Below are 72,089 nucleotides of genomic sequence, written 5' to 3' on the forward strand. Positions count from 1 at the left end.
GGCCTTTCAACTTTTAAAGAGAGAGTTTGTTAGAGACCCATGTCTACAACGCCCTGACCCAGAGAAACTTCATTTTGGAGGTTGATGCTTCAGCCCTAGGAGTTGGGGTGCTTTTTTACAACCCTCTGAGTCAGGAAAATTAGGTACCTGTGCATATTTTTCCAGGAAATTCTCCTCTGTGGAAAAAAATTATACCATTGAGGAGCGGGAACTTTTGGCTATTAAAAGGGCACTCGAGGAATGGCGACACCTCTTGGAGGGGGCTAAATTTACCATTAACATCTATACGGATGATAAGAATCTGGCCTATTTGTCTCATGCTCAGTGCCTAAATCCATGTCAAGCTCGTTGGGCACTTTTTTTTAGCAGATTCAACTTTGTTATATTTTCGACCCTCTGAGAAGAATGTTCGTGCCGATGCATTATCATGAAGTTTTATTTCTGATGACATTCCTGAATCACCCCAACATATAATCGATCCGGCCCACATAACAGTGGCAGCAACCTTCACTGTTCCGGTGGGGAAAACAGTAGGGATGTGAATCGTTTTTTGACGATTTAAAATATCGTCCGATATATTTTAAATCGTCAAAAATCGTTAGGGCCACGATACAATACCAATTCCCCCGATTTATCGTCAAAAAATCGTAAATCGGGGGAAGGGGGAGGGCAGGAAAACCGGCACACTAAAACACCCTAAAACCCACCCCCGACCCTTTAAATTAAATCCCCCACCCCCAAATGCCTTAAATTACCTGGGGGTCCAGCGGCGGTCCGGAACGGCCTCCTGCAATTGAATCGTGTTGTCTTCAGCCGGCGCCATTCTGCGCCGCCATTTTGCAAAATGGCGGCGCAAAATGGCGGCGGCCATAGACCAACACGATTCGACTGCAGGAGGTCGTTCCGGACCCTCGCTGGACTTTCAGCAAGTCTTGTGGGGGTCAGGAGGCCCCCCCAAGCTGGCCAAAAGTCCCTGGGGGTCCAGCGGGGGTCCGGGAGCGATCTCCTGCCGCGAATCGTTTTCCGTACGGAAAATGGCGCCGGCAGGAGATCGACTGCAGGAGGTCGTTCAGCCGGGGTCCGGAACCCCCGCTGAATGACGACGATACGATTCCCTCCCCCTCCCAGCCGAAATCGATCGTTAAGACGATCGAGGACACAATTCACATCTCTAGAAAACAGTGGTTCCTAGAAGTTCCAGACAAAAAGTGTTACGCTGGGCCCATGATTCTTTATTTGCCAGACACCCCGGCAGACTCGGGTCTAAGAGTCTTATGTCCCGTCACTATTGGTGGCCACAGTGGGCGGCCGACATCAAGAAGTATGTGGACTCCTGCCCTACTTGTGCAGCTCAAAAGTCATCTAGACAATGACTGAGTGGACTTTTTTAACCTCTTCCGATTCCAGATCAGCCATGGAGTCACATCGCAACAGACTTTATTAAAGATCTCCCTCTCTCAGAGGGCAATTCCGTAATCTGGGTTGTCATTGATCGTTTTTCTCACATGGCACACTTTGTTCCTTTGCCAGGATTGCCCTCCGCGTTTGAATTGGGTCGATTATTTCTTCAGCACATCTTCCGAATCCATGGTCTAACTTCTAGTATTGTATCGGATAGAGGAGTCCAGTTTACGGCACGAGATTGGAGGGATCTTTGTAAAACGTTTGGAATAGACCTTAACTTTTCTTCCACTTATCATACCCAATCCAATGGACTAACCGAATGAACAAATCAAACACTCAAAACATTTTTACGTTGTTATGTAAATCATTGTCAGGATGACTGGGCATCTTTACTACCCTGGGCTGAGCTTTGTCACAATAATCACATTCACCAGGCTTCTAGCTCATCACCCTTCTTCTTGGTCTTTGGAAGACACCCTAGACTTTCACTTCCCATTCTGACCTCTTCTGCCTGTCCGGCAGTAGAACAAATTGTTTGTTCCATGACGACTTTATGGGACAAGACTCAAGTCTTATTACGACAAGCGGCCAGCAAAATGAAGAACCAAGCAGACAAGAGAAGAAGACCAGAACCCCCGTTAAAAGCTGGAGACCTAGTGTGGCTGAGCACACGGAATCTCAAATTCCGTACTCCGTCCCAAATATTTGCACCTCGATTTGTCGGACCCTTTCCTATCGACAGGCAAATTAGTAAGGTATCCTTTAAACTCCTTCTGCTTCCTACCTTACACATTCATGATGTGTTTCACATCTCTTTATTAAAACCTGCAATACTATCCTGGCCCACTAGAAAGTTTAAACAGACAAACCCAGCAGTCCTGCCTGATGGGTCTCAATATGAAGTCAAAGAGATCTTGGATGCCAAACGATCAAGGGGGACATTACAATATCTAATCTCTTGGAAAAATTATGGGCCAGAAGAGAATTCCTGGGAGCCAGTCCATAACATACAGGCTCCTCGTTTAATCCAGGAGTTTCATAAACGTTTTCCAGAAAAACTTCACCCGAGGAACAAGAGAGAGGGCCTTTGCGGGGGAGGTACTGTTACCTCGCGACGAGCTGGGGCAGCAAGGGCGCCAGGTTCCGGGACCTTGGATTGCCTCTGGACCTGTTTGACTTTGGATTGCCTCTGGACCTGTTTGCTTGCCGCCTGCCTTTGACCTCGGATTGCCTCTGGACCTACCTTGCCTGCCTCCTGCCTTGACTACAGATTGCCCCTGGACCTGCTCTGCCTGCCGCCTGCCTTGACTTCGGATTGTTTCTGGACTTACCTAGTTCACCGTGGCCTGAAGCACGGTGTGCCATCTCCACTGGCTGAGATCTTCCCTGGATCTACCATTCCGGAAGGTAAGATCTTTGACTACCTTGGATTCACATATTTAAATCATAACAGAAAGTTTTCAACTTAAATTAACACTAAACCCTAAAAAGACTGAAATAATTTGCCTAAGTAGACCTCGGCAACTTTCAAATTAATCCATCAAATCAAGTAAACTACAAAGATTGAAACCACTACTAACGGTTGTGGACTTTCGTACTGTGTTATAAACTCTAATATTCTCAAACCTAGACTACTGTAACTCCTTACTTCTAGGCCTCCCAGTACGCCACTTAAAACCACTCAACTATTTCAGAATGCCACAGCAAGACTATTAATAGGATCTAAGAAATGTAACCACATTACACCCTCCCTGATGGCACTGCACTGGCTACCAATACAATCCAGAATCTAATATAAAGTAATAATGATGGGAGGTCACGTGGTGCTCTGAAGGGAACAAGATGTGACCTCCCTTCTCGACTTTGCTCTAAGCTCAATCCACCACCATCCACGTACCATTTTTGCCATCAAAGCCTCCTGGAAAGTGGCTGAGGCCAATTTCTTTCGATCAGTCGCATAGCTGAAGGAATTATGACTAAGAGCTGCAAAAAAATGAAAAAGAAAAAGAGAGGCTAAAGGTGCCTGATGCCAATATGGCGGAAGAGGCCGCAGGTTCCGAGATGACGCTGGCTTCCACGGTCTCATCAATGACGATGATAGCGGAATTGAACCAGAACTGTGCAAGATACTTGATAAACTGGAATAAGTGTCGGTTACAATGACTGGATATGAACAGCACTTTGTGGAAGCTGAGCAACGTATATCTGACAATCAAGATGGCCTCCTCATGGCTCGTGCAGAAATTTCTACCTCGCAAGCAACTCTCAAAAAGCAGGCGGAGAAATTAGAGGATCTAGAAAACAGATCCCGGCCTGCCTGAAACATTGGTGGAATCAGAGCTGCAATAATTTTTGGAGACCTGGCTTCCTACTGAATTGAATCTATCAAAGCGGCATGGAAAATTGAGGCTAGTATGGGTCCATCATCTAGGTCCAAAGCGAGCAGTTTCCGACAAACCACGTGTGCCCATAAGAGTGAAATCCTGCAATCGCTATGTACAGGGAAACATATGATAACCAAAAGATTCTGGCCTTTCAAGATTTCTCAGCTAAACTTTCTGCCCAGCGTCTGGCATTTTGCCCGATCTGTTCACAATTACACAACTGGGGCCTCCGCATGTCTCTCCTTTATCCAGCGAGATTGAGGGTCAACATTGCATTTGGAGTGCGATGGTTTTTTTTTTTTCCTTTATTTATTAATTTATATAATTATTACAAGAATCCACTTGTACAAGAATATCCTACATACAGTTTATAGTAAATGTCTCACAAGATAATCATAAGAAAACTTAAATATTCTGTATCTGTAGGTTAATAAAAGTAAAGCGGGAGAGCTTAAACAAAGAGCGTTTTTAAACAGAAAACATAATTATACTAAGAAGGAGGTGTCGTGAGTGGTTTCTCCGCTATTACTCTACATACACTAAACAGCCTGTTTATATGGGTTTAGGGTGAGAATCAAGAAAAGTCCTCAAATGTGACGGATTTTGAAATACATATTGCTTTCCCTGGTATACCAAACAACATTTACATGGGAATTGGAGTTTAAAGGATATTCCTTTCTGCACAGCCTCTCCTCTCATCTCGAGAAAATTTTTCCTCCTCATTTGAGTTTGTTTTACAAGGTCTTGATAACACCAAACTTTTTGGCCAAAAAATAACGTCTGGCTATTTCTAAAGTAATTTTTAAAGACATTATTTTTGTCCATTAGGAAGGTAAACGTAACTAGTAGTGGTCTTCGACACGAAACAGTCATTTCTTGAGATGAATTCAAAAGATTTGACAATTCTGGTATATCTTGTTGTTCATTATCTTCTTTCTCATTTGAATAAAGATAGTATGCCTTAGATATCATAGGTTTCAATTCCTCCGGGATTTTCAATATTTGAGAGACATAGAGCTTCAAAAGTTCTATTGGAGAAATATTTTTTAGAACAGGAAAATTAAGAAATCTTAAGTTATGAGCTCTCAAAATGTTCTCAACTTTTTCTAATCTTTTATCAAATTCCATTTCCTTTTGAATTATCACTGAATTCACATGCTCCACCGACACAACTTTTTCTTCCAATTTTTCAATTTTATCTTTCTGTGTTTTTATTTCAATTGCATTGTCCTTAACTTGCTGTTTAGTTTCAATTACTTCTTTAGTAAGACCCAAAATTGCTTTTTCTAGGGATTGGAGGGCTTTCCAAATTATGTTTAATGATATCTCAGGTTCCGCTGTTGTATTTATCTGTAGTGAGATATCCTGAGTCCCAACTTCACCCCCACAGGCTGCTAGGCCAACGCCGTTACCAGGCACAACAGTTCTTAACCTATCTTCAAGACAAGGTCCCGTGCCTTCTTCCCCTCCTTTGGGTTTTACCTTGTCTCCGTTCTCCTGGATGTTAAAACCTTTTCCTTCTCCAGCCTGCCGAGGTGATGCAGCCTCTCCTCGGATTATCTCCGCCGGGCTTTTTTCACTCCGCTGGCTGTTTTCTTTCTCGTGGCCTGGGGACGTTGGTCTTTTCGGTGAGCCGGGGCTTAAAGATATTTCGGTCGGGGACGTTGGCTCACGCTCCTGAGCACTCTCCCCAGCGACCTTCTCACCCGGCGTTAACGGAGGTGCTGCGGCAAAGAAACTCCCGATTGTTGGCTGTGAAGACTCCAAAGGAGTAGAGGTAATTTCACCAGCCCTTACCCGGGCTTTGCGTTTAGTGTGCGGCATAGCTGCAATGTTGTCAGCAGTAATTTCTCAGGAGCTCCTACCGCTGCGACCCGCTCACGACGCCATCTTGGAGTGCGATGGTTTTTAAAAACTTCTGAAGTGCAAGCTTTCCTTTCGGCGCTCCCAAAAACGCTCTCAAATGAACGAGCAAAGGAAACTGCGGGGACTTGAGTCCGGAGTCAAAGAACTTATTGGGCTTTATTTGGTGAATCATAAGAGCATAAGAAATTGCCATACTGGGTCAGACCAAGGATCCATCAAGCCTAGCATCCGGTTTCCAACAGAGGCCAAACCAGGCCACAAGAAACTGGCAAGTACCCAAACACTAAGAAGATCCCATGACTTAGGGAATGGCAGAGGCCATTCCCTAAGTCAACTTGATTAACAGCAGATAATGGACTTCTCCTACAAGAACGTATGCAAACCTTTTTTAAATCCAGCTACACCAACTGCACTAACCACATCCTCTGGCAACAAATTCGAGAGCTTTATTGTACATGGAGTGAAAAAGAATTTTCTCCGATTAGTCTTGCTAACTTCATGGAGTGCCCCCTTCTATTATCCAAAAGTGTAAATAACCGATTCACATCTACTCATTCATGACCTGTCATGATTTTAAAGACCTCTATAATATCCCTCCTCAGCAGTCTCTTCTCCAAGCTGAACAGCCCTAACCTCTTTGGCCTTTCCTCATTGTTATGTTCATGGCTGCTCTTCGTCCTCGCTCCACCCTCTCTACCTCTGTGGCGACTCCCTCCGGGCATGATTGATGGCTTGCTGCCGCGGCATCTCCATGCCGCTTCTCTCCAGCGTACCCGGACTGGCTTGACGCTGCGGATCCGCCATGTTCCTGATGACGTAGGGTGCGTGCTCTGAAGTATGTACTAGCAAGGGCGCAAACCTCAGGGGGCGTCCCCCTGTATTGACGTCTTCCGCTTCCAACATAAAAGGTCTTCACTTTCGCTAACTAATCGAGTTAGCAAGGAGATAGTCTTCGCTTCAATGTGGGGATTCGTTCCAAGCTACTCGGCCTCCTCGGACTTACCAGAGTTACCCACTCCTCGGGGGCCTCGCTCTCTTTTCTTTATTTCAGATTGCAGATAGGAACTGGTACTCACTTCTCGAGGGCCATGTTCCTGAACACTCTGAAGATATTCTACTGCCTGGAAGCTATCGCAGATACAGACATTTGTGAGTTACCACTGCTCTCTCAGAGCTTTCCCTGGAACCAGGTACTCGCTCCTCGAGGGCCTAACTCTTTCCAGGTACTGAGCCTCTTTAAGAACCTATGTGAGATTGTCATCTATTACTGGCTATGTATACAGCATACCCTGTCTACTCACTAACTATAGTCTTTCTACAGCTCAGGAACCCTGGGATCGCAGTTCCAGTATCTGAGGGACTTCAGCCCTGCTGGGCATATCAGCTCATTACTGCCACCTCTGGTGGTTCTACTAACCTGTCTAATAAAAGAATTATCTGTGTCTGTCTCGATACCAAGCCTAGCCAGTGGTCCCTCTCAGGATATTCTCCTGGGGGTGCTGTCATCTGCCATTGGCCCATGGATTCACCTATTTATATTCCTTTCCAGCTGAGTACCCTCTATAGCACTCCGCTGGTACAGATTGCCAACTCCGCAGTCTACATCATAACAAGATTGCTAGTTCCGCCTACAGAGCATATCAGTTTGCTAAACTCTTCCTTCCACGGGAGCCAGTTCCTAACAGATTGTTACTTTGCACGCTGACTCATAATAGATTGCTAAACTCCTCCCTCTACAGGAGTATCCAGCAGCAGATTCTAACAGATTGCTAACTCCTCCCCCCTAGGGAGCTGAAACCTAACACTCATAGGGGAGCTGTTACATCCCCTTTATCATTTTTGTCGCCCTTCTCTGTACCTTCTCCATCACAACTATATCTTTTTTTGAGATGCAGCGATCAGAATTGTACACAGTATTCAAGGTGTGGTCTCACCATGAGTGATACAGAGGCATTATGACATTGTCCGTTTTGTTAACCATTCCCTTCCTAATAATTCCTAACATTCTATTTGCTTTTTTGACTGCTGCAGTACACTGAGCCGACGACTTCAAAGTATTATCCACTATGATGCCTAGATCTTTTTCCTGAGTGGTAGCTCCTAAGATGGAACCTAACATTGTGTAACTACAGCAAGAGTTATTTTTCCCTATATGCAACACCTTGCACTTGTCCACATTAAATTTCATCTGCCATTTGGATGCCCAGTCTTCCAGTCTTGCAAGGACCTCCTGCAATGAGTCACAATCCGCTTGTGATTTAACTACTCTGAATAATTTTGTATCATCTGCAAATTTGATAATCTTACTCATCATATTCCTTTCCAGATAATTTATAAATATATTGAAAAGCACCGGTCCAAGAACAGATCCCTGAGACACTCCATTGTTTACCCTTTTCCACTGAGAATTTCGACCATTTAATCCTACTCTCTGTTTCCTGTCTTTTAACCAGTTTGTAATCCACAAAAGGATATCACCTCATATCCCATTAATTTTCTTAGACACCTCTCATGAGGGACTTTGTCAAACGCCTTCTGAAAATTCAAATATACTACATCTACCAGTTCACCTTTATCCACATGTTTATTAACCCCTTCAAAAAAATGAAGCAGATTTGTGAGGCAAGACTTCCCTTGGGTAAATCCATGTTGACTGTGTTCCATTAAACCATGTCTTTCTATATGCTCTGTTATTTTGATCTTTAGAATAGTTTCCACTATTTTCCCGGCACTGATGTTACATTTCTGCTTGCAGGCCTAGCCACGAGCAGCCTTTGCCAGCCAGCTCCCCGATGCTGTCTGCCGTGCCTCTATGCGGCCCAGAGGCCGCTGACATTCTCCTCCCGCTGTCATGGCCTGGAATCACCGCTGAGCTCCGCGGCAGGCCCACCACCGTCTCTCTTCCATCCTGCGACCAGGAGGCCATAGACGCCATTCCCATGCGGCCCAGAGGCCGCCCTGAAGCCTGCGTCCCTTGCAACGTGGAGCTGTTCTTTCCGGGACCCTCCTGCGGCAGGGAGAGCCGCCTCCAGCATCCTCTTCTCGGCAGGAGCTGCCAAGGCCATTGTTGCTCCTTTTCCTGCAGCCGGGAGGCTGCCTGGAGCTCCTCTTCACTGCCTGGAGGCCGCCGCTGGTGCCTCATACAGCTAGAGCCGCCCTCGGTCCTCCTCCTGTGCGGCAGAAAGCCGCCTTTAAAGCTGGGCCTTGCTTTTCAGCCTAGTGCCATTTCAGATCCTTCCTCTGCAGCATGGCCGTTCTCCAGGGTCCTGCCTCTTACCTCCTTAGGCGCAAGGCCACGCCTTCTCTCTGGATTTAAAGGGCTAGTCCCTTGGCTCCTCCTAGTGATGTCATCCTGGGTGTTCCTCTTCAGCCCTACAAAAGGGCTCAGCCTTCATTAACTCTTTGCCTTCGCAAGGAGTCAGTCATGGAGTTGGACTGCTCCTGGATCCTCCATTCCAGCTCTTCGGTCCAGGAGTTCCTGATGTCCAGTTCCAATTCTTCAAGGCACTCTGTTCTTCGTGGAAATTCCTTTGTCTTTCTTTGTGGTTCATGATCCTTCATCTCATCTTCATTCCATGTTTGGTCTCTCTCCGGATCCTAAGTCCTTGTCTTCAGATGTCTTTGTCGTCCGACCTTCCTGATGTCTTCACCTTCAGATCTTCCTGAAGTCCTCATCTTCTGATGTCCTGTCCTTCCAGATGTCCGTCATCTTGTTGTTCTGCCTCTCAGAGCTTCCTCACTGCTCTTCATTGGGTGACCTGGGGGTCCAAAGTCCAGGTTCTTATGGCCTGGATTGGCCACTGTTGGAAACAGGATGCTGGGCTTGATGGACCCTTGGTCTGACCCAGTATGGCATTTTCTTATGTTCTTATGTTCATGTCTCATATGTCTTGTTCTCCAGTTCACTTGACATCTCCTCGATGCTCTTGACTGAGGGTCCTGGGGGTTGAAGTCCAGATGTCCTGACATGCCAGACTTCTTCGTGTCAAGTTGTCTTCTTCTTCAGAATCCTTTTGACGTCCTCGTCTTCAGTCCTTTTCACTGTCAAGCATTCGGAACCTTTGGGCTCCTTCAAGGAAGCCTTCTGACTCTTTGGCACCCTCGTCAGGGTAGCCTTTCTCTCAGATATCCTGGTTCCAGATTTTACCTCCTAGTCGGCCATCCTCAGCTCAACTTCGGATGACCTTCCAACTTCCAACCCGGCGTCTTCCACGCCGGGTTGGAAGTTTCATCTTCCTTCAATTGACCTGTCAGGTACGTTGATCACACCTGGTCCCGAAGCTCAATTCAGGATGGATGCAGCTATGAGTCATGGCTGGATACTTTCATACTGAGTTTTAACTCTTCTGTCGTCTTTCCACTCAGCAAGTGTCTTCATCAGTGTCCTTGATGTTCTTCTCTTCAGCCTTGCCTTATCCTTATTCAGTATCATCTGACCTTGTCTTCAAGTCCTCGTCTGATCCTCATCTTCAAGTATCATCTGATCATCTTCAGTCTTCAAGTCTCGTCCTGTCTTCAAGTCTTGTTCCAGTTCCATCGTCTGCCCTCAACCTCTGTTCGTCCTGGTGCATTTGCTGTTCCCGTACGGCAGGTCTCTACCGTTGTTGGGTCTCTACCGATGCGTCAGGTTCGGCGGAGGTCCGAATCCCTGGTCTTCTGCCTGTCCGCCTGTGCTGGGATATGTCTCACCTGCCTCGGCGCTTCCACGAAGCTCCTCTCTGTGGTCGTGTCGTGGTCCAAGAGCACACCACTCTCCCCGAAAGCGGGATCGCTCCCTAGTGCTCCTGCAACAACTGAAGTCAGGCTCACTAGTCTATAGTTTCCCGGATTGCCCCTGGAACCCTTTTTAAATATTAGGGTTGCATTGCCACCCTCTAGTCTTCAGGTACAATGGATATGGTAATGATAGGTTACAAATTTCATTTTTTAGTTCCTTCCTTGGATCCAGTCCAGGTGATTTGCTACTCTGTAGTTTGTCAATCTGGCCTACTACATCTTCCAGGTTCACAGTGATTTGGTTCAGTTCATCTGATTCATCACCCTTGAAATCTATCTCTGGAACTTGTATCTCCCCAACATCCTCATTAGTAAACACAGAGGCAAAGAATTCATTTAGTCTTTCTGCAATGGCCTTAGTGTTTCTGCAATGGCCTTTAGTCTTTCTGCAATGGCCTTATCTTCCCCTCGGTCATCTAATGGTCCAACCAACTCCCTCAATCAATCAGGGCTGCAAGCAGAGTTACAGGAAGGTTTTCCTAACAGCATTTTTTTTTTCTTTTTCTTCTTTTTTTTTTCCTTCTATTTCAATATATTGCTTCACTTTTCAGACTGGTGACTTTTTTTTTGTACCAGATGGTATATTCTTTAAGTAATCATGACAAGTTGGGTGGACGTGTGTGTGTGTGTGTGTGTGTAGGGGGGGGGGGGGGGGGGGGGTTGCGAAACTCTAGCACAGTTGTGATCTCGCTTGGGTTAGGGAGGGTGGCATGAGGTTCCAAGATGAACCTGGGAAAGGGAGGGGGAGGGTTTCACTCAGTTCAAGTAATAGTTGTTATCAAGTCAACCCTTTTATTTGTTTATAATGAGTACTTCAAGTTGCAACTAGGTTATGGTTGCCTGGTACGTAGGAGGGGACCTACACTGGGAGGGCCTCCTACCATCATGGTTGTTATATTTTCTGTACATTTAAACAGCCTCAGAAGGAAATTTGGATAAATGGGAAGTCGGTCTTTGAAACTTATTTTTTGGAATGTATGTGGGATAAATTCTGTAATTAAAAGGACCAAGATCCTTTTTCATTTGAAGAAATTATCTGCAGCATTTGTATTCTTGCAGGAAACTCACTTAACTGACTTAGAGCATGCCAAATTAAAACGTGATTGGTTGGATTCAGTACATTTCTCCTCTGCTACCACTAAGTCAGCAGGGGTTGCTATATTAATAAACAAGAAAATATTGCTTACAATTCAGAAAGAAAATAAAGATCCCAGTGGTAGATTTTTAATATTAGTGACCAGATTTGATAACAAGCTGCTAGTTCTGTGCAATCTGTATGCCCCCAACATATATGATCATTCATTTTTTACTAGGATTCATAATTATCTACTTCCATATGAGGATCAAGGATTGGTAGTGGGAGGAGATTTCAACATGATTAGAGACCCATGTTTAGACAAATCCCACCCAGTTCCCAAACCTGGCAGTACTCAGGGTAGAGTTATAGTCTTCTTAGAAGAAGCATTACACCTGTTAGATTCCTGGAGGGTACTCCATCCCTCTGAAAAAAAACTTTACATATCTGTCTAGGGCGCATTCCACATATTCTAGACTAGATTATGTGTTAGTAGGCCAAGATGTTTTCTCCAGGATTTCAGACTCTGGTAGAGGGGAAATAGTGATTTCAGACCATGTCCCGCCCAGGAGAACAACTCTAAAAGGGATGGCGTTTCCCTTATTATTTAGCCTCAGATCTTGCTTTTTGACAATTCTTGCAACAAAAGTGGAAAGAATTTGAATCACACAACTAGATGCATGCAGATGATCCTTTTTTATTTTGGTACACAGCGAAAGCTGTGTTAAGGGTCAAAATTGTATCTTATGTGGCGCATACGAGAGAGGGGCCATTAACAAGTAGGTGGAAAAGTTGGAAGTGGACTTACGGAAAGCAAAGCATTTATTAATTGCAGACAAATCCCCCAGGCATAAAGAAAATTATATGACTATACCAAAGATTTTGAACTCGCTCTTACACTAATGCACTTCTAAGAGTATGCTATACTATCAATTCAAGCTTTACCAATACAGTGATAAAGCGGGTAAACCTTTATCAAACTTGATAAAAATTAGTAGAGGCCCCAAACACATTCCAGTGTTAAAGAATGAAGGAGGCCATATTACTAACTGCTCTCAAGTGATTCTGCAGAATTTCAAAAATGTTTATGCCAACTTATACTCTTCGGATAGCTGGGACCTGGCTAAGTGCCATGCATTCTGTCAGAAAATAGGTATTCCAACTTTCATGGGGGGAACAAGTATCCTGGCTGAATAGGGCCATTACCCATCAGGAAATTATAGTAGACATTCACCAGGCCAGGTGTTTTAAAGCACCAGGGCCAGATGGGTACAGTTCAGAATTTTACAAGACCCTAAATCACCAACTTGCCTTGCTTCTGGCCAAGATCTTCAATGCGTTGGTGGAGTAGGGCCATTACCCAGTGCATACTAATCTAACACATATCACGGTCCTACCCAAACCTGGGAAGGATATATTTTGTCCCATCATCCTACAGGCCAATTTCGCTTTTAAATTTCGATCAGAAATTTTAGCTGATTGCTTAGCCCTGCTACTACCCAAAATTATTGGTTCCGGGCAAATTGGTTTTGTTTGCAGATGCTCTGCTTTGACTAATGTTTGCTCACTTTTAACTGCCATAGACCTTAGTCAACGTGCTGAGGAGCCTTTTCTGGTTATTGGTTTCGAAGCTGAAAAGGCTTTTGATAGGGTTGGAGTGCAGCTATTTATTTTTTATTTTAGAGCAAATGGGCTTGGGAGGTTCTTTTTAAAAGCGATTCACTTATTATACACTTAACCAGAAGCTGTGATTGTGGCTAATGGTATGCAGTTGGATGTCTTTGCTATTACTAGAGGTACTAGGCAGGGGTGTCCATTATCCCCATTATTATTTTTGTTGTCTCTGAAACCTCTATTGGCTTCTATTCAGGTCTCCAGAAGTATTCAAGGGAAAAGGTTGGGTACTCAGATGTTTAAATATGCCGCTTTTGCGGGCTATATATTGTTTTTCTCACTATTCCTGTTCAATCTCTACAAGCTTTACTAGCCGTTTTCGAAGATTTTGGAACCTTTTCTGGTTTCAAGTTAAAAATTGACAAATCGGAAGCAATGGCTTATCCTAAGGATCTGTCGAATTCATGGGGACTAGTTTCCCCCTGCGCTGGGCTGGTAATGCCTTTAGATATCTTGGGTTAGATTTATCTCTGGACCTAACTTCTATCTATGAACTGAACATCTCTAAATTAATAAAAGCCATAAGTGACAAGTTTCATACTTGGCACAATATACTTGTTATGGGAGCGCTGGGAAGCGGTCCCTATTCCGGAGAGGTAGTGTGCCCTTGGACCAAGGTGCGACTGCAGAGGGGCTCCTGGGAAGTGCCGAGGCAGGCGAGACATGTCCAAGCACGGGCGGACAGGCAGAAGATCAGGAACCCTGGCCTCTGCCGAACCTGAACGGATCAAACAGACCCAACAAAGCAATGTTGGTCTCTGGGGTAGCCCCCCGGCCACTCGATAGCCCTTTCGGACCTGCTGTATGGGAACGGAAGATGCAACAGGATACACAGAGGCTGAGGGCAGGAACAAGAAGACTCAGACGAAGACTCAGGATATTCAGAGGATTCAGGCAAGATTCAGGATTATGGAAAAGTACTGAGTGAGTGCTGCCACGCCGCATGCCCTACACAGCCACTCAAGGCAGGTCGTGGACCACGCTGAAGGCGAAGCAGACTCCGGCGCAGCAGTGGAACTTCGAATCAGAACATGACAAAGATTCAGGAGAGGCCTGCTCCGAGATGCCCCCTCCACAGCCAGTCAAGGCAAGGCACGGGCCACGCTGGAACGGAGCAGGTTCTGACAGAGTCTTACAATATAAAAATTGTATGATGATCATAAAAGACAGACAATACATTTTTATGTGAAATTTCAAAGGAGTTACACATGTAAATATAACATAGTATCACAGCAATTTTCAAAAGCCATTTACTTATGTTCTTAATGAGGGGGTAAAACCTATTGACAAGTCAATGGTATATATTATAGCAATTTCCAAAAGCTCACTTATGGGTAAAGTGCATTTACACATGTAAAACCCAGTATTAAGCATGTAAATACTTTTGAAAATCAGATCCAATGAGTGATAAAGCCCCTAGCATGCACACAGATTACAGAGCATAAAGTTAAATGAAAAAAAAAATACTTAAAAATGCTAAGAAATGCAGAACAGAAGTTGGTAAGTATGAACAAGTCAGAGCATGTGAAAGAAGTGCTTGCGAATATTTAGTTTAGAAAGTTATAAAGGAGATAAGTGAAGAACCTCTAAAAAAATAATCTATATTTTTAATGATATAATTAATTTTACATTTCTGAATATATTTTCTAAAAAGCTCACTTGGGGTTTGTGAACTGAAGTGTGTTAACAGTAAAACAAGCATTAATTAATACGCGTTAAAGGACTGAGTTATCTAACATGCACTGTTAATGCGCATTATCAGAGCTATTAAAGCATTTTATTTAATACTAAAACAAAATCTATGCCAATTAAGTAATGAGAAACAAATTCATGCAAAATAGCTTATTCCCTATTACTACATAGAAAAATAATGCATGTTAAAATGTACAAAAGTTAACACAGACCTGTTAAAGCAAAAAAGTTAATTTTATCTCGAGGAGATGTAGTTAAGGTTTTGCGATATTGTCCATGTAAGCATGCTAACTAACACATGTATTCTAATGCAAAACTCATTTGCATTTTATTAAAATGGGCCATTAATGCGAGCTAATAAATGCACCTTAACAGCTAATGTTAACGCACTTCAGTACATTAGCCCTTTGGACTTTAATTTTACACATATCTATACAGTCTATAAAGAAATAACAGAATCATATTTCCAAATCAGTTTTCATATGTACAAAAACATTAGTGCATTTCAAATATCCTTGAGTGGAATTACTGGAAAAATACAGAAAACATGGCTGGAATTCACATTGTTGTTAGCGACCTCTTCTGTTTTAAATTCAAGGTGGTCCATTGTGCAGCCATGGGAAAACATGCCTTGCTACTGCTGGAAGCATCCATTTTGTGCAATGGTATCAGCAGAAGTGATGTCTGCATGTCCTTTCCTTTATTTATTTATTTATTTGCTCTTATATACCATTTGTTTTCAAATCACATTGGTTTACAGTATAACAAGTGGAAACTGAAAGGAAATTACATCTGAACAGATATCTTAACAACAGAAAGAGGATAGGGGAAGGGTGGAGGTGGGGGGTCAGCAGAGAGCAGGAACAATGTAACAATTTTTACAGGTTTAGTGTAACAAGATAGGAACCTTAACAATAAGTCTAATAAGTGAGGTCTAGCATCAACGGAATAAGTGAAAGCAGTTCTGAAAGTTGTGTTAATAAATATGTTAAGGGAAGAGAGCACGTACTTTGTGCATGGGCTTAAGGAGGTATGAGGGGGTTTGTATGTGTGGCCGTAGGGTGTGTAGGGGTCATGTGAAGGCTTGTTTGAACAGCCAAGTTTTCAATTTCTTTTTGAAGTTTTGAGTGTTTGGTTCATGCCTTAGTTCTTGTGGCATGGTGTTCCATAAAGTGGGGCCGGCAAGAGATAGAGCTTGTTCTTGTGTTGTGGTGAAGTGAGTAAGTTTGGGTGTGGAGATAGGTAGAGTTCCGTTATGGGTTGATCTGGTGTTTCTAGGTGGGCTTTGGAAATGGAGGGTGGAGTTGAGCCATTGTATGTCTTTGTAAAGAAGAGTCTTGTGTATGAGGGTTAAGCTCTTGTAGCGTATTCTGAATTGGATCAGGAGCCAGTGGAAGTTTTTTAGAATGGGGGTAATATGCTCATTTTTACGGGTGTTTGTGAGGATTCTGGCTGTGGCATTTTGTAGCATTTGCAGGGGTTTTAGAGTGGCTGCAGGGAGTCCTAGTAGTATGGAGTTGTAGTAGTCTATTTTGGAGAAGATAAGGGCTTGGAGAACTGTTCTGAAGTCATTGTGGTGAAGGAGAGGTCTTAATTTTTTAAGAATGTATAATTTGTAATAGCAGTCTTTCATTGTTGTGTTTATGCATTTTTTGAGGCTAAGTTCACTATCTAGGATGACACCTAGGTTTCTAACAGATTGAGTGAAGGGGTGATAGCTTGATTGGAGGTTATGTCCGCTAGGATTTTGTCGCTTAGTTTGTGGCACTGTATTAGGAGCTTGGTTTTGGTAGTATTTAGGGCTAACTTCAGTTACGTGAGTAGTTGGTTGATTGTAGTTGTTATGCTCAGGCTTGTGGACCCTTGGCCGACGAGAGGATGGTATACCTTTCGGAGGGTCCGTAGGCTCTCTCGTCAGGTGGCGAGGCAGAACAGGAGGCAGGACCAGCTGACCCTTGGCACTGGAGACTGAGGCGAACACGGAGGCGATGAAGAGCCGAGATAAGGCGCTGTGTCTTCACCACTGGTGGTCTGTGGTCCCCCCGGGAGGAGCCCATAGGGACCCGACCGCTGGGACTTAGGTGGACCTAGGGAGGTCAGGGTAACGGTGCAAAGGCCAACTGGAGCTTCACCCTGGAAGCCTGCGGTCCCCCCAGGAGGAGCCCATAGAGACCCGGGCCGCTGGGACTTAGGTGGGCCCTTGGAGGTGGTGGTCTTGAAGGAGTCCTAGGTCAAGTGCCAGAGGGTCAACGCTCACCAGTCTGAAGCTGTGTACCAGAGAATCACCACTTGCCAATCTGGAGTCAGGAACCAGAGAATCACCGTAAGCCAATCCGAAGTCAGGAACGTCAAGACGGAACAGGAACGAGATCCAAAGCTTGAAGACTCACCGAAGCAAGCAGACTAGACAGCGCTAGGGGACATTGCCAAGTCGCTGGATGAGCAGAGGAAGCTGTCTTATATACTTTCTCTGCTCTGCCTGATGGAAGACAGGTGAAGCCATTTAAAGGGATTAGGTCCCTTTAAATCACTGGAGGGGGCGCGGCCTCGCGCCTAAGGATGGCAGCAGCCATCTTGAATCTCTCCCGCAGAGGGGAGACGCCGACAAATGCTGTGAAGGGGGAAGCAGGATGGCTTCCCCTGCAGCGAGCAGGTCCAGAGGCCGCGTGGGCACGGTGGCCCGAATCAGAGCCCTCCCCCGGGGCTCCCGCGGCAAGAGAACGCCGTGACTCAGGTAGGGGGCCCGCGGTCGTGGGACGCCACAGCCGCGAGACACAACAGTAGTTAGGTGTGATTCCCATATTTGGAGTGTTTTGGATATGGATTCCTTGATGGGGATTAGGATTTGGACATCATCGGCGTAAATGAAGTGTGAGAGTCCTAGTTCAGTCAGTAGTTTGCATAAGGGGAGCATATATATATTGAAGAGTGTGGAAGATAGGGATGAGCCTTGAGGTATGCCTTGAGTGAGATTGATGGGATTGGATTCACTGTTGCCAATTTTGACTTTGTAGTTTCTGTTTTTTTAGGTATGATTCAAACCAGCGAAGAGCATTGCCATTTAGGCCAATTTCTCTTAGTCTGTCGATTAGAATCTTGTGGCTGATGGTGTCGAAAGCTGAAGAGATATCTAGCATCACTAGGAGGTAGGATTGACCTTTGTCTAGACCTAGGAGAATGGTGTCGGAAAGTGAGATTAGAAGTGTTTCGGTACTGAAGAATTTGCAGGATCCGAATTGGGATGGGTGTAGAATTTTGTGTTTTACTAGGTGTTCTGTCAGTTGCTGGTTTATTACTTTTTCAAGAAGTTTGGCAAGGAAGGGGAGACTGGATATGGGGTGAAAATTGGCTGGTTCTGAGGGGTCTAGCTGTGTTTTTTTTTAGTAGGGGTTTGATAAGGGCGTCTTTTAATGTGTCTGGAACATTTCCATGGGTTAGGGATGTGTTTATGATGTCGGCAATGGGTTTAGCTATTATGTTTGGGATAGTGTCTGCTGGGTGGGATGAGGGGTTTATTTTTTTAATGAGAGTTTCTATTTCTAGGGAGGAGATCATGTCAAATGTGTGAAAGGTGGCGTGCGGGTGTTTGATGGAGATAGTTCTGTCTGAGATGTTTGGGGGGAACGTTGACAGGTTTGAGATTTTGTCTTTAAAAAAGTGGGCAATCTTGTTCATTTGTCTTTGGAGTCCTTGTCGGGAAATAGGGACATGCACCCATCACAGATCATTTTACTGCTGCAGAAACAGATACTAGAATCCCAGCACTAGGAGAGAGCCACTTTCAAGGCAAGGTTGCTCACCACTGGCTGGGGTCTATGGCTTATTATGTAACTAGAGGCCCTCTTTTGTTATAGAGATATGTCAGGATAACATGCCAGGAGGGTAATTTCACAGTAATAGAATAAGGTAAAATGTCCAGCGATGAATTTCACTCTTCTAAAATAATGAAAATATCCATTTAATAAAAGAACAAATCTTTTCTTCTATCCTGTGATTGAAACACATCCTTCCTTTGGTCCAGAGAATGTACATCTGAAAAAAAAATATAATTCAAGAATCTTAAAATAGGATGGACAATGCTTTGAAGGCAGTGCTAGGGTGAAGTGCTTTCATTTTGAAATGACACAGAAACATCAACTCAATAATGTCCACAGATCGTCATAATATTGTACACCACAGCCTTCGTATGTGGAGGTGATGTCTACTCATAGCTCTCTCAACAATACATTTCTGTTAAATATTTTTAAATGCATATAAAATTAGAATTCCCATGATTTCACTTATCTTTTTATATCTTTCAAAATGTCAATTCCCGATGCTGACCAACATTTCAAGAACATTTCTCTGCTTCGGGGATATCATTTCTTCTTTCCATAGGATTTCCCCCAAAGCAGAGAAAAACGGTGGTCAGTGTTGGGCATTGCCATTTTAAAAGGTATAAAAAAGATAAGTGAAATCCTAGGAATTCTGATTTTATGTTTGAGAGATCTATGATTGGGCATCACCTCCACATATGAAGGTTGTGGTGAACAGTTATGACGGTCTCTGGACATTATTGAGTTACATTTTGTGGTCATCAGTGGTGGTAGATAGTGATTGTGGATTACAATGTTTCTACCAGTTAAGGTAGGTGAAGTTATACAGAAACATCAACATTTGTTATTTTGGTGTGTCTCGTTTTCATAGCAAAAAATGACACAAAAAAACTTGAAATTTCATTTTATTTTAACATGCATTAAAAACTTTTTAGCATATGCTATAACAAAAATCAAAATGAAAAGGAAATGAAAAAAAACAAAGCCCAACTACATGAAACAAACGAAACAAAATGAAATTATTTGGAGGCAACACCTCTTCTTCAAACAGCCTTTGCCTGAGGCACTTAGAAAATCAAGCTGTGTTTTTGATATCCATGATGCAAACCAGAAAATTTTCCAATACGATTTCTTAAAGGTATAAAAAGCAAACAAAACAAGGCTGCATGCCACCAGAAACATTAGGCCCTGGAGTTCAGCTAAATTTGCTTATTCCTGGAAGTTCTTAAAACATATCAAGGTCAATGTTCAAAATGATGCTAAAATGGATACTTTATACAGCTAAAGTTAGCTGGCTACGTTATCAGGGATATTCAGAGGGATGAACATCCCGTTGAATATTCCCGAGCACAGTTATTTGGCTACATGTAGCTGGTTAACTATGAAAGCTAATTGGCTATCTTTGAATATTGCCAGTTAGGTTTCAAAATCACCCAGTTATGTGTACCCAAATAACTTTGCCCTTAATGAAATATATTCATAGTATACAGACAGTTAAATGCCAATGCTGTGTTAAAAAAAACAACAAAGGCTGCATTTCGGGCCTCGCAGCCCAGTCGCCCCTCTCTCCAGTTAAATGTATAATATCCCTTATGGTCAAGCTACCTTCCCTCTAAAACTCTACAAAATAAAGGTTAAAGGTAGTGGGCTTACCTTGCATGACCAGTGTGGCTGCTAGAGCAATGTCAGATGTGCTGAGAGCTGGGCTCATCTTCCAGCTCCTGGCAGAAAGAAAGGGTTTGTGGGGTTCTGGTTGGGCTGGGAGGGTTCGGGGTAGGTGGATGGAGATGGGGGAGGAGGGGGAAGGGTGGCCTTGCCAGTTTTACATTTTTAGCAATTCTGTGACCTTAGGGTGAGGGAAGAGGGAAGGGCAGGCCTAGGCCCTTTTACTTTAACCTTTACTTGGGGGGGGGGCTTTTGGGGGAGGGGGGTTGGATCACTAAGGGCAACTGGGCTGGGAAACATTAAACAGCCTTTATTTTTTTTTTAGTACAGCATCAGCACTAATTGACTATATCCTTTGAATATCGCCTGTTAAGGGCAAAATTTATGTGGGAACATGTTACCGGATAACTTTAGACCTGCCTTCAATCACATCTGGAGCTGGGAAAATAATTTATTTGGCTAACTCCAAATATATATCGGAGTTAGCCAGATAAGTTATTCAGCTAACTCATTCCTGCCCTGGAACACCTCCAATATGCCCCTTTCAAATGGATAAGCAAGGGTGATATTCAAAACTCATCATTTAGCCGGATAACTTGTGAGTTATCCGGCTAAATGGCTTTGAATATCGGCCTCAATGAAATAAAAGTACTGAGCCAGCCTTGGGCAGTGCTGAGCGGATTCAATCCCCAGGTCAGGTCTTCTGCTCCCTAGGTTGGCTGGGGAAGCTATGAAGGGGATGGCCACAACCCTGGCAGAGGAGGGAATTGAAGTTATTGCTTAACAACTACTGGCCAGATTCAGGGTCCATGACTGCAGGGTTCCAGATACAGCCCTGGTGCATGACCCCTGGCTCAGGACAGTCACTGCAGTAACCAAACTAGCAGGCCAATGCCATAAGATGCGTGTAAAAATTGTACGTCCAGAATGGGCGTCCATTTTTTCCAATGCACACATCCACCTCTCCTAGATGTGCGATACTGTATTTTAATGAGTTGCCACATTAAAAAGCATCAAGTGCCCGCGGAGCTGTGCCTGTGCGCGCGTTTTGCATCGGCACGCGTGCTTCCTGTCAGCGACCCCTCTTGCCCCTTTGTCAGCTGATTGGGACAGTGGGGAACAACCAGGGCTGCCAGCATGCAACACCTCCCAACACACTGCCACTCATGCTGGGTAAGAATAACTTAAAAACAACGCTCTTGATAACTTTGATCTCCTAAAAGATGGATGCCGAGAACTCTGATGTGATTGTGCTTGGCTGCAGAGCAACCTCTAGCCCAAGTTGTAAAAAACAGTAGGGAGGCCGCCCACCAGTGTGCATGTTAGTTACGGGAGTACTGGGATTTCATTAAGGCACTTTCTTGCCTTCTCTGCTACTAGGATCAGATTGGAACTGTCGCTGGGCTAAATCGCACCTCCAGGTTGTTAGGGGACAATGATCACTCCCACCACATGGCGATCCAGAAGGGCATCTGGCTTACCCTTGCCCTACAGAAGGTTGTTTCTCTTGCCCATCTGTCAGGGAAGGAGTGGGGTGGCCCTGGCCTCTAATTTGGTGCCAGGAGTGGGTGGCGGTGATGATGAGGGCATGTCAGGGAGAGAAGCGGCAGTGCCATGATCAGTTCCTGGCAGTCTCTTGTGTAGGAGGAACCACAGAAAAAACATTTTCATGAGCTCTTGAGCTCTTGAGCTCCGTGCTAGTGTTAATTCTTGCATGTTAAAATGTGCGCATCGGGCGCACAGGTTATTCTTTGCATCAGGGGCAATTTGCATGTGATGAGTGCTATTAGTTACAAATGAGTTTGGATACGTTTTGGATGCGGAAATCCCCTTTTTGCATTGGGGGTTAGCCTAGCGCATCCAAAATGCTAACTGGTGCACTAAGCTGAGCGCAGAATATTGCAATGGCCTGTAGGTAATTGGGGGGAAGGGGTAGAGATATAAAATAGGTGACCCTTTCCCCAGGTAGTTGTGAATGAAGGCTTGTCATGCTAGATTCTCGCCCTAGTTCCCACTGAGCTGAAAGTACAGAGCAGATGGAGGAAACTGCAGGATCAACAACAAAACAAGAAAACCAATCAGAAAAAGGAATGAAAGTACTGCAATAAAATTTGAGAAAGTCATGGTTAAGCTGTGGATCTTAAGGTCATATATTCTGAGTGAATATCAAATAACTAAATATATTTGAAAATGTTTTGATTAACAACTTATGTAATAGTAATGTAAGAATTCTTTTGATTTAATATCTGCTTTTCCCTTAATCGGGCTTTACTGGTCAACATACTTAACAGTAAAATTTAGATATGCAGATGTAAAAACGTGGGAGAAAACTCAGTTTGTAGGGTGGGATGGGGAGGGAAAGCTGTTACATTTTGGAGGCTGTCATAAGAAAATTAAAGTTGCTATTCTGTGTCATTCAGAGGTGTGAGAAGACATAAAACTTCATGAACCAAAGCCGAATATCTTTTTTTTTTCAAAATTACTATAAGTAGGTGAACCTTATCTGTATAATATCTGTGCTCTCCAAAATGCTTAAAATTGAGCCAGGGGGCCTTTATATCACAAATCAGTATAAATAGAAAAACCTCATCATAGTCGATATAGGAGAAACAAAAATCTTCAAAATTTTCTCTCTGTTAAAAGAGAGCCTAACTCGCATGATAAAAAAATATTTAAATGAACATCATGTCCCCAATTTGATTGCATCTTGGATCACACAGGATTCTGGGCTTGACAGACCTTGGTCTGACCCAGCATGGCATATCTTGTGTTCTTAGTTCATTGGATAAAGTCTCCTTTTTTATATAGTTACAGGTCGATTCACTAAAGCTTGAAAAGTTGAGCTAGTGTTAACTTTGGTAACGTGCATATTATTTAGTGAATCAGCCCTGTTGGAAACAATTTGGCCCATAGCACTTAAGGCATGTATTAATCTGTATTAACATTAGTGTGGGTTGAGTGCTTTAGTGAATCAGACTGTTAGTTACTGTACAGTGAATCTGCAAGGAAAAATTTAGGAAATGTTATTTTCGTGATCTGATATCAAATGGTTAGCTAGAGGGATATGATTTTGAATGGGAAGACCCCTGGTGGAAGGTCAAAAGGAAAATGAGTTTGTTGGCCATGTACTCGCAGGCTTTGGTAGCAAATTAGTTAATCCAGTACATAGAGTGTGAAAGAGGGCAGAAGAAATAGGGGAATACAGGAAACAGACTTAGCTATCACATTTAAAAAATGGTCAATTTCTGGAAACATGGGCAAAGTAAAAAGAAAAGCAGAGCATGTGCACTATAGTTGCTAACATTCATATCAAAGACAGAACTTGATGATGACATAAATGAACAAGGTAACCAAAGTAGGGATCAGTAATTGAGCCTACTACCTGAGATAACCTAAATATAAACTAATGTGGATGAAGACGAAGCTGCTCAGAATGGATCCTGACATTTATATAATGGGTTCTCAAAGGTATGTCATTGACTGAAGTAACAATTATCAACCCAAACCTACTTAAAAGTGAATGATGAAACTCAAATATAAAAAGAAAATTGCTAAATAAATCTCCTGCTGCTCAAACAGTTTAAATTCATCACGGGAGCAATTGACAAAGTCCTTCATGAAAGACTTCTTAAGAAATTAAAAAATCTTGGGATAGGGGGCAGTGTCCTACCGTGAATTGGGAACTGGTTAAAAGGTAGGAAACAGAGAGTAGGGCTAAATGGTAAATTTTCCCAATGGAGAAAGGTGAATAGTGGATTGCCCCAGGGATCTGTCCTGGGACCACTGCTTTTCAATCTACTAGATAAGGGAGACCTGACCGACGTGCCGCAAATGCGCAGTAGAGAGCAACTCTACCGCACATGTGCGGGCAGCACGTTGGCCAGAGCGGAGCGTGCCCGAAAAAAAAAATGGCGCCTGCTCCTTAGGAGCAGGAGCGGCGGTGGTGGCAGCGGCGGCAGCAGCAACGAGCAGGAGCGGCGGCGACGAGCAGGAGCGGGAGGAGCAGTAGCCGCGACGACAACGACAACAAGCAGGAGCGGGAGGAGCAGCGGCGGCGATGCGCGGGAGGGAGGGAGGAGCAGTAGTGGCAGCGGCACGCGCGAGGGAGAGACACCCCCCTGTCTGCCGGGTGTGGATGAGCTGAAAGGGGAGGGGATTGAGAGAGGAGCTGGGAGGAGAGAGTGGGGGAGGGAGGAGAGTGGGGGAGGTGAGAGTGAGGTGGGGGGAGGGAGGTGAGAGTGAGGTAGGGGGAGGGAGGAGAGGTGGAGGGAGGAGAGGTGGGGGGAGGGAGGAGAGGGGAGGAGGGAGGTGAGAGTGAGGTGGGGGAGGGAGGTGAGAGTGAGGTGGGGGGAGGGAGGAGAGAGTGAGGAGAGGGGGGAGGGAGGAGAGAGAGGGGAGGGGGAGGGAGGAGAGAGTGAGGGGAGGGGGGAGGAAGACTAGAGGGGGGAGGAAGTGGGAAAGAAATGGACCAAAAAAAAATAATTTTAATGTAGCCCGTTGTTACGGGCTTAACGGCTAATATATTTATAAATGACCTGGAAATTGTAACAAGTGAGGTGATCAAATTTGCCGATGATATCAAATTATTCAAAGTTGTTAAATCACAAGAGGATTGTGAGAAATTGCAAGACCTTGAAAAATTGGAAGACTAGGCATGCAAATGGCCAATGAATTTAATGTAGACGATTGCAAAGTGATATACTTAGGGGCAGATTTTGAAAGCAGCGCGCGCGGGGTACATTTGTGCGAGCTACCCGGCGCACAAATGTACACCCGATTTTATAACATGCGTGTGCTGCCACGCGCATGTTATAAAATCCAGGGTCAGCGCGCAAGGGGGTGCATACTTATGCACCTTGTGCGCGCCGAGCCCTAGGGGAGCCCCAATGGCTTTCCCCGTTCCCTCCAAGGCCGCTCCGAAATCGGCCTCAGAGGGAACTTTTCTTCCGCTCCCCCCCACCTTCCCCTCCCTTCCCCATCTAACCCACCCTCCAGCCCTACCTAAATCCTCCCCCCACCTTATTTCAAGGAGGCATGCCTGCTTCTGGCAGGCGTAACTTGCGCGCGCCGGCCGGCTGCCGGCACGCCAGCCCCCAGCACAGCCACTGTGCCGGAGGCCTCGGTCCCGCCCTGCACCACCCACGACCCTGCCCCCTTCCAGTCCTTTTTGAAAGCCCCGGGACATACGCGCGTCCCGGGGCTTGCGCGTGTCGCCGAGCCTATGCAAAATAGGCTCGGTGCGTGCAGGGGGGATTTTAAAGGGCTACATGCGTATATTACGCGCGTAACTCTTTGAAAATCTACCCCTTAGGGAAGAATAACCCAAATTATAGCTACAAAATGCAAAGTTCCACATTAGGAGTCACCACTCAGGAAAAGGATCTAGGCATCATCGCTGATAAAACATTGAAATCTTCTGCTCAGTGTGCAGCAACAACTAAGAAAGTAAATAGAATGGTAGAGATTATTAGGAAAGGAATGGAGAATAAAACAGAGAATATCATAATGCCTCTGTATTGCTCCATGGTGCAACCTCATCTTGAGTATTGGGTGAAGTTCTGGTCACCACATCTCAAACAAGATATAGCAGAATTAGAAAAGTTACAGAGAAGTGAAACCAAAATGATAAAGAGGATGGAATGAGTCCACTATGAGAAAAGGCTAAAGAGGTCAGGGCTCTTCTGCTCGGAAAAAAGACGGCTGAGTGGAGATATGATAGAGATATATAAAATAATGAATGAATTGGAACGAGTAAACGTTAATCAATTACTCTTTCAGAGTTACAAAGACAATGAAGTTACTAGATGAAGTTACTAGATAATACATTTAAAACTAATAAGAAAAAGTAATTTTTACTCAAGGCATAATGAAGCTCTGGAATTCATTGTCAGAGGATGTGGCTAAGGGAGTTAGTGTAGCAGGATTTAAAAAAAGGTTTGCATGAGTTCCTGGAGGAGAATCCATGAACTGCTAGTAATCAAGTTCACTTAGGGTATAGCCACTGCTTGTTGCCGGCATTAGTAGCATGGGATCTATTTAATGTTTGGGTACATGCCAGGCACTAGTGACTTGAATTGGCTATTACTGGAAACAGGATGCTGGGCTTGATGGATCCTTGGGCTGACCCAGTATGGCAAATCTTGTGTTCTTATGTTCCATTTAGAGCTATGCATATCTAAACTCATTGATCGTATTGCAGAATATTTTAATGAAAGCTGCACATGAATGCTCTTTGCTAGCTCTGTGAAATCTGCAGACTCAATACATAGCTCATGAAATTATCCAAGTAACCAAGCAAGTGATTTTCAGCACTTCTGGTGCAATTTTCTTTCTATCAGTTATACCACTGCTTTTGACACCTCTTGTCACTCTTACTTATGGAATCCCATCAGAAAAGATACTTTTTTATGCTATGCCACCCATGCTCTTTTATACTACAGCACTATATGAATGAAGTCTTTAGGCAGGATGATCTCAGTGAAAGCCACCTAAGTAATTCCTGTGAGTTTCTACCAGTGTTTCATATTGCACTTTATTTCTGCCAACAATCCCTGTCCCATGACACATCAGAGGACAGGTACAAACAGGAATGATCTCACAAGGGCCAAGAACAAACATTTCCTTACCTTCTTCTGGATTTACACTGTGGCTCATATTTTGTGGGCTGACTGGTGCCGTCATGTGGTCAGAACCAAACCGCATCATGGGCTCCTGGTTTGCGGTGGGAAACCTCTCCTGATGCAGAAGGTTAAGAAGAGAGCCATATTTCCCCTCGGAGCATGCTGCCTGAGCCAGGTGCACCTCAGGTAAGGGATGAGGATGATACACTGAAGTGGAAGTACTGGGAGTCCCGAGTGAAGAAAAGTGCCATACATCCACAGGCTGAGAAGGATGAGCCTGCAGAACCGTGGCTGGATAGTGGCCAGCAGGAGAAGCTGCGGGCAGATTCAGGCAAGAGGTCACCATGTTCATAGTGGGATCTGCTGGATTATGTTTGGCCCAGCGAGAAGAAAAATTCATTTGGTTTGGAGACATATGACTTGCTGGAATAAAAATTGCACATTGATATGTTTCAGCATGCTGTATGATAGTGTGGACAGCTATTTTTAGTACAGTCCTATTACTGTTTCCTAAGCTGTGTGCACTTGTCTTGCTCCATATTGTAGCAGAGGGAGGTCTTAAGATATTTTATTGCTTCCTTCTTAAACTGGTAACTTAATGAGTGTAATCAGGTCTAGAGAGGTTAAACTGGATTGGAAAGAACAGTGGTGGATTTATCTTCATCCCCTTCCTTCCTTATCCTATGCTCCCTCACCTCTCCTTTCTCCTTCCTTGCTAATCCATTCCTTCATTATCATGCCTTTGTTTACTTCAGCACATCTCATCATTCATTGTGTGCAACAAAAATTCAGAAGGCCACTTATATTAACACAGTTTATGAACTTTATCAGTAACTCTAAAAGCATTTGTTGTGGTAAGCAGAGACACAGAAAATGTATTTTATTAACTATGAAACAAAGTTCTCGGCTGTCTATAAGTGTAGAAAAGTTGCTGTGATCTTTACACTAATCAATATTTTAAAATGACAAATAAAAAAAAAATAAAAAGTACCCTGGAGAATAAGATTTCCAAGGCCATCCCAAAGGGAATGTCTCAAAATCCCAAGAGAAAGATTCCTGATTTACTGACATTTCATGATCAATACATTTCCAGCTGTGCCTCTCAGCTGACATTCAATATGAATTTTAACATTTTCTTTCAATTTTTTAACTTGCAGGGCCTTAGGGATTTTTACAACAAACCCTTAATGACCTTGATGTGTGCACCTTATGGTGCTGGCAGATCCTCGAGATACATGTAGTAAATAGGTTGCAGAAAGCATATGGAAAGTAAAAAATGCTGAATTAAAAAATATATTTCTACAGAGTAATTATTAGTTACAACCTAAAAGTTGTTCTTTATTAAAACAGCTTTTTTTCTGAATGACTGAGCATTTACTGATTATATATCAGTGAAAATATCACGAGTCAATTTATAATTGACTAGATTAACAAACTTCACTCATTATAATTTCCAATAACATTTTGTTGTAATCTTAAAAACCAAGGGCCGGATTTTAAAAAGGTTACGCACTCCGGGCCTATTTTCAAAAGGTCCGGTGACACGCATAAAGCCCGGGGCTTTACTAAAGGGCCGGGGAAGGGGGTGGGGTGAGGGCAGGTCAGAGGCTCCGGGCACAGCGGCCATTTGTTGCTGTGCTTGGGATCGTGTGCTGGCAGTTGGCCGGTGCGTGCAAGTTGTGCCTGCCCAAAGGCTGGCGCAAAAGGTACATTTAAAATTTTTTGGGGGGGGGTTAGAGTAGGGCTAGGGGGAGGAAAGGTTAGGGGAAGGGGTGAGAGGGAGTGGGGGAAGGCAGTGTGGCTCAGCACGTGCAACGTGTACAATTTTGCACCCCCTTGTGTGCGCCAATCCAGAATTTTATAACATGCGCGCGCCTGGGCAGCATTTGTCACTGATATTTCAGTGCTTGAAACACTTCCGAAGTTTTCACAGAGGTGTTTTCCCATACTCTTCTTCCTATCATGGTTAAGGATCTCTTAGCCCATCCAGTTTGTCCAGTTGTGTCACAATGGGCAATACTTATTTATGCTTGGGTCAGGGTAAAGTATGGTATGGATGGGCAGAGGGAGATGCAGGGTAGATTTTAAAAGGTTGCGTGTGGGTGTACATGTGCACACACTACCCGGCGCACGCATATGTACGCCCGATTTTATAACATGCGCGTGCATGTTATAAAATCCTGGGTCGGTGCGCGCAAGGGTGTGCACAATTGTGCACCTTGCGCGCACCGAGCCGCCCTGCCTTCCCCCATTCCCTCCCCCCTAGCCTGACCTTCCCACCCCTTCCCCTAACCTTTCCTCTCCCTAGCCCTACTCTAACCCCCCCAAAATTTTTAATTTACCTTTTGTGCCTGCCTCTGGGCAGGTGCAAGATGCTCGCGCCGGCCAACTGCCAGCGTGCGATCCCAAGCACAGCAGCAAATGGCCTCTGTGCCTGGAGCCTCTGACCTGCCCCCACCCCCCCCCCCCCCCCTTCTCCGCCCCTTTAGTAAAGCCCCGGGAGTTACACGCGTCCCGGGGCTTTACGCACATCACCAGGCCTTTTGAAAATAGGTCCAGTGCGCATAACTTTTTAAAAATCCGGACCTAATTGTCTGGCATGTTATATAGCATCTTATATTGAATTTTTATTTAATTTATCACTGATATTTCAGTGCTTGCAACACTTCTGAAGTTTTCACAGAGGTGTTTTCCCATACTCTTCTTCCTATCATGGTTAAGGATCTCTTAGCCCACTCAGTTTGTCCAGTTGTATCACAATGGGCAATACTTATTTATGCTTGGGTCAGGGTAAAGTATGGTATGGATGGGCAGAGGGAGATGCAGGGTTTGAGTGTGAGCTATTTTGTGGATGTTGGCTATTTTCCTTTTTATTGTGCATTATATATTTAGGCTGCAGTTTTTGGTGCTTTCAATTATGTTTTTATTTCTTTTATGTAAACTAGAATATTTTTAAGTGTTATTTTTTGTTGGGTGTTTATTTGTGCACTGCTGTAAGCTCCTTTTGCTTATAAAAGCAATTCATAAATATGCAAATTAAATTTCCTACAGTGGATCAAGGAGCAGGTGCAATAGATATGAACAGCTATTAGGAGCTGCTTACCATTCTTCAGGATAATGCCTTCATCCTTGCTTTTTGTGCTCAGATCATGAGGGTTCTTCGCATTACGTAAAGCTCTAGAAAAGTGCTCATCAACCACACTATTGATGTCCCCTTGAAAGTAAGTGAAAACAACACATCGAGACCCCCATTCGGTTTTCACTGGCTGCTCTTTGCTTTTGCTTGTATTCAACAGGCTGTTCCTTGCTTCCTCCATCTTCAGTTGCTAGTTAGTATCTGTTAATAGAAATTAAATCTTTCTCTCTTAGCATTTCTCTGTATGAATTGGATTGCACAGTTGTGTTTGTCTCTGGCCTGCTTATTATACATTTAATAAAACACATCTATGAATGGAAAATTTGATGTATCCAAAGTTTATTTTTCATTTATACCCCTGTAGGAACTATAGATGAATACAGAAAATAACCCTAGGGCACAAGAAGTAAACATTTCTAGAGTTATAATTCATGCTAATTTCAAGACCCACGAAGAGGTGTGTCAATGGTTTTTTGTTTTGGAGTTGAAACTCCATATCTGTTCCAGTAGGGATATACATTTGTTTAAACCAAATGGCGAATGCAAACCAAAACAGCCCATTTTTTATTTATTTTCCCTGAAACAAATGCACGGTGTCTCCAAAAATCCTACAATTTTTCAGTTTTTTCATTTTAGCAAATAGTGTGCACCATTTGCAAATACTGAATGCTATTGGCCAAAAAAAAAAAAAGATTTTTAAAAAGTGCCCAGATAAAAAATTTGGCTAAAAAGCAGGACAAAAACAAGGAAAGAAAAAAAAATCAACTGAACCGAAAAAGTTTTGCATGGGCATCCCTATTTTCTAGACTCCATTGCCTCAGGTACAAACTTAGGCCTGGATTTATCAAAATGCACTAAATATCACCTGCAATAGGAAAAGGGGTGTGTTTTATGGTACTAGCAGTTTATTGCAAAGTGCACTATCTTAGCGCTTTGCATAGGTATTACTGCAAACAGCAATAACTTTTTTGCAGTTTGTGATAAGTGCCAGAATTGTTATATTTCCTATGTATAACCACTGGGGGAGGGAGAGGGAGAGAAAGAGAGAGAGCACATAGCCATTATGCCCTCACACTAGGTAGGTATTTATACCTCTATATGAGGCCTACCTAGTCACTCGAGGTGAAGTTTAGATATTAGTGTAGGGGGTTAGGGGCCACTTTGACATTCAAAGTGGCCCCCCTATGAACAGAACAGTGCTCTCTTGTGAAGATTTGATGACCTTCGGAGTGAGGAAACTCACACAAAGATGAGATTTGTGCAATGTTCTCTCAACCTAGCTTGATGGACTCTCTACCTGGATAACATCAAGCTAGGTTGAGAGAACATTGCACAAATCTCATCTTTGTGTGAGTTTCCTCACTCCGAAGGTAGGCCTCATATAGAGGTATAAATACCTATCTAGTATGAGGGCATTATGGCTAGGCTCGCTCTCTCTCCCCCCCCGCAGTGGTTGTAGAAGGGCCCTCCAGGCACTTAACACTACTAAAAACAGTATTTGCAAAAACATCATAAAGCTGTTAAAGCTGTGCAATATGGCTTTGCAAAGCATGAAGCCAGCCCACTTGGCCCCAAATTCCTCCCCTTTTTCTAATTTGCATCGCACTATGCGTTATAGCGTTTTCGCATGCGTTAAAGGCATTTTTTGCATGCGAAAACGCCATATAGCAGTTTGATAAATGACCACCTCAGATTGTAAGCCCTCTGGGGATAGGGAAATACCTACAGTACCTGAATGTAATCCACTTTGAAGCGCTGAAAAAAAAAGTGCAAAAAAAGTGCAATATAAATCTAAATAAATAAAAATAAAGATATATAAAAAAACAAAACATGTTTAGTGTTGACATAATCCTGGATTTTGCCACCTACCAAAAGTTTAAACATTACAAATGTCCTTTTCCAGGGGTGTAGGATGGCTGGTTAGGTTGGTTGTGCACCAGAAAATCTGCTGCTGCCAGGTGATTCGAGAACAAATTAAGCACATGTTAATTATTTAGATAAGGATAATACATTTCTAAGTTCATATCCTCCTATGCACTAACATGGATTAACTTTCTCATGGTCAAGTAATTATTAGAAAATAAAAGGACCTTTCGGTAGCAGAGTGATGAAAAGGCTAGCATGCCAGCCCTGCATTACAGGGTAACCTATTCAGTATAAAAACGGCCATCTAGATGCTGATTGTTCCACTGCCTTCACAACACAACAACAAACCTGCACTGACTCCCAACACTCTCCCCAATACAACAAAGGTGTCCAGAGTTCCTGGAAGCCTTACCCAACCCCTCAAGGTCTCCCTGATCCCCCATATCCTTTGGCACGCAAAAGCAGAAGTGTTTACCTTCTGCTGCTTGTCCAAGACTGTTAAAATCACTCCAGCTCCTCCTGGAGGTCAAAGTGTGAACGTGGGATGAGCCAGCACCATTTTGACAGTGATTGGCAAGATAGCAGGGAGGAGGGGGAGAGCAGTTTAGAGAGGCTTGGGCAGGTTTGAGGGGTGGATTTGAATTTCAGGGAGATGGGCAGGGCAGAATTGGGAAAAGAAGCAATCTATGCCAAAAATAATTTTAAAAAATGCATTGGCTAAATACTGTAAGACACAGAGTTAACATAAAGAAAGCATTGTCACCCATCCAGTATCAGTCATTACACCTAGAATCAGGCCTATGCTTGGTTAAGTGACACCCTGGTCAATCACCTGTCTCATCCACCCCTTTGGACAAATCTATCTAGAATATGAAAAACCAATTTAAAAGCTACATATAAAATAACCTAAAACTCCCAAATTCACATAACCATAATAAATGTTTTTTGGGGGATGCATGCAATGGGGTAGGGGGTGAGGGGAAGGAAGGTGGCAATCCTATCTTTCAAATGCTTATTCCTCCTTATCTACCAGCCCTACTATGCAATTCTCATATCTGCCTCCTCTCACCCCTCATACTCGGCTCAGCTTCTTAGATTGTAAGCTCTTTGGTACAGGCTCCTATACTCACTGTCCAACAGCTCTCCCTCTCTCTCTCTCCTACATTCTGCCCACATTGCTCAACATCCCCCTCTATCTACCCCTACTCAACATTCCTTCCAAAATTCATCTTTAAGACTCTCTAGTTTTCCTACCAGTGTGATTCCCAGGTCGGCAGAGTCTCCTAGTCCCTTCTTAAAAGGCTTTGTCTCAGTACAGATGAATACAGGCTACTCCAGTAGCAGTGCTATCAGCAGGCAGTCCAGAGCTCTCAGCAACTGGACATGGCAGTGGCTCCGGCTTTCCCACACATGCCTACATGCCAGGCCCCAGGAAAGCACATATCTGGCAACTTTTTGATTGTGGTGAATGTGCGATTTTGTGTGGGGGCGTGTGTCTGTGTGTGGAGGCGTGACCCAAACAATACCACACTTTCTCTAGCTCCCAGGGATTCCCTCCCTGTTGCTAGCTTCTCACACAGCAGAGAACAACCCCTGTGCTTCCTGCTCAAGCCTCTCCCAGGCCAGGCAGCATGCAGGGAACTGGAGAGGAAGGGATGATTCTGAGGCTGGAGCAGACAAATTCACATAACTTGATTAGCATGGCAAGTGTTTTTATGTGTTGCCAAAGTAATACATAGAGACGGTAATTTTCAAACCTGCGCGTGTGTGCACATGTGCACGCCCAGGGACACAGCTTTTTGATAACTTGTGCACGTATATGTGCGCATGTTATAAAATAGCCTGGCTGCATGCACATGTGCGCCAAATTTTAAGTGGGCGAGTGCATGTGTGCACAAATACCACTTCTACCATGCAAATCGGTGGATTTCAAAAGAGGCATGTGCCAGCGCTATTCCCAGTTTTACCAATTCGTCCCCAGTTTGCCAAGTTAAGAGAGAGGTCCTCCAAACCCCTTCTAGTTTAATAGCCTTCACTCCCCCCAGTTATCCCAGACTCTTAAAACCCCACAGAACTCCCTATTTTTCTTTATTTTATAACATGGCAGAAGTGAAGTTACGTGGCAGGGGGCCTTGGTCTACTCTGGGTCCCGTCAGTATTTACGTGCATATCTTAGGTTTGTGCCCCGAAACGCCCATCCCCACCCACACCAGGACCACTTTATGCCCCTTTTTAAAAACTTCCAAGATGTGTGCGCTCAGGATACATGCGCATATCTCGGCAGCTTTTTTAATTTGTTCGGCACGTGCGAGCCCGACATATTCACGCATCGCCTAATTAATGCGCGCACTGCGCTTTTAAAATTCACCATAAAGTGTGTAAAGCAAAAGAAAAAAAATTAGAAAAACAGTAAGATAAAATTACTGGGAGGACAAGGGTGTTCCCAGGTTCTGATGCTGCTCGAAACTGTCCCTGTTCAGATCAAGTTTCTGGCTTGATAGCAGGACACCACATATCTGGCTGCTATAGCTACTGTATCTCCCGTTCCCCTAGAAACAGAGCAGAATCAATTTGCTCCCAAATGCAGCCCCTCCTTTCCCGGGCAGCCTGCAGAGAAGAGGAAGAGAGGGGCCAGCACCAGAGATTTCCCCCCTGCACCCACAGGTTACCGTGGGAGGGGAGGGGCACTGGCAGCCCTCTGCCTCTACTAGGTTGACAAAAGCAGAGTCTGAGAACACACAAACGCTGAGATGGTGACAATTTGGACAATGTCTTTATCAAATTGTCATATTCTTACATCGTAGTCAAAACTTTCAATCCGTGCTGTGGTTTGGGGCATGGCACATATGGGTTTGTGTTTCCACGGCTTTGTTTTTGCTCCAAACCTATTTTTTTTATCACTGCATTACTATTCTGTGATAGCTAATCTTTCAGTTTTCTAGAATGATGAGAGCAGCTAATTCGGATATCATGAAATGTGTTGCCATTTTGGATATGATTCTTCTGGTTATAGTGTAAGGGCATGAAATTCCAATAACGTTTTGAACTATTTTATTTGCCTATAACTTTGTGACTGATATAAAGTTAACCTGCCATGCTTCTGTTTCGAGCATTAAACAGGTCCTGGACCAAAGAGCATGGCCTATTCATTTTAAAACAGAATAAGCAGAGAAATTTGTTCTGGGTACAATTTCTTACTGAAATGAAGATTACTCTTAAAACTAACAGCCCAGCAAACTTTTCTATTTCTACTCCTCCATTAAATAGCAATAATTTTGTACGTGATGCATCATATAAAAGACATCTATTTCCTTTCATATTTGGATACACAGTGCTTGAATCAATTCGTCCACATGACGACACAGGGCAGAAATGCGGTGATTAATATTTCTACGATTCCTTTCATACCTGTGGTAGGAATCTGTAATTATTATTTTGCAAACAGTCACCTTTCTGAGTGTTAATTTCTTTGGAACAATTAGTGCCAAGGATGTCATTTAAAAGGAAGGCCAATGAATGGGAAAACAAAGTGTATTTTGGTGAGCCCTGCCAGTGTTGATATGATGCATTCCTGCCCAATACATACAGCACAGGTCTTCCTATTATCGTCAGTATGCAGCATAGCCAGGTCTGTATGGGGTCACTGGGCTGGTGCCTGCACATCTGCATTCACTCTGGATCTTTTCTTTCAGCAGCTGGAGTTTTCCATACTGCTGCTTCTGCTTCAGTTTTTCGGTAATATAAGAGTAAAATTTCCATTTTGTTCTCCCATCCCCCTTCACTCCTGAAGGTTTTCCAGGGAAATGCATGCTTCTCCATGTGACTTAAACTGCATACACTGCAAGTCAGTCCAATCTGTAGCATATGACTCCCATGGAGCAAAGCAATTATAAACAGGAGCAGATGGGACATCAGAAGGATCATTTTTCTCCAGGACTAATGGGCCAGTTCTCACATACATATTTTCTAAGGCGTCTGAATTAATGTATAAGTACATAGCAAATTATGAATATATGACAACACTGTCCTTCCACAAACATCTCTCTCCTATGTTCAGTGCTGGCATGCAAAGATTGTGCTTTTTGTTTCTACCAAGGTCTAACACAATACAACTTGCTAACGGATGTCTATCATATGATTGACCTGGTCTACAAATTCTTATTTACATGGTCTTTCATGCAAGTTGCCTGTGAGTTGCCTGTGAGAGAATGATTGCCAAGGGTGCAGAAAAAGTGAACTTTTATGCATTCTGCTTGTGTCCTAGGGAAAAGTAAGTTCATTCCTGTTTTTTTTATGTTGCATGCATTACAGGAAAGGAAGACCTATTCCATTACTCGAGGTCAATCTAGAATGTGCATGTATGAAAAGCACAATTTGGAGTTTGTTAGTCTGATTCATGAGATAATCTGATTCATGCCCAGTAATCTATTTCAGTAATCAGTTCAGGCCAGGTGTTCACTTCCAGCCCTCGATGGTCGCCAACAGATCGGATTGTCAGGATATCCCTAATGAATATGCATGAACTAGATTTGCCTGCACACTGCCTCCATTGTATGCAAATCTATTTCATGGATAGAGGTATTCACTATCCATTTACTGGGAGTGAATACCACTGGTTTAGGCTCACAAGCCACAGCCTCACTGAAGGCTGGTGCGAGTAGCCTCCATTCCCCATTGAATTGCACAAATGGTACATATTTAAGAGACAACAAAATCTTAAAGATGGTCTTAAAGATTTCAACATGGTCTTTTCACTTGAATGTATGGAAATAAAAGTCAATAACCTGATCTGAGGCAGTGTTAGTGCCTGAAAGCTAGTCAAGGCTTGCATTAACTTCATCCAATAAAGATGAAGTTAAAGCAAGCTTTCTACAATACTTTATTTATTGACCTTTATTTCTATTCATTTTATTCACATAGAAGTTTATTGCGTAACACTGCACAGAAGTTAGCCAGCAAATACGTGCATTAGTTTATACCAATTTTTGAAGCAGACTTGCGTGCAACAAGTCTGCTTGGAAAAATCGCCCCACACTGACACTTGCTAAAACGTCTGCACCAATTTTCCATGAAAATTTACACGCAGACTTTTTTAAATCAAAAAGTACAATGCCTATGTGCAAACCTCTCCCCTGCTCTACTCTCCAGGTAAAGATACAGTATGCACTCACATCGGCTGATTTACAAAAGCTCATTTCTGCAGAGGTCCCTTTCAAAATTGCCCTGTTAGTCATAATTGGAAAGGGAAGTACTTTATGTATTTTGGAAGAGAACCAGGTTTACTGTAGAAATGTCATAGCCATATAATTACCATAACATAACTGCAGTACTGTTGTGACTAATAGTCTGCTAATCAGAACCCTTCATTTAATAATAGCATCTTATAGTAACCTACATTCCACTGCTGTGTACATTATTAGTCAGTCAGCCTGGCTGCATTCCAATATCTGCATTTTTAAATTGTGGCCAGGAAAACTCATTCTCACATGTACCATGAGCATTAAATATTAATTTCCCTCTGGCTTTCAAATCTGAAAAATACACGTATGACCTGCTTGCTGCTCTGTGGCATGTCACACACACACACACATGGTGACGTTGACTGGTTTTGCCTGCTTAGATGATACCTAATGCCCATCATTATAAACTCACTCTATTTCTTCTGCTCTCTATGTGAGACTTTTTTATGATGTGATGGCTATGTTATAGGTCAAAAGTGACATGAACACCACCATAGTAATAAACTTTGATGTTTCTGTCATATATGCATTCAGAAAAATTCAAAAAAAGTTTTTTTGGGACTGGGTAACACGTTTTAAGACAGATGATTATATATGACCCAGCTTGTATGGTGGAAGTAAAAAAAAACACCACCATCTTGGGTGTTATGATGGTCTTCTGATAAAGATTTCTTATTATTGAAACACCAAGGAACAATGTATCGATTGTGAATGCTATCTTTTTGAGTATTTTCATACACGTGCATTCACTTTGGGACTCTCTTGCATTGTGATATATGCTTGAATGAGAGAAATGACAAAGTTATAATTGAAATATGGTCATAGTGGTCATAATGATTTTAGAGACGTGAAATGAATAGTAGGCTACAGGACTTGGGTAGAGATGATTCAAGCCTTCCTTTTCAATTCCAAAACAGCTTACAATATAATTCATAGAATACAATTCATAAAATACAAATCAAAACAAATTCAATATATAAATCATAAAAAATAAGAGCAAAAGATAAAAACTCTTAACATTCTGCTGAATCCAGGTCCCAATTCTCACTATGGAATGAATCAGCAGAAACACAATAAATATACATAGTTAATACAACTACTAAAAGATATCAAAAACAAACCCATCCAATCCTCCCAAACAGCTGATTCACCTTCCTCCCAAATCCCAGAAAAAGCTTCACCCCCAAACAATGGGGGGAACTGATACAACTGAGAATAAAACCCTGAGTTTCTCAAACAACCCATTACTGAAGGACAGTCTGGATGTGACTAGGGCCAATTCCTCCCTTCAGAACATCCATTTATGTTATTTTAAAATTGTAGAATTACAAGATCCGGTTGTACAGTGGAAAAAGTGTTTCAGCTATTTTATTTCTGGTATGCTTTTTTTTATTTTTTAATCCAGTGCTCTCCTTTAGCTTTGGGCTTTTAGCTTCCAGTTCACTTGGAGCTGACTGCTACTAAGGCTGTAGTGCCATGAGCCTTCATTTTCGACTACAGCGCCAGAGTTCCCTCCCCCCTCCCCCCTTTTAATCCCTCCTATCTAGCTCTGCTGACATAGCGGCAATCCTCAGTGGTCACAGACCGTGGCTCCTTCTGAGGCTGGCCAGTAGGCATCACTGTTGATTGATGGCTTGTTCTCCCTTCCCTCCAGAAGTTTTGAATAAGCCTCTTGGTGGTTTTGAGGAACAGGAGGGGAATACCCCATGGCTAAGGAAGTGAATATCCCATGGCTAAGGAAGATAATTCTAACTAGAATATAAATGAAACAGAATATATTGCATGATATATTAAAAAAATTTGAGTAAGTATTTCACTGTTTAGCTATTTAGCATTTTCAGTAAATATCAGTGGAATCAACTATATTTCTATCCTTTAGAATGTGCTTGCCCCCAAATGTCATAGTCCACTTTTGTTTAGTGACCCTATAGGAACTAAATATAGTCTACTCTTTCTTGGACTATTACTCCTCCTGAAATAGGAGACTATTGTGAAGCACTGTTTGCAGGCCCCTGGAGAGGCCCGATACCATCAAACAGTGACACGTACTAGTCAGCTATAGGGAACTATTGCAGCAAGATTTGAAAGAAGCCACGGTCTGCGTCTGGAAGAAGGAAGCTGAGAGGGTCTATAAAAGACCCATCAGTCATGGATGAATGTTAATGGTGCCTCCATTTTGGCTTTTCCCATCATAGAAGTGAGAGGAACAACAGCAGACTCCAACTAGGCTGAAAGCCAAAGTGTGGGAGGAACCAAAGGAAAACGAAAGATTTATGATTATACCTTTGTGCCACATGGCCTTCCATTAAATCACTTCCTAGCAATATGTCAATTTTTTTTTAAGTTGTGTTTGTTTTGTGCCTGTCTGCTTCTACCAAACATCAGGAAAGCTTGGTCTGCTTGACGTCAACTCGGATATCAACTTCAGCCATATTTAGTTTAAAGTGATGAGATTTTGAAAAGAAATCTAAATTTGTTAGACATTATTAGATGTTCTTTACAGTACATTTACCAATGAATGCCTTCTGTGCCTGGACTGTGTGTTCTGTGTCCTTTTTCACCTGCACATGTGTCAGGCACATGGACATAATAGGAGGGGACAGATTGAGGCCTGGGAGGATTCAAGCTGAGGTAGCACTGTGCAGCCCATTCCACAGGGCTGAAACACGGAGTACACCACTGAGGTGGACCTGAAGACTGATCCCGCACAAGTAATCTCTATCCCTCTACTTGCTCACCTGCTGCTGATACAGATCAGAAGAAGTAGGAAGAAGGCAATTATGTCTCAGGTTGCGTCCTCCTCCTCTATCGCATGGGACCCAACCACTACATTGGACCCTGTGGCAGTATGGCATACTGCACTATTCAGAGAGCTAGTCGGGCCCAGAGTGACAGAGCAGGAAGATTCGATCTCTTCCTCCTCTTGCTGGCCCATACCAGTAGCAGGGAGAGAGGTATGGGCCAGGGGGCTCAGCTGGCAGGTATTTGTGTGAGGAGGGGTTGGGGAAGATGAAAAAGAGCTGGGAGATCAGCTGAAGAGGGACTGTAAGGAAGGGCTGGGGGGGATGAGAGGAGTATTGCCTGAGGGTGTGAGACAAGGCTAGAGGGAGTGAAAGAGGGGATTGACCGAAGGCATGAGAGAGGATGGGGTGTGCATATGTGTGTGTATGTATGAAGTGGATTGTAGGGAGGATGAGGTCTGGGGAGATGAAAGGAGAAATGGTTAGGGGTGAAGAGGAGTTGGAAAGGTAAGACAGAAATTGGTTGGGTGTAGGGAAAATGAAATGAGGCATGTAGAAAACACATTTGGAAATGTTGTGTATGCTATGGAGTATACCTTTCCAATCTTGTTGTGTTTTGTTTCATCATAAACTATATAATTTCACTGCAACTTGTTTTTCTGTGATCTATTGACAAGCATGTTTGGTTTCCTTTAAAAGAACTACTCTAGTTTCTACATTAACAAAAAATACAACAGTTACTAAAATATTTATAATTATGATTATATTTCCTGATGCTCACTATATGTTAGATCATTGTTCTTCTTCATTAAAGTCCAGTTACAGGCTGACACTTTCTTGCCCTAGGATCAGAAACATCTTTCCCCCATTCTTTTTTTTTTTTTGGGGGGGGGGGGGAGGGAATGTTTGCTTGCTTTTTTGGCCTGGTAGTTCCTCTTTTCTTTTTCTAGCTCAATTGAGGTCAGGGCTGGAATTTGGCACAGTGAACCTTCATTCACAGCTACCTGGAGATTTCCCCCCTTATTTTAATAGATCCTTCCACGCTTCCTGTTCTGGTCACTGCAGCAAAGGTCCTGAAGATGGAAGCCATGCAGCTGGCCTCCTTCTGGAACCCGCTATCATGGGCTCTACATCTGGACCTCAGGTGTCTGCCTTTACAATGGCCATGACTCCCTCCCCAGCCCACAGGCTATAAACAGTGCCCCAGAGGGCCTGGAGTAGGGAAGGCCTGACTCAGGGATCAAACCTGGAACATTCCACACGGAAAAGCCACCCAGCCCAACTCAACCCAACCCACCTTGGTTAGTTTAAAGATTTACCAGATGCTGGAAGCACAACTGCTCAGCTCTGCTCCAGCCTGCACTTACCGGATTGCTCATAGATGCTCAACTTCTTGATTCACATGACTACAAAACAGTGATGGGCTGGTGGGGAGCTGGTGGGATCATCTAGTTAAATTTTAATTTTAATTTTTTTTGTGAAAACAAAGAGAATGTCTCGCCTACTGGAAAAGAGTTGCCAAAAGCTTGGCAAGCACATCACTACTCCAAAACAAACTAATGAATCAAATTGCCAAGAAAGTTTCCTTGTCTGGCTATGGTGACTGAAGCAAGATTCACATATAGTCATTATTTGTAATTTCAGGACCCAAGGAAGGGGCAATAACCAGATATTGATAGAGAGGCAAATTTGCCCGTTGCAGTTTTGCTCTCCAGTAGGTTTATTTACTTATTTACTGAACTTCTTACTCACCTAGGAACAATAAAGTTCTGAATATTTGGTTTTTTGGAATATCTGCTGCCATAAAAGGGGACAAGAACCCAAATAAAGGCATTCAGAATGAACAAGAGGTGGAGCCCACCTATAATCTCCATCATCTGGGCCCTGTTCCACCTCTGCTGCTGCCCAAAAAGGCTTATCAAGTTACCGAGACATGCGGAAATTACTCCAGCTCAGAGACAGGGCATGTCTGGCCAGCTTCTCTCTTATAAATGCAGCTCCTCTAGTTTCCTATAGGAGGAAAACATGTATTTTTTATTTTATTTTCCTCCCACAGAAAATCAAGGGAGCTGGTCCAGGTCATGCCATTTCCTTTTAGTCTATCCAATTCTATTGGGAAAAAGTTGCAACACCTGTTTGAAGTCATGTCTGGCAGCTTTTACCGAGACGAAAATATGATTTTTGGAGAGCATAGCGATAAATATATGGGCAAGTGTTTTTTTCATTCTTATTTGCTCTCTCTCCCTTTTTCTGTAGGAGACCGATGTCGCCAGAATGGCTTTTCATGTCTGGAAAGGGGCAATTATTCTTTTGTAGTCTTGTGGCGTCGAGAAGAAATTGAGCATCTGTGAGCGAAACAGTAAGTGCAGGCTGGAGCAGAGCTGGGTAGCTGTGGTTGCAGCAGCCTCAGCTCCAGCTTTGAACAGCACAAGCCAGGCCAAATGGCTATTCATCTCAGCCTTCTCTCTGGCCTTAAATGGGAGAAATGACCCCACAGTCTCTTGTCAAGTTTCTGGAAATTTGAATAAGTAATAAAATATTGCCTTAACCGTTTGTGAATAAAGGATTACTTTGTGTATTTGGTGCTGGGTGGAGGATGCTAAATTGGTCACCTTTGTGTCCCCTCTGAGCAGTGCTGAAATTACGTTTCAGTAACTACAGAACAGAGACACTGAAAAGGATAGATATTTGGTCTAAACTTTAGAAAAAAATCAAGAACTTTAGCATCATGTCTCCATTAAACATTTTTGCTTTTACCAAAATTTAGTAAAAATGAATAATTCTGTGAAGGGTACAAGACTCTCCCATAATAAATGTCCAAAGTCAGAGTGTAGATTGCAAGCTCACTGTATCCACCTGCCTTCTCCTCTGACCACCCATGTCTCCTTTCTCTCCACACCTTGTCCCTTTTTTTGTCACTTACCTCAGCAATCTCCCTTTCTGCCTCCTTTCTTATCTTCCAAATCACTATCCAACTAAAAGCCAAGCCAAACTGAGATAATTGGGCAAGTACACTAGAGTTCCAGCTGTCAATAAACAAAGGACAATAAATCTGACTTAGGCAAAAGAGTTCTTAACTTACTGATTAAAGAGAGGTCTGCAATTAAAGTAATAGTCTACCAGCACAAGTCTGAAAGCTGAGCTTTACATTATAAGGAACCCTTCCAAGTTTTGTGAGCAGCGGCAACCCCTGAAATCATAAGCCTTACCTGATTTTGGTTCTTTCAGTTGTGCCAGCGATGAACCTGTGAATAACGCAAGAAAGCATTGCCCTTTTTTTAGGGGTCCTCGGCGTGATCTACAGGGCGGGGGAGATCCTTTTCTGATTGCTAAAGTCGCTCCTCGGAATGTGTGGGGGGGCTTTTAGGGAGAGACCCCCTTCAATGACTCGCTCCTTTCCACCGGCAGAGCACCGGAGCAGCTGCTTGACCCTCTCCAGGGATCTGCACGAGTTCCTACCCTGGAGCAGGAGTTGAAGGCGTTTTCCGAGGAAGAATGCATGCAATGTACTCAAACAAGTAAACCAGGTTATAGGTTTCAGGAACAAGGAAAAAGACATTCGATTGGCCTCCGACATGGTAAACATTGCAAATGCAGCGCCAGCAGCCAACTGCCCCCACTGCTGCTGGTCAGAGATGCATGCTGCACCCAGTCATGCAAAAGGCCTCGGGGGGGGGGGGGGGGGCTTGTGCTCAGGCCAGGGCTTAGGGAACGGTTAGAGGAAACAGACCGGGCCTTCCGATGATCAGGCTCCCATCAGGACACGCTGTGAGCGGAGCCCTTCGGATGATACGCCCCAGAAACTCGGTTTGGAAGTGAATCCTCAGATTTTCGCTTACATTCCAAATGTTTGCCATATACTAAAATGTAGAGAATCTTCTGAAATATCGATTGGCAGTCAAAGATATGGTGTTATGGTCTGAACAAGAATTTGAAATGTCTGGAAGTTGATCTGAAATTATTTAGCTAAACCACGCCAACTTCATCATTATTTGAAAGGTTGCCTCAATGCCGAATACTGATGTCAACATGGGGCAGTCTGATTTGTGAGGGCAGACACATATGTTCTATGTTAACACACAGTGTAAGTGTTATTTAGTTTATAGTAGCAATACTGTGTTTTACTGGGATATATTAAGCCACATCGAGGTTTCATTATTTCCATTTCCTTGAAAAATTCCCCTGAAAAAGCTACATTTTAGAATTGTTAGAATATATCATTTTTATGTAAATGGAGCGAATGTGATGTGTATGAGTGGATTTCTTGTCATTGTCATTTGTGGCTATACATTGAGGTATAGCTTTTTAAATTGTTAGTTATTCTAATTTAATAAAGTAATTTATTTCAGTTTTGTAGTTTTATTTGTGAGTAATTATAGATGTACAATATGAGTAATTTTAAAAGCCCGGTGTGCACCAAATCCGGGGGATACGAGCACAAGGTGGACTCGCATGTTCCCACCAAATTTTAAAAGCCACCCAATGCGCGCTTATCTCTCGCTACACACATATCTCAGAAGTTTCAAAAAAGGACAGAGTCATGGGTGTGGTCTGGGTGGGACATGGGCATTTCAGGGTGTGACCAAGAGATGTGTGCATAATGCCCAGATTCCCTGCCGCGTATGTTTATTTCTGCTGTGGAGGTGCTGTAAGGCTAAAAAGAAATAATATGGGCATCCAGGACCACACTCGCTCCCTTCCACACCCTTTCACATGCCAAATAACCATCATCACAACTGTTTGGGTAAAATAAGGCCGCAGCTTTATTAACAAAGAGGCCCGAGCCCGGACACATTAACACTTACAACATCCCCCTGTTTCAGCTTCCACCCCTGACCATCTGCCACTCCCCCGGCAGGATAGCCGCCGCCAGCCACCCGGCTCGATGTCCCCGCCTCTCACGTCGGGTATATACTCCCGCCGCCTGCCTGCAAGGAGCAAACCCGGGTGGACTCCCGCCGCCAACCTGCAAGGAGTCAGGGCCCCGGGTCTCCCGCCACTTTCCGGCAAGGAGCCCCCATCGCCGACAACAGCCCCAGTTGTCACCGCCGTCCACTTCCAGCTGAAACCCCCCATTAACTAACAAACATCAACTATTCTGGCTCGGGCCAACCGCCACAGGCACGGGCATACCAAGCCCCGTGACCCCCCAAAGATGCGGCCCCACTTTACCGAGGGAACAATTGCTTGAGGACCTCCTGAATGGAATTCAAGAAGAGGTCCATCCCCAAAAATGAAAGATGGACCCCGTCCCGGCCGAACAAACCCGTGACCTGTCCCCACGACCATTCATGCCGAATATGGCGCCCACCTAACCGGGCCAACCAGGACCCAATTTGTTGATTGGCCTTTGAACGGCTCCTTCGCCAGATGATCCGGTCCCATTCAGCAGGCCGCACGATGATATCCGACCAACACAGCACCATGGTCGGCAGCAAGATCGACACGGTCATCAGGTCCTTGCGGACGATGCCAATGAACTGCTTGCCCGTCATGGTCCCCCAATCGTTGCCCCCCAGGTGCACCACCAGGGCTCGCGGCGGACCCAGCCGCTCACGCTCCCTCCGCACACACGGGATCAGCTCATCCCACCCCATCCCCCGCCGCCCCAACCAGTAAACCCGCACCCCCCTGCTGGTCAAATCCAGGTGAGGCCCGTAAGGTCGGCCGCAGGCAAGCCTGTGCGCCCAGAAGGTATAAGAATGGCCGATTATCCATACAGACTGTCCCACGGTCGCCGCACCTGCCAAAGAAACAAGCATTAGTAACCTGCACCCCAGGCCCCCCACCCCTGCCGGATGTAACCCTGATACGCCTGGGACCGCCACCGCCCAATCCTCTGAATTGCCCCTTCTGGCAAACCTGCATTAGCCGCCGATGTCGCCGCCCCAATCCGAAAGGAGTGCATGCCGAAACGCCGCGCGTCCAACCCCAGCGCGGCCACTGCCCTGCGCAGCAATGCCTCGAACTGATACTTCGTGAGCGGCCGCAAATCCCCATGCACCAGAAACGGCTCTGGCCCCATCGGCCGCTCCAGACAGTACCTCGCCGCATTGCTCACCGGGCAGGTACACAACCCCTCCACCGCCCCGAGGACCACGTCTAACCCCCGCCCCCTCTGGTCCGTTTTAGACCGGGGGATACGGATAACCACCGAACGATTTGTGACCACTACGTGACGAGCCAGGATCCCCGGGCAGTCCTCGCTCCCGGCCGACCTGGCTACCAATTCACTGATCCGGAAGGCGCCGAAAAAAGCGAAAACAAACGCCACCTGAAACAATGCCGTTTCGTAGGGGGACGAGCACAACCCCGGCAGCACCTCCCACAACCCCACCAGGACCTCGTGCGTAATGGGCAACCGCCGGTCCGGCCGCCGACCCACCGCCCGAGACCACCCCGCCAACACACGGCGGACCACGAACCTCCCCGCGGGAAAGCCCCACCCATGCGCCCGCATGAAGAAGGAGAAGCCCGCCAACTGCCTCCCGACTGCCGCATGAGAAAACCCCCGCTCCCTCGCCCATTCCAGGAAACGCACCAGCGCCACGTCCGACACCGGGCCCCCCGACCATCCCCCCGCTGACAGGAAAGCCGCCACCTTCCTGGCCCTCCCCAAGTAACCTGACCATGTAGAGGGGGCTAATGAGGCCCGCAGCATGTCCCACGCCTCAGGGAACCGAACCTCCAAAGGGAAGACGGCACCGCAGCTCCACAGGTATCTGCCTCCGGCGCGAGCTCTCGAAACAACTCCCACTTGAAACGAGAGAGAGAGTCAGCCACACTGTTGTCCACACCTGGCACGTGCCGGGCCCAAATCGTCACATTCAACATCATGCAACGCAGAACCAAATCCCTCAGCAACTCCGACACCAGCAAGCACCGGGCCGCCCTCTTGTTGATGACCTCGACGACCCCCTGATTATCGCACCAGAAAACCACCCACGTACCCTGCAACCGCTCGCCCCAGACGTGCATAGCCACTACTATAGGGAACAGCTCCAAGAACGTAATGTTCTTTGTGACCCCGGACGTAACCCACACCTCCGGCCACCCCGCCGCACACCAGGAGCCCTGAAAATAGGCGCCGAAACCCACCGAACCGGCCGCGTCCGTCCACAAATCCAGATCGTGATTGGACAGGGGGCTCGACTGCCAAAAGGCCTCACCGTTAAACGCCACCAGGAAACTGTCCCAGATGCGCAAGTCCGCCCGCAACCTCGCCGTGACGCGAATCCGATGATGCCGCCTGCGCACCCCAGCCATGGCGTGCGACAAACGCCGCAAAAACACCCGTCCCATCGGGATCACCCGACAAGCGAAGTTGAGGCTGCCCACCAGCGACTGCAATTCCACCAAGGACACCTTAACTCGGGACAACGCCACCTGCACCAGCCCACGCAACCGCTCCACCTTATCCGCCGGCAGGGGCGACACCATGGCCTCGGAATCCAACTCGATCCTGAGAAAAACCAACTTGGTAGTAGGCCCTTCCGTCTTATCCCCCAAGAGCGGAATGCCAAACTCCGCCGCCACCCTCTGGAAGCACGCAGACAATCGCCGTCGAAGCCCGACCGACGAACAGAAAGTTGTCCAAATAGTGGATGACATCCCGAGAACCCCTGGAAGCGAAATCCCAACAAATGAAAGCACTCCGAGTGAACCGGCAACAACCGGAAGGCGGCCTCTATATCCGCCTTGGCCATCAACGCCCATCGCCCACACCGGCACACCACCCTCACTGCGGAATCAAACGAAGCGTACCGCACTGCACACAACTCTTTGGGGATCCCGTCATTCACCGACTCACCCTCTGGGAACGAAAGATTATGTATCAGCCGAAATTTCCCCGCCTCCCGCTTCGGGATTACCGCCAGCGGCGAGAGCACCAAATTGGGAAACGGGGAAACCTCGAACGGCCCCGCAATCCGGTCGAGGGCAATCTCCGATCGCAACTTGTCCCGCACAACCGCCACCATTCGCCGCACCGACGGGCAGTTGGCTCCTCCTCCCCTGACCCCCCTCCACTCTCGGGATCCGAAACCCTACCGCAAAGCCCTGCCGCAACAGCTCCGCCGCCCTTTTCACCGGGTAGGCCCGTAGCCAGGGAAGCATGGCCCCCAGGCGGACCGGGGTGGCGGCCAGCCGCCACCACCTACTTGCCGGGACCCTTGCCGGTGGGGACGGCTCCCGCACCATCCCCCGGCCGCTTGCTACACCGCACCGCAGGGTGCCCCGCTCCGCACACTGAACAGGCGTGGCGGAACTTGCAGTCAGGGAAGATGCAAGTGGAGCGGTTGAAACTCCAACAGACATCGCTGCGCCCCCCTCCCACCTTGACTGGGCCCCCCGTGGGCAGCTCCCTCCGAAAGGGCCGCGCCGACCCCCCCCCCCCCCCCCCCCCGTGACGTTCCCTAACCCGGAGGCCCCCGCCGACACCTTAGCTGCCAACTGCATCAGCCACAAACCCACATCCTGCGAACCCCAGGACATGAACTTGTTTTCCTCCATCCTGTCCCGGAAGCGCTCGTCGTAGTTAAGCCACGACCAGCCTTCGTAGGTCTTACTTGCCGCCAGGATCGCGTCCGCGTAGGCCAGTAAGGGCCCATACTGCGTCGGATCCTTGTGGCCCACCACACTCGCCAGACGCAGGAACGCCCACATCCAATTGTGAATCGTGCGCGCCACTTTCTGCTGCCCCCCAGGACCCCGCTCACCTTTCGCCCGCTTCTTCTTCCCCTTCCTCCGACCCCTGCGCCCTTCCATCAACTGGAAGATATCAATGAACTGGCACCGACGAATCCGTCTACGCAAAGATCGCGGCACCTCCTCCCACAGCTCAGTGAGAGCCACCAAAGCCGGGGCCCCCCGGGACGCCACCTCTCCCCCCGCCGCGCCCTTCGCCGACACCGTAGAGGCGGACGAGGAAGACGAGGAGGACGACGAAGAAGAGGACAAGGACGAATCCGAAGAAGAAACCCGAGCCCGCTTCTTGCCCTTCCGGGACTTGGCACGCCCACCGCCCCTCTTCCTGCCCCCGCCCGCCCCCGCATCCTTCCCCTGCGTACTGCCTGCACACAGAACCTCCCCCCCCGCCCCACCGGTCCATTCCGCCCCCGGAAGCACTCTCCTCGACCCCCCAACCGCCCCGACCTCTGGCCTGGGGAAGATAACATACTCACCGGTAGGCTGCGGGTCTGCCGCCACCTCCCTCGGCTCCCGACTGGGCGGTGACCGTCCTGTCTGCCCACCCGCCGTCGCCACGTTCCGCCACTCCTCCTGCCGGGACGACCCCGGGTCCACACGGTCCTCCTCCATGCCCGCCGCCTGCAAAGAGATCACAGCAGGCGACGGAGAAGACGCCCAATCGGCCCCAAACCCCCACTCTCCGTGATCATACTCCGGCGCGCCCCACAGGCCCCAACCTCCCCCCCCCGGACCCGCCCCACCCGCCTGCCTGACACCCTGTCGCCCCCTGCCTCTATCCCTAGGCTCCCCTCTCGCCACCCCCGACGCCCTCGCGCCAGCCCCCCCTCTGCTCCCCGACCCCTGCACTCGCACCCCTCGCCCGCGGCCCACGCCCACGACCAGCCCCACGACTGGCAAGGGAGGGGGCAGCGCGCGGCCTACTCCCGGCTGAGGTCCGACCCCCTCCACCCCCAATACATCGACACTTCGTGCCCCCACCCCATCGCCCCCCCCCCCCACCCCTGGCCGACCCTCGAGCAGGCCCTCCCATCCCCCCCCCCAGCCCACGAACGACGGCCCGAACTCGCCAGCCCCTGCCCCTTTGCTGTGCCCCCGCGCCCTGGCTCGAGGAGCCCTTGCCCCCCGCCCCCGAGACACCCCGCGCTGCGCAGCCAGAAAGGCAACCCCTGGCACGGAAAGCCCCGGTGCCGGATCCCCGACCCCCCCCCATGCCCCCCCCCCCCGGCTCTGACGGAGGAACCACCGCCCCTCCTACCCCTCCCCAGCCCCCCCCCCCCAAGCTCCTCTTCCCGATTCACCCGCTCCAGGACCTGCATGCCGCGTCGAAAGATCGCCAGGCCACTCCCCTCCTCCTCCGGGTCCTCCGATCCTGAATCCGCCGGCCCCGGGACCCACGTGGCCTCCTCCGACTCGGCGCCCAAACCAGGAACATTACCCCGGTCCGCAGCCATGACCTCCGGCACGCCTCCGGCACTCCTCCGCATACAAACGCCGCCCACACCAGAACCGCCGCGCTCCGACCCGAAGAACGCCACCCAGCACCAGAACCGCCGTGCCCCGACCCAAAACACCGCGCCCAAACCACAAGACCGCCGCTCGCCGTCCGCACGCACCCGCCTGCACACGCACGTGTGCCTGCTCTCCTGCTCCTCTATGCGCGCGCTGCCTCGCCGGCACAGCCCGAGGGGAGGGGGGAGCAGGGCGTCGCCAGGCAACGCCTTTCGGCGGCCAATCCCTGCCCACAGCCCGGTGTCCCTGCTCCCACCCCCCCCCCCCCCCCGCTGCCCTCTCGCCGACCTCCCTAGGCCCGCCCTATCCCGCGGTGGGCCTGGGCCCACATTATCCTGCCTGCCCCGAGACGGGCTCGGGGCAGGCTTCCAAATAAAGAGCCATTTCTGAGGAGGTTAAAGGGTCTGGGGTAATTGGGGAGAGTTTAGACTATCAAACCAGGGGGTTAACTGTTAACTGGGTGAACTGGTGGGCAGACTGGGAGGTCGATCGGACCAAGTGTCCGGTCGGCCAAGGTAACGTGGGCCCAGGAGCGCTCGAGGAACAGGACCGCGGTGTTCAGCGGCAGAAGCGGGGGGGTGGTGAGGTAGGAGCAGGGTCAGATACAGGGCAAGCAGTTAGGGACGAGGGGAGGGGAGGGGAGGGAATTGCACAGGAATAGGAGGAGCCGAGTAGGCTCCTGAGGGGAGGCCCTGATTGGGCAAATTAAGTGATGCTGGTTTGTTGACTGGCCTGCAGGGGCCAGCTGACGTGAGGTCACCAAGTAGGCGGGGGTTAGTAGTCTGCACTCAGCCGGCTCAGTCACTCGCTGGAACTGCTGCAGACAGCTGGTCGTTTGGATGCATTGGGGTTGGTGCCGGTGAGGCCTGGGACCGGCGGGTGAGTGGCCCGAGTCGGGAGGGCAGGAGTGTGCACCAGCGGTGGTGCTAGCGCCTTGGTATCGTGATGGGTGAGGTTTCTCCTGCGGAGCATGTATCGGACCGCCTGGAGAGGAGAGCGGTGCTGCCGGTGATGGGCAGTGCAGGCCATGTGCTGACTAGGGATGTGAATCGTGTCCCCTATCGTCTTAACGATTGAAATCGTCTGGCAGGAGAAGAAAATCGTGTTTGGCACGATTGTTTCCTTAAAAAATCGTTTTTTCCGATTAGTGCGCACTAACCGGGAGTTAGTGTGCACTAACAGAAAATGATACAATTTGACACTTTTCAGGTCAGTTAAGGTCAGTTTAGGAATGAATATGAATTCCTATTGGCTGCCTTCTTATTTATTCATGTTACCAAGGTTCCCACTGACAATATATGGGGGATGGGAAATGGAAACAGTTGGTAGCTTGACAAAAAAAGTAATGTGATCAGTCAATGTGACTAGAACTTGTGCCCTAACCCTGATACCAGGGGTGTTGTGATCTTCCTGCACACAGTGCCCTAACCCTGACACCAGGGGTGTTGTGATCTTCCTGTACACAGTGCCCTATCCCTATTAATACCAGGAGTATTGTGATCTTCCTGCACACAGTGCCCTAACCCTGATACCAGGGGTGTTGTGATCTTCCTGCACACAGTGCCCTATCCCTATTAATACCAGGAGTGTTGTGATCTTCTTGCACACAGTGCCCTATCCCTATTAATACCAGGAGTGTTGTGATCTTCCTGCACACAGTGCCCTATCCCTATTAATACCAGGAGTGTTGTGATCTTCCTGCACACAGTGCCCTATCCCTATTAATTCCAGGATTGTTGTGATCTTGCTGCACACAGTGCCCTATCCCTATAAATACCAGGAGTGTTGTGATCTTCCTGCATACAGTGCCCTAACCCTGATACCAGGGGTGTTGTGATCTTCCTGCATGCAGTGCCTTCTCCCGCCTGCATTACTAGTGAGAAGCTGGCTTCACAGACAGGGGGGAGCTTCCTGACCCTCACTCCTCCCCTTCCCCATGTCCCAGCCAGTGAATGGTGTGTGGGTGAGGGGGGGGGGGAGGATGGTGAGGCTGAAACAGCTCCTTCCCTGCATTACTAGTGAGAGGCTAGCTTCACAGACAGGGGGGAGCTGCCTGACCCTCACTCCTCCCCTCCCCCATGTCCCAGCCAGTGAATGGTGTGTGGGTGAGTGGGGGGTGGGAGGATGGTGAAGGCGGAGACAGCTCCCTCCCTGCATTATTAGTGAGAGGCTGGCTTCACAGATAGGGGGGAGCTGCCTGTTTTTCACTCCTCCCTTCCCCCAAGTCCCAGCAAGTGAATGGTGTGTGGGTGAAGGGAGGGGAAGGAGGATGGTGAAGGGTGAGACAGCTCCCTCCCTGCATTACTAGTGAGAGGCTGGCTTCACAGACAGGGGGGAGCTGCCTGACTCTCACTCCTCCCCTCCCCCATGTCCCAGCCAGTGAATGGTGTGTGGGTGAGGGGGGGGGGGGAGGATGGTGAGGCTGAGACAGCTCCCTCCCTGCATTACTAGTGAGAGGCTGGCTTCACAGACAGGGGGGAGCTGCCTGACCCTCACTCCTCCGGGGTGTTGTGATCTTCCTGCAGACAGTGCCCTATCCCTGATACCAGGGGTGTTGTGATCTTCCTGCACACAGTGCCCTATCCCTAATACCAGGGGTGTTGTGATCTTCCTGCACATAGTGCCCTATCCTTGATACCAGGAGTGTTGTGATCTTCCTGCACACAGTGCTCTATTCCTGATACCGGGGGTGTTGTGATCTTCCTGCATGCAGTGCCCTAACTGACCTTTACTGACCTGGAATGTGTCAATTTGTATCATTTTCTGTTAGTGCGCACTAACGGGAGTTAGTGCTCCTGTTAGTGCGCACTAACACGATTTAACGATTTTTAACGATAAATCGTTAGAATTTCTATTGTATTGTGTTCTATAATGATTTAAGACGATATTAAAATTATCGGACAATAATTTTAATCGTTGAAAAACGATTCACATCCCTAAAAATGAGGTCCTGCCCTGAAACTGAAGAGGGATTTCTTCTGGACTTCTACAACAGCAGGAGCCAGCTTTACGCTAAAGAAACTGGCATACGAGCTTGATGATGTGTCACTGCTGCAGAGTGCAGATAACAGTGAGTGTTTTTCTCTCCAATCTTCTGTGTTCAGCAAGAGAGAAAATGTTGCTGCAGAGGTTGCAGTGAAAGCCAAATTTTCCTCCACTGATTTACATGAAAAATCTTCAGAGGGATAGCCGTGCTAGTCTGGTGTAGCAGCCCCTCAACCTCAAAAGATACTCATCAGCCGCTGCAAATAGTGCAAGGACACCAACCCAGGAGCCAGACCTTGCCAGAAAAGGAGATGCCAACACTTTCCACATATTATCCCAGACAATGCCATCACTGGACACAACATCATCAGCAACATGCGGGACACATTCTCCTGCTTTTCTTCCAATCTAATATATGCCAACACCTGCCAGCAAAGTCCCGCTTCTGACTACATAGGACAAACGGGACAATCTATAAGGACAAGGGAAAAGGATTTAAACCTGAGGTTAGAAATGACAACATTCAACCTTCCTTGACATTCTCTATCTGACCTTAAGGTTGCCATACTCCTACATGAAAACTTCAAAGGAGCACTCCAGCCTGAAACTGCTGAACTGGAACTCATTAAAAATCTAAATACCATCACCCAAGGGCTGAACAGAAGCAATGGATTCATATCTCACTACAAATATGCATAAACTGAACTGTTGTCTGATCGTTCTGTCTATTCACACTTACCTCAGTTGTCAGTAGGCTAAACTACAATCCTAGTCACACTCTCTCCACACCATTTCCTGCCTTTTCCCATGTCTTCTCACTGTTCTGTATATATATTGTACACATCAACTGTACATCATTTCATGCATCTGATGGTGTGGACTGTGTCCTCGAAAGCTCATGCTTTAATAAAACAGTTAGTCTAAATGATTCCACTCGACTCCTAGTGCTTTTTTATTCAGATGAAGAGTCATTACTTGTTCCCTGTACGTACCCAGATCAGTCCAGACACCTGGGTTGTGACTCCGCATCAGCAGATGGAGACAGAGTAAAACCTCTCGGGCTCCCTACATATAGTAAGGTGCCACCCACAGCCCCTCAGTCTTTCTCTGTCTCCAGCAGATGGGGCAGGTCCACCCACAGTCTCTGGGATCCCTGGTTCATGTTTTCGTAGTTAGTCAGGGATAGTTAAAAAAAAAAAAAAGAAGAAAGAAATACATAAAAAGGGTAAAAGACATTCAGAAGAAGAAAAGAGAAGAAAATTCTCTTCTGGTGTAAATCTCCCAGGGGGGTTGGGAAGGTTCTGAAAGGACCATCCCCCTCTGGTTGAGACCGCTGCTGAGGGTCGAGGACCAGGCCGAGGTAGGCAGCAGCGTCGGGGGTGACACCGGGAAGCCCGGTTCACTCACCCCCGCTGGAGCAGAAGATTCAGGACCCAAACCTTTGAATCTTATTATCATAATAAATCCTCTTAGCTATAATAATTTTTTTACGATAATGGGCAAGAAAGATACGATAATTAGTTAATGCTTAAATAGTTTTTTATTTCTTCCAGATTCTTTCTTTTCTACGTAATATAAGTTTTAATTGTCTTAGATCATTATTGTACCAAGGATTCTGCTTTTTAGTAAGTTGCACTGCTTTGAGTCTTAGTGGATTTATTCTGTCAGCTATTTCTTGAGTTGTCTTATACCACATCTCGGTAGGATCTAGAGATGCTTGGGATTTAGATGGGTACTCAGTTAATTCTGACTGAAGTACTTCGGAATTATAGGGTTTCCTATATTCAAAAGTACATAACTTTTTTTCTTCAGTTAGAGTGGGCCTGATATAGGAAACTTTAGAACAAATTAAGTAATGATCTAACCAGGGGACAGGCCAGATGTGTGTTTTTTCATGTTTAATTAGTGTTGGATTAACAAAGATTCGATCCAGAGCATGTCCATGAATATGAGTTGGCCATGGGGTTAACAATTCTAAACCTAAGGCTTGCAGGGCTTCGACTAATATACAATAGGGATGTGAATCGTTTTAGGACGATTAAAATTATCGTCCGATAATTTTAATATCGTCTTAAACCGTTATGGAACACAATACAATACAGATTCTAACGATTTATCGTTATAAATCGTTAGAATCGTGAGCCGGCACACTAAAACCCCCTAAAACCCACCCCCGACCCTTTAAATTAAATCCCCCACCCTCCCGAACCCCCCCCCCAAATAACTTAAATAACCTGCGGGTCCAGCGGCGGTCCGGAACGGCAGCGGTCCGGAACGGGCTCCTGCTCCTGAATCTTGTCGTCTTCAGCCGGCGCCATTTTCCAAAATGGCGCCGAAAAATGGCGGCGGCTATAGACGAAAAAGATTGGACGGCAGGAGGTCCTTCCGGACCCCCGCTGGACTTTTGGCAAGTCTCGTGGGGGTCAGGAGGCCCCCCACAAGCTGGCCAAAAGTTCCTGGAGGTCCAGCGGGGGTCAGGGAGCGATTTCCCGCCGCGAATCGTTTTCGTACGGAAAATGGCGCCGGCCATACGCGTATGGCCGGCGCCATTTTCCGTACAGAAAATGGCGCCGGCAGGAGATCGACTGCAGGAGGTCGTTCAGCGAGGGTTCCGGCGCCTCGCTGAACGACCTCCTGCAGTCGATCTCCTGCCGGCGCCATTTTCCGTATGGAAAATGGCGCCGGCCATACGCGTATGGCCTGCGCCATTTTCCGTACGAAAACGATTCGCGGCGGGAAATCGCTCCCTGACCCCCCCGCTGGACCTCCAGGAACTTTTGGCCAGCTTGTGGGGGGCCTCCTGACCCCCACGAGACTTGCCAAAAGTCCAGCGGGGGTCCGGAAGGACCTCCTGCCGTCCAATCTTTTTCGTCTATGGCCGCCGCCATTTTTCGGCGCCATTTTGGAAAATGGCGCCGGCTGAAGACGACAAGATTCAGGAGCAGGAGCCCGTTCCGGACCGCTGCCGTTCCGGACCGCCGCTGGACCCGCAGGTTATTTAAGTTATTTGGGGGGGGTTCGGGAGGGTGGGGGATTTAATTTAAAGGGTCGGGGGTGGTTTTTAGGGGGTTTTAATGTGCCGGTTTTTCGATTTTTCGATTTTTTCGATTTTTTAACGATTTTTAACGATTTTTCACGATTTTTCACGATATTTTACCCCCCCAAACGGCAACAATACGATTCCCTCCCCCTCCCAGCCGAAATCGATCGTTAAGACGATCGAGGACACGATTCACATCCCTGATATACAACATGAAGAAGAAAGAGGAGATGCATTCATGTGTAGATTAAAATCTCCTAAAAGAATTGAAGGCCTGTCGGGGTTGATATTAAGAGTTAAATATTCTATAATTGGTGAAATATTAGTTTCTAATAATCCTGGGGGTTAGCGGACTGCATATCCTTTTGCTATCAGCAAGCAGGCATTCCACTTCAAGACCGTGTCAAACCACACTCTGAGAGGGTCATGGTGACTTCAGTAGCACACCTACGATCGGTGCCGCTTCCTGACATTTGCAGGGCTGCCACCTGGAGTTCTCTCCATACCTTAACAGCCCACTTTTGCTTGGACAAAGCCGGAAGACAAGATTCCATCTTCGGCCAATCTGTCCTACGCAACCTATTCACAACTTGACGTACCAATACCCTTCCAACTGCCCGGTAGGGTTCAGGATGCCCTCGGCCAAAATTCACCCCAGTCCCAGTGCCTTGCACACCTGGGTACATTTGGTGCATACTCTGACATCCTCAGCTCGGTACTCGCCCATATGCGAGGACTACCACCCTGCTTGTCCTGTGAGAAAGCAAATGTTGCTTACCTGTAACAGGTATTCTGACAGGACAGCAGGATGTTAGTCCTCACAAAACCCGCCCGCTGCCCCGCGGTTTGGGGTTCGTTATGTTTCTTATTTAATTTTTCGGCACTTCCTGTAGCTTTTTAAACAAGACTGAAGGGGGACTCCTGCTGGCTGCAGGGTTAGTGCCATGCTGGGCATACCCAGTAGGGGCCAGTCAAATTTCTAGAAACTTTGACAAAAGTGTTCCGTGATTGGACTCCATCCTATGATGTCACCGATATGTGAGGACTAACATCCTGCTGTCCTGTGAGAACACTTGTTACAGGTAAGCAACATTTGCTTTCTCTGCACAAAGAACCCCCCCAGTCAGTTTCAGTCCGTCCCCCCCTCAAATAAACCTATCATTGTCTTTATTTGATAGCATCGTTCAACCATTGGTTCTAGATGGGAGTGAGGTCTGGAGTCTACACAGAGTGGGACAGAATCTCAGTAAAACCCTGCACCTCCAGTTCTGTAACACACACCAGAACCACAGAAATTCCCTCCGCAAAGCAGGTAGAACATTTCCCCATTACAACTTATCAGTCAACAAAATTTATATTCAAATTGTAATGTCACCTCAGGAAGAGCAACACCCACTCCCTTCCACTGACACTTTGTAAAGTAACATAAAACTGTGAAAAAAGACCCTCAGAATCTATAAACTTCCAAGACTCAAACAGCAAAACCCTAGCTACGAAAAGGCAGCTCTACAAATATTACACCAGGCCTAAAATACCAATGCACCTCCTATTGGGAAACAGAACAAGCTGAATTGCTACAGATCCCCACACAGGAACGACACGCAAGCAGAATTCCTCCCCTCCGTCACACATTCAGAACATGGACAGACTCGCGCCTAATACAGAGCAAGGGACCACAAATCAGAAACAGAAACATGCGGACAAAACGTGAAGCCAGATTCTATAAGCAGTGCAATACTGGAGGATGAGAAATAGAAAGGCAATCCTTCCTGCACTCTGCAAAATACCAAAACAGAAGAGAGGGGACTGTGAAGGGGGTGAATTTGGAAATGGGGCTAGTGAGGAGGTAAAAAGGGGGAATGGGAATGTAGGTGGGAGATCAGAGAGACAATAAAGGGGCTTGGCCATGCCGGGAGAGGTGAATGACAGGGAAGGAACTGGGGCCGGTGAGAGAGGTCAGAGGGCTGGGAGAGGATGAGCAGAGAGGGTGAAGATGGGAGGAATAAGAGCTTGAGAGAGAAGTGAAATCAAAGGGGGAAATGAAGGGGCTGGAGAGGGGGGTGACAGAGGGAGATGGAAGGCTGGCGGTCTAAGTGAGAAATGAAGAGAGTAACGCTCCTTCCACTGCCTTTCAGCTCCTCCCCAGTCCCCTTAGGTCTTTCCATCTCACTCGCTCCCTCTCGCTCTTCAAAAGCTTTTCCTCCTTTTTAACCCTCCATAAAAGGCTTTTATGCTTTCTCACCCCTCTTCCAAGGCTTTTCCCTCTTCTCAACTCCCTCCCTTCAGATCCCCCCCCTCTTCTGACTCCCTGCAAATGTTCTCACCCCCTCGCCCTATATGCTTTCTACCCCTCAATCCCTTTTCCCTTTGTACCTTGTACCCGCCCCTCCCAGGGCCGGTGGAAGCACTAGGCGAACCAGGCCTGGGCCTAAGGCCCCGAGTATTAGGGGGCGCCGCGAGCAGTGGTATCCCGAGGGGAGCCAATACCCATGGGCGCAGGGAGGCTCGGGCTGCCGCCGGTGGACCTCATCCCACGAGCGGCTGAGCAGTGACACCTAGCAGGCAGATCGGCAGAGCCGTGGCGGAGCTCACGTCACCACGGCCCGAAGAAAAAAGTCGCGTTTAAACGTGCAGGTGCTCCTCCTCCTTCCTGAATGCGCGGCCCCGGAAGAAAACATCGCTGCAAAATGAGGCCGCATCAAGGCGAGCTTGCCTCAAACTGCAGCCACGGCAAAGACCCAAGACCCCTGGCTATCTACTTCCCCTGTCAAGAAGGGCTGAGTCTGGACAGGGATTACCAAGTCCCCGCTCGCCCTGCTCCAACCGAGGGATAGCCCAAGAAGGAACCTAACACCTCGGGGAGCCAAACTCTCTTCTTATCTTTTTTTTTTTTTTTAAACAATTCCAGACTGCAGGTTTGCACCTCTACCATCTGCTGGAGACAGAGAAATACAGGTCAATACTGAAGGACTGCAGGTGGCACTCCCATTTATGTAGCAGTGCCTCAAAGTTTTGTTCTCTGCCTCCATCTGCTGGTAGGGATGCATAAACCCTCTCGTCTGGACTGATCTGGGGTACTAACAGGAACCTATTTCCTTAAAAGATGAAATGAAATGCCTAATGTCTCTTTTGCCCTGTATGTTTGTCTTGATTATATTGTAAGCTCTACTGAGTAGGGACTGTCTCTTATATGTTTTGGTAGAGTGCTATGTACTTCTAGTAGCACTATGGGAATGATAATTAGTAGTAGAAACTGGTTTGTACCTTTAGGAATCACTGTCCCATGGGTCCATGTCATCACTAAGAACATAAGAAATTGTCATACTAGATCAGACAAAGAGTCAATCAAGCCCAGCATCCAGTTTCCAACAGTGACCAAACCCAGCATTCCTGTTTCCTGTTTCCCACAGTACCCAAACACTAAGTAGACCCCATGCTACTGATGCTAGGATTAGACAGGCTATTCCCTAAGTCAGCTTGATTAATAGCAGTTAATAGACTTATCCAAACCTTTTTTAAACCCAGCTACACTAACTGCACTAACCACATCCTCTGGCAACAAATTCCAGAGCTTAAGCTGAGTGAAAAAGAACTTTCTCTGATTAGTCTTAATGTGCTACTTGCTAACTTCATGGTATGCCCCCTAGTCCTTCTATTAAACGAAAGTGTAAATAAACGATTCACATCTACTCGTTCAAGATCTCTCATGATTTTAAAGACCTCTCATGATTTTTAAAGACCTCTATCATATCCCCCCTCAGCTGAATAGCCCTAACCTCTTCAGCCTTTCCTCATAGGGGAGCTGTTCCATCCCCTTTTTCATTTTGATCACCCTTCTCTGTACCTTCTCCATGGCAACTATACCTTTTTTGGGGTGCGGCGACCAGAGTTGTACACAGTACTCAAGGTGCGGTCTCACCATGGAGTGATATAGATGCATTCTGACGTTCTGTTTTATTCACTCCTAATAATTCCTAATATTCTGTTTGCTTTTTTGACTGCCGCAGCACACTGAGCTGATGATTTCAATATATTACCCACTATGATGCCTAGATTTTTTTCCTGCGTGGTAACTCCGAATATGGAACCTAACATCTGTAACTACAGGAATGTTTATTTCCCTTTAAATTTCATCTTCCATTTGGATGCCCAATCTTCCAGAATCGCAAGGTCCTCCTGCAATGTATCACAATCCATTTGTGATTTAACTACTCTGAATAATTTTGTATCATCTGCAGATTTGATAACCTCACTCATCATATTCATTTCCAGATCATTTATAAATATATTGAAAAGCACAGGTCCAAGTACAGATCCCTGAGGCACTCCACTGTTTACCCTTTTCCTTTTTTTTTTTCAAAATAATTTTTATTGGGAGGATACATGAATAGGCAGTGAATCCCACACTCAGTAGATACAACCAATATACTAAACATCCAATACAACACAAGTTGTTTAAACAAACTAACAACAACAGAGACCTCCCTCATAACTACAGCCTATCTGTTTTTTCTGTTTTCTCCCCATACCAGTTCCCCTCATACTACTAACATTTGCACCTCACTTTGCCTCATGCACACCACACGCCATTCACACCACCACACACTACCCTTCCCTCCCCTTCCCCCCTCCACCCCCTAAGCCCCTCACTCTACTGAGACCCTGGGTTGCACCATTCAAGCTCATAGCCACTTGCCCGCAGCCCTTCTTGAACAGCTGCCGGCATCAGAAGAACACAAGCCTGCCAGCAGGCCCAGTACAGTTTATCCGACTTCCGCTTGCCCAGTACAAAGTCTAAACGTTCAAGTTGGAGAAACGAGGCCATTCGCTGAAACCAGGACAGGACTGATGGGAACTCGTCCCGGGCGGTCCAGTTGTTTACCCTTTTCCACTGAGAAAATTAGCCATTTAATCCTACGCTTTGTTTCCTGTCTTTTAACCAGTTTGTAATCCACAAAAGGACATCGCCTCCTGTCTCATAACTTTTTAGTTTTCTTAGAAGCCTTTCATGAGGGACTTCGTCAAATGCCTTCTGAAAATCCAAATACACTACATCTACTGGTTCACCTTTATCCACATGTTTATTAACCCCTTCAAAAATATGATTTGTGAGGCAAGACTTCCCTTAGGTAAAGCCATGCTGACTTTGTTCCATTAAACCATGTCTTTCTATATGTTCTGTGATTTTGATCTTTAGAACACTTTCCACTATTTTTCCTGGCACTGAAGTCAGGCTCACTGGTCTATAGTTTCCTGGATCGCCCCTGGAACCCTTTTTAAATATTGGGGTTACATTAGCCACCCTCCAGTCTTCAGGTACAATGGATGATTTTAATGATAGGTTACAAAATTTACCTAATAGATTTGAAATTTCATTTTTTAGTTCCTTCAGAACCCTGGGGTGTACACCATCCAGTCCAGGTGATTTACTACTCTTCAGTTTGTCAATCAGGCCTACTTCATCTTCTAGGTTCACCGTGATTTGGTTCAGTTCATCTGACTCATCACCCTTGAAAACCATCTCTGGAACTGGTATCTCCCCAGCATCATCATTGGTAAACACAGAAGCAAAGAATTCATTTAGTCTTTCTGCAATGGCCAAAACTTCCCTAAGAGCCCCTTTAACCCCTCAGTCATCCAACCGACTCCCTTATAGGTTTCTTGCTTCGGATGTATTTTAAAAACTTTTTATTATGACTTTTTGCCTCTACGGCCAACATCATTTCAAATTCTCTCTTAGCCTGCCTTATCAGTGTTTTATTTATTTTTATTTATTTATTTTTAATTTTTATAGACCGAAGTTCTTGTAGGAACTACAAATCAATCCGGTTTACATACAACTTTTAAATGCCCAAAAAGAGTAGTGGGGTTTACATAGAACAGTTGAACAATAAAACAGGTAACAATAGAACTAACAATAAATTATGGAACAAATAGAATAGATAACCAATTAAACATAGTAATGTAGTAATAAATATTATATAGAAAAAAAATATATAAAAGCGATAGAGTAAATGGAGTGTGAGTAAAGTATAAATACAAAGATGAAAGAGCTCAAAAATTAAGGTACAGTTGAAAAAAATTGTAATAGGAAAAAAAAATTGTAATAGGAAAAAACAGTGAGATAACCCATGATTTGGGTTAAAAGACTTGATTAGGTAGCATTAGATATCTGGGAAGGCTTGACGGAAAAGCCATGTTTTTAGCTTTTTTTTTGAACTCCTGATGACTTGGTTCTAGTCTTAGATCTGGGGGGAGCGCATTCCATTGGTGGGGGCCTCCTGAAGATAGTGCTCTTTTGCTCAGTGATGATTTTACCTGAGGGGCTTGCAATGTGCCTTTGTATGCGCTTCCAATTGGTCTGGATGAAGTATGAGGTTGGAGTTGGGTGCTTAATATGATCGGAGCAAGATTGTATGTTGCTTTGTGAATAATTGTGAGCACTTTATAGAGGATCCTGTGGTTAATAGGAAGCCAATGTAGGTTACGAAGGATTGGAGTGATGTGATCTCTTTTATTAGAGTTTGTAAGTATTCTGGCAGCGGCGTTTTGAACCATTTGTAAGGGTTTGATGGTATTTGAGGGTAGACCGAGAAGGAGGGAGTTGCAATAATCGAGCTTAGATAGTATGATGGATTGAAGTACTAGCCGGAAGTCAGAGAAGTGAAGGAGGGGTTTTAGCTTTCTGAGGACTTGCAGTTTTACATTTAACTCGACAATGCTTATGCTTTTTCCTATTTTCTTCAGATGGATCCTTCTTCCAATTTTTGAAGGATTTTTTTTGGCTAAAATAGCCTCTTTCAGCTCACCTTTTAACCTTGCTGGTAATCGTTTTGCCTTCCTTCCACCTTTTTTTAATGCATGGAAGACATCTGGACTGCGCATCTAAGATTGTATTGTTATAACTATTTATATTTTTCCAAACAAACAGAGAAAAGTACATAGAAGCAATAACTCATATTGCAGTGAGGTACATGGCAAAAGATAGTACATAGGGGAGCAAACGATTGAGGGACAATAGAAGTGGAAATAAAAAAATAACCCTAAGTGGCACCACAAATTAGCTTAAGTATCATTCAAATAATCAAGATATGGCCCCCAAGTACTGGTAAATTTAGCATGCTTACCCTTAAGACTGTATCGTAGCTGTTCCAGATCAGCAATAGCCTGTATTTGTGAGCGCCAGTGAGGCATACTAGGGGTGACTTTTTTTTATGAATGAGAGTGATCGTAGCATCAGCCATAGTGCCCATGGAATGCCCCCCACCACCAGTAGGGAACCCATCAGGGCCAGGACATTTACCCTCCGGTAACAACTTGATAGCTGCCTGAATTTCAAGCAGAGAAATTGGGGCCACCATAAGATTCTATTTTTAAACAATGTCTACACCTGTTGTACACTTTTAACCTCTGCAGCTGCACCTTTCAGTTTTTTTCTATTTCGCTCATTTTATCAAAGTTTCCCTTTTGAAAATTTAGTGTTAGAGCTGTAGATTTACATACTGACCCCTTCCAGTCATTAGTTCAAATTTTATCAAGTTATGATCACCATTGCCAAGTGGCCCCACCACTACCACTATTACCTCTCTCACCAAATCTTGCGTTCTACCAAGAATTAAATCTAAAATTACTCCCTCTATCGTTGGTTCCTGAACCAATTGCTCCATGAAGCAGTAGTTTATTCCATCCAGGAACTTTGTCTCTAGCAAGTCCTGATGTTACATTTACCCAGTCAATATTGGGGTAATTGAAATCTCTTATTACTGCACTGCCAAATTTATTAGCTTCCCTGATTTCTCTTAGCATTTCATCATCTGACCATTTTGGCCAGGTGGACGGTAGTATACTCCTATCACCGTACTCATACCCAACACACATGCGATTTCAACCCATATAGATTCTAATGAGTATTTAGTCTCTTGTATGATCTTTATACTGTTGGACTCTATAGCCTCCTGGATATAAAGTGCCACACCCTCCAAGTTGATCCTATCATTGCGATATAATTTGTATCCTGATATAGCACTGTCCCGTTAGTTATCCTCCTTCTACCAAGTCTCTGTGATGCCAATTATGTCTATCTCATCATTCACCGCTATACACTCTGACTCTCCCATCTTACTTCTTAGATTTCTGGCAATGGCATACAGACATTTCAAAGTGTGTTTTTTATTTGTATTAACAACCTGCTTTCAGAGATGATAGGGATAATTTGGATTCTTTACTTACAGGCACATGGACTACGTTTGCATTTATTGGAACCTCTCTGTTGGGATGCCATAGCTCCTCCTATTTCATTAGTATCCTTCAAAGATACCTTCCTCCGAACCATTTAAAAGCTGCTCTATCTCCTTTTTAAAAGTTAGTGCCAGCAGCCTGATTTCATTCTGGTTTCCCAGTTTCTACCAAAACTGAATCCCTGCTCCCTGCATCATCGTCTTCATCCATGAATTGAAACCCGAGAGCTTTGCCTGCCTCTGAGGACCTGCACCTGGAATGGGCAATATTTCAGAGAATGCCACCCCTGGAGGCTCCAGATTTCAGCTTTCTACCTTGAAATCCTAAATTGGCTTCCAGAACTTCTCTCCACATTTTCCTATGTCGTTGGTGCCCATATGTACCTCGGCAGCCAGCTCCTTCCTAGCACTGTCTATAATCCTATCTGGGTGACGCGTGAGGTGTGCCGCCTTCGCACCAGGCAGGCAAGTTACCAGGCAGTCCTCATGTCCACCAGCCACCCAGCTAGCTACATTTATGATGGCCGACCTAACCCTTCCCTCCTGGGCAGTAGCCCTAGGAGTCTTGTACTCAGTGCAAGAGGACAATGCATCACCTGGAGAGCAGGTCCTTGCTACAGGATCATCACTTCCTGCTACACCAAGATGATGTTCTCCAACCGTGAGACTTTTCTGATCCAAGGCAGCACCGGGTGACGTGTGAGGTGTGCCACCGTCGCACCAGGCAGGCAGGTTACCAGGCAGTCCTTCCGTTCATCAGCCACCCAACTATCTACATTTATTATGGCCGACCTAACCCTGCCCCCCGGTACTGTAGAGGTTACATGGGGTAAATCAATCAGGAGCCTGAGTTGTTTTTTTTTAATTTAATTTTATTTATATTCCAACTTTCAGCACTTCAAAGTGGATGACATTCAGGTACTGTAGTTATTTCTCTATTCATAGTGGGCTCACAATCTGACCCTGAGGCCACAAGGAGTGGTGACAGTGGTATTTAAAACCCTGGCTTCCCACTGCTCTAACCCTTAGTCTTTTATAGCCAGCGAGCAGAGGTGGTTTCAGGGATCGGAGCTGAGACAGAGCTGGAGGGGCAGAGTCAGCAGAATTTCAAATGTCTCTCTGGTACAGCACAAAAGTCGAGCCACGCACTTGGAAAATTATTGTTGGTGATGAGCAGGAGTTTTACCTTGTTATTTGCCTGGTATATTGAGAGAAGGTTTTTTATTCAGATGATCTTCAGCCGGTCCGCAGCAGTATAAGAGCGGCAGAGTTCCACTGGCACCAGGAGCTGGAGCTGAGGGGATGAATCCCAGGACCGATGTCTTCACCCTGCTGCTAAGTTCTGAGAGGAGATAGACTGTAAACACTGAGAGAGAGAAGGCTCGTTTTCAGCAGACCATTGCACTGCTGCTGAGGATCTGTAAGAGTGATAGAACGGGCTGAGAGAATGAGAGTTGGAATTAGCAGAAAGAGAGAGAGAGACCTGTTTCAGCTGGGAAGTACAGCTGTGGGGTGACAGGAAAGGTTACACAGCACCCTCCTATCTGACTGGGAAGGGAGCAGCATTCACTCTGCAGACAAACTGTTAAGTACCAGCAGTTACTGCTCCTTTCCTTTTTTCCTCTTTGCTGTTTGCAGTTTTCCAAGCCTTTTGAGTTAACTGTAAATCCTTTTCCTTATATATTATAACATTCATTTATTAGCACTGTTTCTGTGAAGGATTAGTGACAGGTAAGTTAGTGCTGGGTATCAGCAGGGTCCTGCACCAAGTCTCACACAGTTCTTTCAGTTTTTGTGTCAGTAGAGCTGGAGTAACCACCAAGCATCTGGAATCAGTGAGGAGGTCTTCTGACCACAGATTGTGCTAATAAATAAACATTTGACTGCTATTAGTGATTCCTCAGTTGTTATATTGTATTGTTTTGTCTTTTCTGGGTCTCTTTTCTAAGGTCTAAGCACCTCCCAGAAGGAGGACCTAGTTTAGGGTAGTGAGTGGACTAAACCATTTGCTATGGCTACTGGAGTAACTATAGAGGGCAGACAGTTCCCTGTGATCTGAGGGACTCCTCGTCTCTGAGAAATCACTGATTAGCACCTGTGAAAATCCCTGAATACCAACAAAATGTTTCTTCATTTATATTTATAAACTAATAGGTCCATTCAGGCGTGCTGAGAGCAGGAAGTTAGCTGGACTTACCCAGGTACGGGTTCCCGCTGTATAGACCCAAAGACAGTGGAGTAAGTTTATCCTATCTCACTTCAGGGCTGCTACCTCAGCTAAACATAAGCCCCACACCCGGTCATCTCTTTTTATCCAGGTAAGTTAGCCATTCATTGGCCCACAATTTTAACACTTTGCGGTTTGTCCAGCTAAATTCCAAACTCAGCCGGACAAATCCGCTGACCAAGCACCTTTAAAAGTATTACAGGGCACGAAGCGATGTTTTCAAAGTCTCCTTACCGTTTTTTTTCTTCGAAGCGCTGCACTGCAATCAGACCAAACACCACATGGGATGGTCAAGGAGAAGTAAGGAAAGGAAAGGGAAGGGGGAAGGGGAAGCATAAACAAGACAGAGAAAGGGGAGGAAAAGTAGAGAACAGCAAGGCAGGTTGGGCAGAGAGGAAGGAGGAGGGAGATATAGAGAAGGGAGGCATGGGCTAGGGGGAGAGGAGGGAGAGCAGGGAGGAGCATTGGAAGGAGGGTGGTAGGAGTTTGATACAATAACAGGAAGGATGCAAAGGAGAAAAAGGATTGGAAGGGGGGGAACAGGAGGATAAGGCCAGGCCAGGGAGATTGATGGGAGAGGGAGGAGGGGAGATGCAGAGGGGGAGGCATGGGTAGAAGAGAGGAGAGAGAGCAGAGGGAGCAGTGGAAAAGAGGGAGGGAGTAGCTGCACCGGTGCTGCTGAAGTTTGGCAGGAACGAGCGGAACCGGAAAGAGAAAGAAAGGAGATATTGTGAGCATTTCCTGATGTCCTACTTTCCATCTGAGGTACAGGCATTGATATTGGTTATCACAAAGGTTAAATTGTGCCCATTTCTGTATTCAAAGTAAGGGGTAAGTTTTCAGAAGAGCTGCTAAGTGACCACAAGAGTTGATTCCGTTACTGGATAAATTTTCAATCACAGCTTGGCGGCTGGAAATATTCCCAAATTTAGCTTAGCCGGTTCAGCACTGAGAAGCCTCCTGAATACTTACCCTGAGCAGCTCCAGAGGATCTAACCTCACTGAAGGGCCTGTCCCTTAATCTAAAAAAAATACCCACCTCTACCCTGACTCCCAATCGCTCGGGTCATTTTTGATGCAGGGCTTGTCTTCGTCTGTTAAAGAAAGGTTCAAACTTTAAATTGTGTAAGGCTGAATGCACATCACCATTATATACAGGGAGGACAATAATGAAAGCCATTTCTGGGGATAAAGTGCTATTTTATCCACAGAAATAGGCTATTTGATTACGTCCATCCTCTACACAAGTAAAGGTAGGAGCATATAACAAGGTATATTTCTGGTTTGGAGTGTCGGACAGGGGGAAAACTATATGCAGCCCAGCTAAACATAAGCCCCACACCCAGTCATCCCGTTTATCCAGGTAAGTTAGCCATTCATTGGCCCACAATTTTAACACTTTGCGGTTGTCCAGCTAAATTCCGAATTCAGCCGGACCAAATCCGCTGGACCAAGGACCTTTAAAGTATTATAGGGCACAAAGCGATGTTTTGCAAAGTCTCCTTACCGTTTTTTTTCTTCGAAGCGACTGCACTGCAATCAGACACAAAATACACACGGGATGTCAAGGAGAAGTAAGGGAAAGGAAAAGGGGAAAGGGGGAAGCATAAACAAGACAGAGGAAAGGGGAGGAAAAGTAGAGAACAGCAAAGGCAGGTGGGCAGAGAGGAAGGAGAAGGAGAGATATAGAGAAGGGAGGCATGGGCTAGGGGAGAGGGAGTGAAGCAGAAGAGCATTGGAAGGAGGTGGGAGGAGTCGATACAATAACAGGAAGGAGCAAAGGAGAAAAGATGGAAGGGAGAACAGGAGATAAGGCAAGGGAGATTGATGGGAGAGGGTGGAGGGAAGATAGAGAGGGAGAGGCTTGGGGTAGGGTTAGAGCAGAGGGAGCAGTGGAAAGAGGGGGTGGGTAATAGTTGCACCGGTGCTGAAGTTTGCAGGATGAGCGGAACCGGAAAGAGAAAGAAAGGGGAGATATGTAAGCATTTCCTGATGTGCCTACTTTCCATCTGAGCTACAGGCATTGATCTTGTTATCACAAACAGGCCAATACAGTAAGGTGCGGTTAGAAAGAGGTGCATTAGTGCCGGGCACACCTGCGTTGCCGCACGCACAGTTCGGATCACATACCGCTCGAGACTGTATTTAAATGGCATCTTTGCGTGCCTTGAAGGCTTTATGCATAAGCAACACGAAATCAGACGAAAAAAGAAAGGTCTGAAGACAAATCTGTCTGATCCCCCTCAGGGACCTCTGGATTGGCAGCACAGCTGGGTCTCGCAGGTCTGTCCCCCTTAGGGACTCTGCTTTGTGGTGACAATCGCGGTTGAGGGTCGTCCTCCCCCCGTGCCGCTGGCGCCTTGGGGCGTTCCCATGGGAACGGGTCGGCACCTGAAGAATGTAAGTCCCAAATGCGCCGGTCACTGTTTGGGACCCTCACCAGGTCCCTGCCCGTGGCCGCAGAGACTCCCTTGCCTCCGGAGAGGCAATCGGAACACAAATTGTCCCAGGACAGTTGCGCCCCAGCGCGGGATGCCGCAGGCCCTACAAGCGGCCCGATGCGGCATGCTGCAGCAAAAAACAGCCCCGAAATCGCTCGGAAGGTGGCGAAAATGGCGCGCAAGCACCCAAATGCGACCGGAAGGGAAGGAGAATGAAGCCCCGACAGAAACACACAAAAAAAAATTTTAACTTTTTTTTTTTTTTTAAATATACTCGCCCAATAGTCTCCGGGTCCTGGACCTACTGGGGGGAGTGAGCCGGCTCCCCGGTATCACCCCCAGTCACGAATTCACGCTGGCAGGAGGGCAAAGCACCCCACACCTCAGCGGCCTCGGAAACCAGGGGGATGGTCCCCTCCGGACCTCACAACCCCCCTGGGAGGCGGGGAGACTGGACCTGCAGGCAAACCACTGCGCTCCTATACCTTATTCTAAACTTTATCCTTCTCTTTACCCCAGCTAACAATACTATCTAGAACTGAAAAACTAGGCCTCAGCACAGACTGTAGGTTTTGCACCTCCTCCACCTGCTAGGAGACAGAGGAAGACTGCCAGACTGTAGGTGGCACCAGCCTAGATAAGGCATAGGTTTTGTTTGATAAACTTCTGCTCCAACTGCTAGAGGGGTGGCAAAAACCCAGGAGTCTGGACTGATCCGGGTACGTACAGGGAATTTAGCTTAGCCAGTTCAGCACTGAGGAGCCTCCTGAAACTTAGCCTGAGCAGTTCCAGAGGATCTAACCTAGCTGAAGGACCTGTCCCTTAATCTAAAAAAAATACCCACCTCTATCCTGACTCCCCAATCGCTCGGTCATTTTTGATGCAGGCTTGTCTTCGTCTGTTAAAGAAAGGTTCAGACTTTAAAATGTGCAAGGCTGAATGCAACATCACCATTATATACAGGGAGGACAATAATGAAAGCCATTTCTGGGGGTAAAGCGCTCTTTTATCCACAGAAATAGGCTGTTTGATTACTGTCCATCCTCTACACAAGTAAAGGTAGGAGCATATAACAAGGCATATTTCTGGTTTGGAGTTCGGACAGGGGGAAAAACTATATGCAGAGCTTTCCTTTAACACCGTGCCCTCACAAAAAGCAGGCAGGGTATTTTGAGGGGGGCAATAAACAAAGCAAATCTAGATGTGTACTTTTGCATTCCTTATACACCTCAGGTTAAAATTCAGATGGGATTAGCCAGACCTTGCATACTTTGATTATTTAGGTCAAGGCTGGGAAACATCCAGACCCAGATGAGACCCACAGCTCAGTCCCAGGCAGCCACTGCCAGAGCCCAAACCAGAGGTTCATGGAGGAGCTTTTGCTCCGTGTCTCTGACTCCCTCCTCCCCCTCCCCCCATAATCAAATGTTCAAGGCAGGAGCAAGCATGATCGGCTGCCACAGCTTTGGGTTCATCTCCCCACCTTGTCCTTGAATGAAATATTCATAAGGGCTGGAGAGTGGCACGAGAGCTCCTGCCTCATCCTTGGCTCCTTCCTGCAGCCTCCCACCCCAAGAAAAACTGAGAGAGGCAAGACTCGCTTTCAATTGCTTCCCCTCCCCCTTTATAATCCCACACAATGTTTGTTTTGGTTAAATAAAGGCCGCAGTTTATTATAACATGACCCGAGCCCCTAACACTTAATACACTATTCAACATATACACCCCCCCCCCTTTTATCCCCTCTTAACCACTTGCTCCCCACCTCGACCCAGTGGTAGAGCTACACCCATTAGAGTCCATTTCCTTACCCCGCCTCGCACCAGCGTGGGTAAGTACCCCCGGCCTCTAGAGCTTCGGGCCCCCCCTCTTGCTTCATTGGCCACCTCATGTAGCAGCCCCCACGCTACACGAGATACCTCCCCCCCCCCCCCAATGCCTTTTAACAACACATAACAAAATCAACCATATTGGGCTGGGGTTACCCGCCACTGTGACAATCAATAAAGACAACACACATTGAATAACATCCAATGATTCTACCATAAGGGAGGGAGGAGGGAAATTATTCCAGCCTGCTCCCTCAGCCCTCTCGCACCCAACTGAGGCGCGAAAGGGCTCTCTGCCCTAACTAACTATTAGACCCCAACCAATCCCAGCTCCTCAATTCAAAATACTTCCTTTTCATTGGCCCCTTAGCTTTACTTTCTCCCCCTCCCCTTTCCCTCCTAACTTATAATTGTAACCCTATCCTACCGCTCGCTAACCCCCGTTATTATCTGCTAAGCAATACAAGATTGCTTAGCCTTCACTTAAATGTTCACAGGGAAAACAGAGCAAAGAGCTGTGCTGCTTCTGGCTTCTGCCCCTGCCACACAGAATGAAATATTCATGGCAGGAATGAAGAGCACACATCACATCTCTTCCTTTACCTCCCTGGAATAAAACATTCTTAGCAGAAGTAAGCAAAAGCTGCTTCACCTGACACTCGGAGGTTAAACCCTTGCTCACTTGCTTGGACCTTGAAGATCCTAGCAAGCACTTGCAGAGGCCTTGCCTGCTCCTGCACTTGTGCCTCTCTCCTGACAACCTCCCACCCACCAACTGGGTTTCCCAAGTACCCTACCACCTGCTCCTTCATGAGGGCTTTCTGAGGACATTGTGACTCCCTAAACCTGGGGTTTCACAGTATCCAGACAAATAAAGAAGGCACATCCAAAAAATACCAGAATCACTGAAAAACTCACTTACCTAGGATCCACAGTGCTAATAAACAGAGCTTGTTATGAAGAATGTATTACAAGCAGGGGAAGAAGAAAAGGAATTTCACAGTAACTCCAACTGGTTTTTAAGTGAATGTTTTTTGCAGAGCTGAATGCTGCACCCTGTCTCAGTCGGCTCTGAGGGTGCTGATAGGATCAGCTCAGACTGTACAACTGGCTGGGCTTCTTTAGCTTTACAAACTCTCCCTGTCTGTCCCTATTAAC

The 72,089-nt window shown here is 46.2% G+C and overlaps 1 protein-coding gene across 1 annotated transcript; it reads right to left on the reverse strand.

Annotated features, from left to right (window-relative positions):
- Positions 1–17,254: 17,254 nt before the first annotated feature.
- Positions 17,255–43,425, reverse strand: VGLL1 (vestigial like family member 1). Its single transcript, XM_029607809.1, has 4 exons — positions 43,164–43,425; positions 30,075–30,308; positions 26,978–27,394; positions 17,255–18,903 (listed from the first exon to the last, which is right to left on the reverse strand). Exons 2-4 carry the CDS (start codon positions 30,286–30,288, stop codon positions 18,830–18,832), a joined length of 705 nt encoding a protein of 234 aa, XP_029463669.1. The 5' UTR covers positions 30,289–30,308; positions 43,164–43,425; the 3' UTR covers positions 17,255–18,829.
- Positions 43,426–72,089: the final 28,664 nt, after the last annotated feature.

Source organism: Rhinatrema bivittatum, chromosome 6 (assembly GCF_901001135.1).
Source record: "Rhinatrema bivittatum chromosome 6, aRhiBiv1.1, whole genome shotgun sequence".
Lineage (NCBI taxonomy): Eukaryota > Metazoa > Chordata > Amphibia > Gymnophiona > Rhinatrematidae > Rhinatrema > Rhinatrema bivittatum.

Excerpts from the sequence above, each read along its gene's own strand:
- VGLL1 (XM_029607809.1), bottom strand. The coding sequence starts at position 30,288 with ATGGAGGAAGCAAGGAACAGCCTGTTGAATACAAGCAAAAGCAAAGAG. Across the intron at positions 27,395-30,074 it reads AGGCATTATCCTGAAGAATG|CAAGTCATATGTCTCCAAAC; the intron begins GTAAGCAGCTCC and ends TTTTTATTCCAG. Across the intron at positions 18,904-26,977 it reads CAGTGTAAATCCAGAAGAAG|ATGTACATTCTCTGGACCAA; the intron begins GTAAGGAAATGT and ends TTTTTTTTTCAG.